At 32.0% G+C, this 72,089-nt stretch overlaps 2 protein-coding genes across 3 annotated transcripts; both read right to left on the reverse strand.

Annotated features, from left to right (window-relative positions):
- Positions 1 to 41,968: 41,968 nt before the first annotated feature.
- EMB1793 (LYR family of Fe/S cluster biogenesis protein) lies at positions 41,969 to 47,478 on the reverse strand. Its single transcript, XM_012222352.4, has 2 exons — positions 46,983 to 47,478; positions 41,969 to 42,592 (listed from the first exon to the last, which is right to left on the reverse strand). Exon 2 carries the CDS (start codon positions 42,569 to 42,571, stop codon positions 42,092 to 42,094), a length of 480 nt encoding a protein of 159 aa, XP_012077742.1. The 5' UTR covers positions 42,572 to 42,592; positions 46,983 to 47,478; the 3' UTR covers positions 41,969 to 42,091.
- Positions 47,479 to 55,347: 7,869 nt separating this feature from the next.
- Positions 55,348 to 58,170, reverse strand: LOC105638528 (LYR family of Fe/S cluster biogenesis protein). Of its 2 annotated transcripts, none has more exons than XM_012222350.4 (3): positions 58,011 to 58,170; positions 57,163 to 57,278; positions 55,348 to 55,656 (listed from the first exon to the last, which is right to left on the reverse strand). In XM_012222350.4, the coding sequence occupies exons 2-3, from the start codon at positions 57,266 to 57,268 to the stop codon at positions 55,514 to 55,516; spliced, it is 249 nt and encodes an 82-aa protein (XP_012077740.1). In that variant the 5' UTR covers positions 57,269 to 57,278; positions 58,011 to 58,170; the 3' UTR covers positions 55,348 to 55,513. The 2 variants fall into 2 exon arrangements, with proteins under 2 accessions (XP_012077740.1, XP_012077741.1); XM_012222351.4 differs by having other exon boundaries at positions 57,163 to 57,270; positions 58,011 to 58,158.
- Positions 58,171 to 72,089: the final 13,919 nt, after the last annotated feature.

The raw sequence follows: 72,089 nt of genomic DNA on the forward strand, positions 1-72,089 counted from the left end.
TATACTCTGCAATTAGGTTTAATATCTTTTCTTTATATTACTCCTTTAATATATTTTTTTTCCTTTCTCTATTTTATATTTATATTCTCACTATTTTTATTTGTTTTACTTATTTTGTAGAAGGATATAGTACTTTTAGTATAGCACCCATTGGCTAGTCCCTGAGGAATAAGCGGTGGATGCCACATTCGATGATGGAGGCACCTTTTTAAGATATAGATTCAAATCTTATAAGCTAAAGACATGTCTAAATTTTTTTTAATAAATAGTTTGTTTCGAGTCTCATAAGTCTAGTAAGTCAACGATTTTACTTAGAAAATGATTTAGGAGATCCTACAGAAAATTACAAGAGTTTTTCCTAAAAATTAGACTTAATTAAAAATATGTGAAACAAGAAAACACTTACAATTCCGATCTCAAGAATCCACCAACTCGCATATTCAACTTCAATCAAGATACTCAAATATAAATCAATCTCAAACTCAAACTATAACATATACATAATCCTTAAATCATCACCATCATCATCACCATCATATATTATCATAAATACTCTTAAATATAAATTCCATAATTCGTTTATGCATAAATAACTTAAATTTCAATTTTACAACTTAAAGATACCTAGCTTAATAATTAATAAATCTCGTACAAGGTTCTAATGTAAATTCTTATACATAAATCTTAAATAATTCCACACTTTAAATAATCTTAATTTATACATTCCACAATTATCAAATGCATAAATGATATAATCTAAACTACCAAAATGAATATCCTTCTGCTCTAATGCTCATACTTTGGTCTTCTACTAGCACCCTCGGTCAACAACCTGAGCGTGATTGAAATCGACGCGGTGAGTATAAAACTCAGTGGTGTTCATAAATCACATACATCCAAATGTTGACATACATTTAAATCATAATTTAAACATTCAAACTCATAAATCAATAATCATGTGAATAGTAAACATGCAAAAGCATCTATGGGACATGTAATCATTTTAAGTATATAAAACAATAGTGCTCATAATTAAATCATTATAATATCATATAAACCATACTTAAGCATTTATACTATATATAGACATATTAGACATGTAAATCTAGGTTTCTCATAATCATGTCATGTAACTTCACTTAATAGCATAATTACATATGCATAAGCTAGAGATACATAATATCATTCTATGAAGCATATGATATATAAATCAAGAATTTCAAGTATGTGTATTATAGTTATAAATCATAAACTTATAAATACCTATATCATGGAATCATCTTATTAAGTCAAATTCTTGTAAATATTAACTTAAGGGGCTCATATACACTTAGTAGAAAACAAAATAGATCAGATTTCAAAAACAGAGTCAGAGGGGCTTCAAAAGCCTAACAGAAGCAGATAGAGGGGTTCGCTCATACAGAGGGCACCTATGTGCCAAGCATATGATCATAGTTATATCCAATTCACGGAATGACACCAAAGCGAGGATGCTTATATAACATAATAAATCCAAATCACATAATGATTTTACACAAGTATATTAGAGCCCAAAACTTTGCTTTTTTTTTTTTTAGATCATACCCGTCCATTAATTCCAACAAAATTTATATAGTTGTCACATTTTTTACCTTTTGCATGTTTGCTACATGTAAAATCAAAATAAATTGTTTGCATATTCCCTAATTCTTTTTCTATAAAATCAACTTCGAAAAATTTAAAACAGTCACAAATATATACTACTCTCTCTCATCTACTTTTCTTTAATCTATACATGCACATAATTAATTTCTTGCTCTATTAATCTATAGGTTGGAATAATACTAATATCATTCCAAGTTTAAAATATGTGGCTGACATGAAATTCAGCTTCTATTTTTGGGGCTATGAGGTAATTAACTTGCATTCTTCTCATTTTTCTTCAACTGGTGAACACTTAAATCTTAATAATTTTTCTATGTTTATTTTTTATCCAAAATTTTCTCTTGCCAATGTTCCTAATGTCATTCATATTGATTGATATGTGTTTAATTTTATCATCATTGACTTTATCGTTGCAAAAGTTAGTTTGTAATAGTCTTGAATATATTTTTATAATGATTTATATATATATATATATATATATATATATATATATATATATATATATATATATATATATAATCGCATATAATTCAATATTAGCTTTAACTATAGGCGTAGATATTCTCTCCCTCCTTTCCCAGTTCGATTGTAAAGGATTCAAGTTGAAAGTCTTAAAACTCTTGTAAGTTTAAATTTCAATATTATAAATTTTATTATTGTATTTTGTAATTTATTTTTAGTAAATATAAATTGCTACTTCTTAAAGCTCTGTTAAAGGCTTCATTCTCTTCTCCCTCCACACTCTGACTTAGTTCTGGGGATCCCAGGCTAAGGTTGCAGGAACCCTAAACCTTAATTAAAATAAAATCAATTAAAATTGGTTGAGTTAATTGATAAATATTAAATTTATTTGTGACTTGTATGTTGTATATAAGTATGCTCTGTGGATGCAGCTTAGTCTGATCCTCCACATCAGAAATTAGTATTGCTTGTGTATCTTACTTAATGCATTATATAAGTATTCATATAAATCCATTAAATCACAGTATTTTAATTCACAATTATGATTTATCTTTAAATGTTTGTATTTGTATTTATTTAAATCCCATTAATAATCTTAGCTCTCTACATATATATGACTTTGTTTAAAATTAAGTTTTAATTCTCTTTTGTATTTTATCTGAGTAATTAAACGGTCCTTTTCTCTTTTGTTGGTATCAGAGCCAAATGATTTAGATCTACTATCTGTATACATATAAAGACTTCGTTTTAGTATATATCCTAAGCGGTTTTGACTTTGCCTACTGAACCTATTCCTACTGAACCCGTGAGTAAGACCCATGTGAGTGGCATCGAAAGGGTATAACCAGGAGGGTATAACCAGGTAGTCATTAAAGATTTTGGTATATAATAAAATGGATCCTTTCTTATGTAGATCGGCTAGTAGTAATAAATCTGAAGACTCAGATAACTCAGAAATTAAAAGGGTAATAAATAGAAATGAATTAATTTTACAAGATTTTAGTAAAGCTATTGATGAATGGGAAATTCCTAAAGTTGATAAAGAACAAATTTATAAAATCTCTAAATTTAATTTATTTAAAACTGATTATGTTATTAAAACTGAAGAAAGAGATTTCCAATTAAGTAAACCTTTTGAACGAATAAATCTTTTGTCTTCTAAAACTTTGCAACATCATAAAAGTAAAAAATATAAATATATTCATATAGGATTAATTCAAGTTGGAATAAAACCTTTAACCAGAGAAGGATTAAATACTAGTATTCTTGCAGTGGTAAGGGATGCTAGATTTTTAACTTTTCAAAATTCTTTATTAGGATCAGTTGAGACTAGCTTAAGTGAAGGACCGATCTCTTTTGAGGTCTATCCAGATATGACTGTCTCATTAAATGATTTAAATATTCTAGAAAGTATAGTTTTGGAAATTAAAACTCATAATTATAAAATGAAGCAAGGATCGATTCCTATAGCTTTAATATATAAAATTCATTATAAAGCAATGAATTCAGCTTTTGGAACTAAATATAAGTTACAACCTAAAATTGGTGAAACAAGATTTTTGCAAACAGATTTAACTAAAACCAATACGGTAATTCCTAAAACAATTCAGTGGAAGGATATCACACTTCCAGATGAATGGATTTTGGAAGGGGTAGTACCTCCTCCTATTCCTGAACCAGTAAAACCAAACGTCAATTTGCAAAAAATTGAACAATTTGAGGATGGTAAAGTAACTTTAAAATTTAATCGCAGTCAAAGTATGAGGAATACAGGGTCATCTTCCTCTGTTACAACAGATGAAAATGATAAACCTAGTTCTTCCATACCTTCTGTGATTTATGCTAAATACAAAGATAATGAATCTAAACCAATTATTCAAACCATAGTAAAACCAAGATATTCAACTTCAGATATTCCAAGTAAAATGAAAGGTGTTGATTATAGTAATTCTATACCACAGGCAGTTTATAATCCTGTAGATAATTATGTAAATCAACAGTCAACCTTAGTTAATTCACCTGAATCACCAACAGCTTCAGCTATCACTGAAAATGTTAGTGATATAAACAGAGAATTAAATGTTCTTAGTAAAATAGATATTGAGAAAAGTTTAATAAAAGAAATATCTAAAACAAAAAATTTACTTAAAATGAAAAAGACATTAAAACTTTACACTTTTGAAGAATTAAAATATGAATATTTAGAATATAAAGTAAATAATCAAACTAAAATTAATTTCTTTGATTGGTATAAATTAATTAAAGAAAATAAATCTGAAAAAGAATTAAACCCTATAACACTTAGAGATAAAAGACCTGAATGGATAGTAAATGAACAAACCATAAAAAGTGACTTTCCTCCTAAAACAATTAGTAGATTAAAACATCAAGATCATGAAATCATATGTGCACCATATAAAGTTGCTCGAGATAATGATACAAATAGTAAGATAATTGAACAAAATAACTTTAGTAATGCAAGTTTAATTTGTTTAAACTCACAATTAAAACGAATAGAACATATGTTAGAAGATAAACATTTAGTGTCAGAAACCATAAAAGGCAAAGAAACTGTAAAAACTCACATGTTTAAACCTTATCAAATTTCTCAATCAAGTAAACAAAAATTTGTAAATAAATTTAAAGATCAATTGAGTAAACTTGCGGTACATTCAGCAACTAGTCAACATGTAGCTCCTGACACTACTGAAGCCTCTAACGATATAAACCTCATAGAAGAAAACACCAACTCTGATGACAGTGAACCTGACTCAGAAGATGCTAAACAATTTGAATTAAATCCTATAAATCATCATCGAGAAATAGTAAATAGCATTGTCCAATATAGTAAATGCATTGTCCAATTATAGGCAATCCTAAGCCCAAAAGCTTAGTTAGTAAACCTCTCTCCTCTCCTTCCAACGTTCATTGTAAGGATTCAAGGTTAGAGATTCTTTAAACTTTGTAAGTCTAATCTTTTAAATTTTGTATATGTCTTTCAATTTTGTAAATCAAATTTAATCTTTGTAATTAAATAAAGTTTTATATTTTGTTTGTAAACTGCTACTTATTAAATGCCCTGTTGAAGGCATCTTTCTCTTCTCCCTCCACACTCTGACTTAGTTCTGGGGATCCCAGGCTAAGGTTGCAGGAACCCTAAACCATATAAAATTGTTTGTGGTATAAGTATGCTCTGTGGTTGCAACTTAGTTGATCTTCCACATCAGAAATAAACTGTTTATACTGTGTGTTCAACTTAGTAATTCTATACCACAGGCAGTTTATAATCCTGTAGATAATTATGTAAATCAACAGTCAATCTTAGTTAATTCACCTGAATCACCAACAGCTTCAGCTATCATTGAAAATGTTAGTGATATAAACAGAGAATTAAATGTTCTTAGTAAAATAGATATTGAGAAAAGTTTAATAAAAGAAATATCTAAAACTAAAAATTTACTTAAAATGAAAAAGATATTAAAACTTTACACTTTTGAAGAATTAAAATATGAATATTTAGAATATAAAATAAATAATCAAACTAAAATTAATTTCTTTGATTGGTATAAATTAATTAAAGAAAATAAATCTGAAAAAGATTTAAACCCTATAACAATTAGAGATAAAAGACCTGAATGGATAGTAAATGAACAAACCATAAAAAGTGATTTTCCTCCTAAAACAATTAGTAAATTAAAACATCAAGATCATGAAATTATCTGTGCACCATATAAAGTTGCTCGAGATAATGATACAAATAGTAAGATAATTGAACAGAATAACTTTAGTAATGCAAGTTTAATTTGTTTAAACTCACAATTAAAACGCATAGAACATATGCTCGAAGATAAACCTTTAGTTACGGAAAATATAAAAGGTAAAGAAATAGTAAAATCTCACATGTTTAAACCTTACCAAATTTCTCAGTCAAGTAAAAAAGAATTTGTAAACAAATTAAAAGATCAATTAAGTAAACTTGAGGTTCGTTCTGAGACTATTCAACAAGTAGTTCCTGATACTCCTCAAGCATCTGTAAATATTTTAGAAGAAAATACTAATTCTGAGCTTAGTGAACCTGATTCAGAAAATGGTAAACAATTTGAAATCAATCCTATAAATCATCATAGAGAAATAGTAAATAGGGCTCCAGACTTAGGTATAATTGATAAACCTAATACTATATCTCAATTTAAATATAATGCTTCAACAATCTATGAATGGAACATAGATGGTTTAAGTGAATATAATATCTTAAGTGTTTTGCAACAAATGACAATGGCTGCAAATGCTTATAAAACACAGTCAATCATTTCTGATAAAGCTATAGCAGAAATCTTAATTGCTGGATTTACCGGCCAACTTAAAGGATGGTGGGATTATCATCTCATTGACCAACAACATTTAGAAATCTTAAATTCAATTCAAATAGATGATGAAGGTGAACCTATATATGATGAAAATGGTGAAGTAATTCAAGATGCAGTGTCATCTTTAATTCTCACTATTTCACTTCATTTTATAGGAGATCCATCTCACTTAAAAGATAAAAATGCAGAGTTACTTAGTAATTTAAAATGTAGAAACTTAGGTGATTTTCAAAATTATAAAACGACTTTTCTCACTCGATTAATGTTAAGGGAAGACTCTAATCAAAGCTTTTGGAAAGAAAAGTTTTTAGCTGGGTTACCTTATTTCTTGGGAGAAAAGGTTAGAAATCATATTAAACAACAACATGGTCAACCTATACCTTATAGTAAGTTAACCTATGGACAATTAATTAGTATAATTCAAAAGGAAGGATTACAAATATGTCATGATCTAAAACTTCAAAGAACAATAAAATATGAAATGCAGAAAACTAAAAAAGAATTAGGATCTTTTTGTAAACAATTTGACTATAGTATAACTTCTCCACAGAAATGTGATGGCCAATGTTCTAAAACAAATAAACCTAAAAAATATTATAGAAATAAATACTCTAAAAACCAATATAGGTCTACACCTAGTCAAGATAAATTTTATAGTAAAAAGAGAACAAAATCTTCTTATAAACACAAAAATAAACAACCTTCTAAATCTACAACTAAAATTTCTTATAAAAATTTGACTTGTTACAATTGTGGTAAAAAAGGGCATACATCTAAATTTTGTAAATTTAATAAAAGATTACATGAATTAAATTTAGAAGATAATGTTTTAAATAAAATTTATGAATTATATATTGATTCGGATTCTTCGGAATCTGAGATTAATGAAAGTGAAAATCAAATTGATGAATTAGAAACTATTACAAGTTCTTCCAGTTCATCAAAATATTCTTTAAACATGTTATCTAAAGATCAAAGTAATTTATTAACAGTAGTTAATGGTATTGAAGATCAAGAAACTAAAGCTAAACTTCTTAAAAAACTAATAAAAAGTTTTGAAGAAGAAAATGAAGTAAAAAATATTACTCCTAAAATTCAGTCTAATACTTATGATTTAACTACCATTTTAAATAAAAATAAACCTAAAAAGGTAGATGCGGATGAATCTACTAAGGAATTATATAAAGAAATTAAGACGCTAAAACATGAAGTAAAAGAATTAAAAATCCAACTTCAACAAAATTCTAAAAAAATAAAATACTAGAATCCCAACTTATTTCCAGTTCTTCCTCAGAAGAAGACGAACCATATAATAATTTAAAAATAAATGAATTAGATGAAGATGTAGATTGTAATTTTCTCAATTTATTACAAGAAATTACTTCACGAAAATATTTAGTAAAAATAAACATTCAAATAAATGATATTGTGATAGATGCAATTGCACTTTTTGACACAGGTGCAGATTTAAACTGTATAAAATCTGATCTAGTTCCTAAAAGATATTGGTTAAAAACTAGTGAAAAATTAAGTACAGCCAACAAATCTAAACTTGAAATTATAGGAAAAACAGATGCAATAATCATAAATCAAGAATTAGAAATAAACACAGTATTTTTACTATCACCTCAGATAAATTATATGGTAATATTAGGCACTCCATTTATAAATCTCATAACACCATATTCAGTTAAAGAGGATTGTATTAAATTTAAAATAAAAAATTGTAAAGCTCAATTGGAATTTACAGAAAAGCCTAAAAAGAAACAATTAAATTTGTTAAAAGCTCATTCTATTAAAATGTTAGAAATAAATTCTTTGATTAAATCTAAAGAAGAAAACTTAAAAGATTTGAAAAATAATGCATGTTTAAATAGAATTAAAAACCAATTAAATACTGAAGACATCCAAAATAAAATTTCAACTCTAAAAGATTTTATGGAAAACAGATTATGTGCTGATCATCCAAATGCTTTCTGGGATCGTAAAAAACACATAGTGGACTTACCATATGAAAAAGATTTTGATGAAAAAACCATTAAAACTAAAGCTAGACCAATTCAGATGAGTCCTGAATTGATTGACCATTGTAAAAATGAAATTCAAGATTTACTTAATAAAAAATTAATTTCTAAATCTAGAAGCCCATGGTCTTGTGCAGCTTTTTATGTGAATAAAAACGCTGAAATAGAACGTGGTGCTCCCAGATTAGTAATAAATTATAAACCATTAAATACAGCTTTAAAATGGATTAGGTATCCTATTCCAAATAAAAAAGATCTTTTAAAGCAACTCTATAATGCAAATATTTTTAGTAAATTTGTTATGAAATCGGGCTATTGGCAGATCCAAATTGACCCTAAAGACAGATATAAAACAGCATTTACAGTTCCATTTGGTCAATACGAATGGAATGTAATGCCTTTTGGATTAAAAAATGCTCCTTCTGAATTTCAGAGGATCATGAATGATATTTTTAACCCTCATTTTAAATTTTGTATTATTTATATTGATGATGTGCTTATATTTAGTACAACTCTAGAAGAACATTTTAAACATTTAAAAACATTTTGTATGGTCATCGAGAAAAATGGTTTAGCATTAAGTAGAGCTAAAATGGATTTGTTTAAAACTAAAATAAGATTTTTAGGTCATTATATTGAACAAGGTAAGATTCAACCTATAGAAAGAGCACTTGTTTTTGGTGAAAAATTTCCTGATGAAATTTCTAATAAACCCCAATTACAACGTTTTCTTGGTTGTTTAAATTATGTAATTGATTTTTATCCAAATTTAAATTGCATGATAAAACCTTTACATAATAGACTTTGTAAAAATGCTGCTCCTTGGACAACTCAGCATACTCAACTCGTAAAAAAGATAAAATCATTAGTAAAAGAAATTCCTTATTTATATATTCCTGATCCTAATGCTTTTAAAATTGTTGAAACTGATGCTTCTAATATAGGTTATGGAGGCATTTTAAAACAAAAAATTAATGGTAAAGAAAGAATAATCCAATATACTTCAGGTCATTGGACTTCAACTCAATTAAATTATTCTACCATTAAAAAAGAAATTTTAAGTATTGTTATTTGTATAAATAAATTTCAATCTGATCTTTTAAATAAAAAATTTTTACTTCGTATTGATTCTAAATCTGCAAAAGACGTTTTGCAGAAAGATGTCCAAAACCTTGCCTCTAAACAAATTTTTGCTAGATGGCAAGCACTTTTAAGTATTTTTGAATTTAACATCGAATATATTAAAGGTAATGATAATAATATTCCGGACTTTCTAACTAGAGAATTCTTACAGAACAATGGGAAGAAAGAAGGATAAAGGGAAAGAAATTAAACAAGATTCCGGCTCCCCAACTAAAGCTCTTTCTGAGCACTCTGAAGATCTTAGTAAAACCTTAAACACTAAAACCACTTCTCCTAAAGACCTTAAAAAATGGATTGAGGAACTTTCTCAATCTCCTGAAGTAATCAAAGCACTGCAGGGTATGGCATCTTCTTCCACAGAGGACCCAGGTATGTCTTCTAAATCTAAAGCGATCGTATCCGCTCATGATACGGCTACTTTGTCTCAAACGGTAGACAGTAAAGAGTTATCAAATCCGTTGATGGCTGTGGATTTGCCAAAAATCCAATATAAATCTACTAATAATATACATAAATGGTTTGATAAAAATTTATTTGATTTTGAAATCGAAGTTGAGGATGGGTATAATCATACCAATCCTTGGCAAATTATAAAAAATTATTATCCTGAGAATTGGTTTTTTATGCCAATAGACTTGTCAAAACCTCAGGCATATTATAATAATATATTATTAGATACTGATTCAGTAAACATCAAACATACTTTTGATAAAAATGGAATAATTTCCTATTCTTCTATAAAAATAAAACGCGTCATCCATCCTAAGGATTGGCCCGTATCTTCTTTAGCAACGCCAGTAAGATTTAAAGGATTACATAAATATAATATGAGTTATAATTATTTTGATTATAAAGAAGCGTGGGATAAGATATTTTGTCTTCAAAATCCCACCACTACTCATTCATGGTTAATATATTTTGATCAAAATATACGCACTGATTTAAAATTCCCAAATTGGTTTAAACGATGGTGGCAATTTAAAGGAATTTCCGAGGAAATCATTCCTCCTGATATCCATTATTTGTACCAGTTCTTTAAAACCCATTATAAACCTAAACCTGAAGAAGTTCATATTCCTTCTTTGATGTATTATTGTATGACCTTCTTCACTCCATGGGTATATCAATGGTATTTTGATTATCAGTATGTTCCGGGAAGCCAAATTCCCATGATAATAAAAAGACATAAAATAAAATGGTGGGGATCATTCAAGGCTTCCACCACTGAACATAAAATTAGTCAATGGATCCGCAATAAATTATCCAGCCCATCTAAACCAGCTTTAACCTATGCCCATACATTAGCTATTCAGGATAACCCCCAGTTTGGTATCCAAAAAGCCCAATGTCAGGCCCGGTTAGCTGCAGCCAAAACACCAGAAGAATATAAATTGATCTGTCAAGAGATGTTTGAACAACTCTCAACCAGTTCAAAACAGCCCATAAATCCATCCACCAGTAAAGCCCAAAGTGCATCCTCCAGTAAATCTTCAAACACTACACACCATAAACACAAGGGTAAAATTGTTTTACCATCATCCTCATCATCTAGTTCATCTAGTGACGAAAGTGATGACAGCGATATCATAAAAATCCAAAGTAAAGCAGGTAAAAAAGAAAGAGAAAGAAAAAAGAAGTTAAAACAGAAAGAAAAAATAAAAAGAAAAGAAAAGCTAAAAAAGAAAAAGAAGGACACATCATCGTCCTCATCTTGTTCTGAATCATTATAAACAAGCAGAAGGAACCTTATTCCTTCAATCTTTGTAAAAACGCCAGAATTCAAGTACAGTAAAAGTCCACTCAGCAACACCGTGCCTCGCTCCGGGAGCCTTTTTGGGAGTTCCGGACCTCCGAAAAATATTCCGGGACCTGTTCCGCGATCCTCGCGACATTCTGGACGTTTTAAGTACCATATTGACATATTTTCGGTGAACTTTCGAAATAGCCTCCGGTCCGGCTGGACTGTTTGCAGTCCGGGAAAACAGGCTTTCTGAGCCTCAAAATTTGGGTATTCACAATATCTATATCATGGAATCATCTTATTAAGTCAAATTCTTGTAAATGTTAACTTAAGGGGCTTACATACACTTAGTAGAGAACAAAATAGATCAGATTTCAAAAACAGAGTTAGAGGGGCTTCAAAAGCCTAACAGAAGCAGATAGAGGGGTTCGCTCATACAGAGGGCACCCATGTGCCAAGCATATGATCATAGTCATATCCAATTCACGGAATGACACCAAAGCGAGCATGCTCATATAAAATAATAAATCCAAATCACATAACGATTTTACACAAGTATATTAGAGCCCAAAACTTTGCTTTTTTTTTTCAGATCATAAAAGTACTCATAAAACTTTAGATGTTCAAATAGTACATAACTTATATATGATTTATCTTAATTCAAGTCATTGAAACCATTTTGTTGGCTCAAGGTCATTAATCCTAAGATTTTGATAATTAAACAAACCAAATAAATTAAATATTTTTACTTGTGCTAAACTGATTTTTTCAAAATTTTTTATGATGAATTTTTTTCTCAACAAATATCTTACAAGAAAAAGCCTCAATCATTGCTTTCACGTTCATCCAAATGAAAAAGGTTTTTGGAAAAAATATTTTTGGTGGCTATTAAATGAGTTTCTGTAAAAGTTGTTCTGTTTCTAATACAATTGTCAGTTTCTATTGTAAAGAAACATAGCTTTCTAAAATAAACTCTTCACCTCCAAGCCTTGCTTATTTGTGCATTAAAAGTGGTTTGACAGCTCTTTTAAATACAACACGTCATTGTCTCTTTAATTTAAATGTTAGAAACACTCTTTACTCATTAAAACTAAAATCCCAATGTTATTTATAACGGCATTAACAGTCCTTCTGTATAAAAAAAATTTCCTCTTTCCAAAATATTGTTGGCAAGAGTAAGAGATTTATTCTTAGATTTTCAAATCATCCAAGCTCTTATCTACAATCCCATCTATTTCTTTTCTTCTGTTTTTTTTTTCAAGAAAAATTTTTAAGAGAAAAGAAATTTGTATAACTCTTTTGAAGAACAATTTTGATCTTACTTTCTATTTTCAAATCTATTTTTTGTTCTTCTTGTGTTTACAGTTGCATTTCTCTATATCTATATAGATTCATGTAATCTGTTGTCGGCTAATGATTTTTAAAGAAAAACATTTGTGTATAGCTTAGGTTAAAAAGTTATGTAGTAAAAGGTTATCAAGCAACCTTCTCCTTAATGAGATTCTAAAGTCTGGATCTGAGTTTTCTGTTCTCTGTAAAATAGAAGGGTAGAAGTTAACTAGAACCTTTGGAATCTAGTGGGTTAAAGGTTAGATCTAGGTTTTTGATCTATTTTCTTGTAACGTTGGTTTGTCTCTTACCCTTTAAAAGAGATAACATAGTTGAGGATCTCAAACTGATTCTTAGAGAGTGGATGTAGGCGAGTTAATGTCGAACCACTATAAATTCATGTGTTATTCTTCTTTTAATTACTGAAGTCTTGCTTGATCATATTCTAATTACCCATCTATTAATGATTTTAGAAATGTAAAGTTGTTAATGATTTTCTAATTCTAAAAGTGAAAAAGGCTTACCTTTGTGGATCATTAGAATTCTGGATTTTAATACAATGATTTCTCCAAGTTCTAATTTATGCCTATTCATTAAGAAGCAATCAAAATTTGAATTATAATCACTTTCTTAATCTTTAATAAGCTCTTTTGAGAAAGTTCTAATCATGATAACTGTCTCTTACAAAGTTTTTCTAATTCCCCTGCTTTAAAATTTTAAATTGTGTTTTAAAAGTTAAATTTTTAGAAATTCCAATTCATCCCCCTCTTGAGTTGTGCCATATGAAACGGGATCCACAATCTAGTATTAGAGCTTTGATTGTTGGCTTACCAAAGCTTAACTGCTTAAGAGAAAATATCCCATGGTTGCCCCAATGCCTCTTAAATCTTTAGAAGGTCAATCAATTTCTAGACCACCTCTGTTCAATGGATCTAATTAATCTTACTGGAAAACTAGAATGGGCAACTCCATTAAATAAGTTGATATTAACTGTTGGAGAATCATTATTAATGGTCCTCCTATTCCTATGAAAATTGTTGAAAATAGAAGAGAACCAAAAATAGAAGAAGAGTATAATGATATAGATTAGAACGATATCTCTATTAATGCAAAAGCCATGAATATTGTTCACTGTGCATTAGACCAAGTAGAGTATAACAAAGTTTCTAGATATAAGACAGCAACAGAAGTTTGGGAAAAACTTAGATTTACCTATGAGGGAATTGACAGAGTTAAAGAATCCAAAATAAATATCTTTTGGAGTGAATATGAAATGTTTAGCGTGAGACAAGGAGAGTCTATTACTAAATTAAATTCTAGATTCACAGACATAGTCAATCCTTTGAGAACTCTCGGAAAAGAAATTTCTGAAGATGAGCTTGTTAAGAAAATCCTTAAAATTCTACCCAAAAAGTGCGATTCTATTGGAATTGTCATGAATTATAAAGAGACTCCAATAACTTATTGTTATTTGATGGGAGCTCTTATTTTCAGAAGAGATGAAATCTACTTTTGTTGTAGAAGATAAGAAAAAGAAAGGATTAGCTTTGAAAGTCATTTCTAGTGAAGATAACTCCTCTGATCTAGACAATGACGACTTAGCTCTTGTTGCTAGAAAGTTCAAAAAGTTCTATAAGAAAGGTGGAAAGCCTCATAAAAAGTTCAACAAAAAGAACTTTTCACCTAAAAATAGAAACTTACCTAAGAAAGAGCCTTTTGAAGTGCTTTATTATGAGCGCAACAAAAATGGTCATATCAAGCCTAACTATCCTAAGTTGAAAAAGAAGTCAAAGAAAGAAAAATTGAAGCAAGCATTTGTAGCTACTTGGAGCGATTCAGATGATTCTAGTTTTGAAAGCCAGAATGGTCAGAAGGAAGTTGCAAACATCTGTTTGATGGCCATTATAAATTCTGACTCCAAGAAAATCAACACTCTAACATCAACACATAAAGCTGAAAGTAGAAAAATAGAAAAGCAGGTTATAAGCAAGATGAAAGTGATGTAACTATCTCTGATCTTGAATCTGAAAGTGATCTTCTAGATACTTATAATAGTCTTTGAATAGAGTTTGAAAGACTTGCTAAAAAGCTTAAAGTTTCTAAAGAAAGATTATAAGAAAATGAAACTTGAATGTAATCATCTAAAAGTTGTTTTTTTTATCAAGAAGTCACATGCAAAGATCTTATTATAGAAATCAAAGATCTTAAAGATTGCAATGAAAAATTTTTTATAAATTTGAAACACTTTGAGGAAAATGCAAAAATTTGAATTCTTAAAATAAGTCTTTAAAATCCGAGATTATAATTCTAAAATCAATTTCAGAATCTTTTACAAAAGAAAAAGACATGCTCTAGCTATGATGATCTTTCAAGTCAAAATCAGATTACTATTAAGAAAAATGTCATTTCTAATGTTGTGACTTTAGAACATCAGAAGCAATTTGAAAAATCTAGCAATCTTAATAAAAATTAGAAAAATGGAGAATGCCAAGGTTATTTAGCATACCAATGAGTCCATCTCAAAATTGGAAAAAGATAAAATTGGAATATAGAGTTGGATATTAAGTTGTTTAGAGTATGATTGGTTCTTTACTATATCTAACTGTAAGCATACTTCACATTCACTTTAGTATTTGTTTATGTGCTAGGTTTCAATCTTGCCCCAAAGAATCTCATTTAATTACTGTAAAAAGAATTCTGAGATATCTTTATGGAACTTCTAATCTAGGTCTGTGGTATTGTAAAGATGATACATTTTATCTTGTTGGGTATAGTGATTATGATTTTGCAAGAAGCATAGTAGATAGAAAGAGTACGTCTGGAACTTGCTAGTTCCTAGGAAGCGCCCTAGTATCTTGGTTTAGCAAGAAGCAAACTTATGTTGCTCTTTCTACTATAAAAGCAAAATATATTGCTGCTGGAAGCTGTGTATCCAAGTTCTATGGATCAAGCAATGATTAGCAGACTATGGTCTGAAATTAGAAATGATTCCAATGAAATGTGACAATACTAGCGTTATCAATCTTACTGAGAATCCAGTTCAGCATTCTAGAACCAAGCATATAGAACTCAAACACCATTTCATTCATGATCATGCTCAAAAAGGCGACATAATAATTGAATTTATTCCTACTGAAAAGCAATTGGTAGGTATATTCATCAACCCTTTAGATGAAAGCCAATTCTACTTAATTAGAAGAGAACTGGGTATGCTGATTTTAAACACTTAACTTTATAACTTTGTTTATCATGTTCTAAGTGCTTTCCCGTGCTTAAAATATATAAAAACAACCGTTCTAATTTTTATGTTTTGTAATTCTAATTCTAAGTGTGCATTTAGATTTTTGTGTCTAAAAGAGCTTATCTCATTCTGATGTAGAATTCTAAAGTCTTAGCCCACATCAGACTATATTTTTTTATTAGACATGTTAAGTCTGTCATTTTTATTCTTTTTTTAATTTTCTTTGATTTTTTTAATTGTTTTTTATTTTTTTATCAAAGTAGCAGGTAATTAATGTTGTCTTGGTTATGTGTTTATTTCTTTTTACTTTTGTTTATCAAGAGCTTGTAAAAGTCAAATCAGTTGCTTTTTAGCTTCCCCAAAACACCTTTTCACCTTTTTCAACTTTCAAAAACTGCTCAATCATTATTTCTTTCTCTCTCCTATGCTGTGTGACATAACTTCTTCAAATTAAAACTGCTCATTAAAGCTTATTCTCTCTCATCGAAAGCTAAAACTGCCATTTACCTTTATCTATCTCTCTCTCTCTCTCTCTCTCTCTCTCTCTCTCTCTCTCTTTCTCTCTCTCTCGTCTCTTTCTTTATTCTATCTTAAGCGAAACCCTAAAACTTCCAGAACCTCAAATTTAGAAATCAACCATGTGTAAATCTAGATCACTCTCTCCAAAAACAATGACCATAGAAGAACAAACCCTTCTCACTAAACTGACAAAGAAATACAAGAAACTTGAACCTAAGCTTAAGAAAGTAGTAAACCAATCCAGTCCAAAGAAAGATAAATCGAAGGCAAAAGTGCAGAAACCCAAAGGAAAAGGAAAAGTAACAGAGAAAGAAACTACATCGAAAGGTAAAGGGAAATTGATTCTTTCTTAAAATCCTTTAATCTGATCTTATTGTATTGATTGGGATTTCTTTGGAAAAGAGGGTTTCACTTTAAGAGAGTGGTTTGAGTTTTAGGTTTGGACGGGATTTTTGTCTTTAAATAAGCCATGTTATGAAGACTCAATTAGGGAATTTTATGGCTCTATTAGTGGTACTATGACTGAGATGTTATCTGCGAAAATGGAAGTGAAAGTTAGGTTGCTCTCTTACAGATTTGAACAATATTTATAAAATTCCAAATAAAGGGATAGAGAAATGAAAATTAGGGAAACCACCAAGATTGATGGATATAATAGGGATGGATTTGTTAGAAAAATCTCATTTATTATTACTCACAATGATAGCAAAAAAACAAGATTTAATTTGGATTTTAATTAGTAACAGCGGTAGACAAACTCGGTCGATCTACACAAGACATATATATAAAGGAAAACAGTATTAGACAAATGAATTTTCCTTACATAAGAAATTAAAGAATTAATTTAATATATTTACTTAAATATCTAACTGTTATAATAGATCTGATTTCTATTAAAATTTTTGCGGTATTTTCCTTAAAATAGAACATTCCACTTGTTTCAATATTAGCAATCTAGTACACTTATCAATTACTGCTCACAAAATCGATCCATCAAGTAATTAATCAATTCAAACATCCAATTGCTATAAATAGCAATTTATATATTCAATCCTTAGCTCATTAATTATAATAGATCTTCGATTTGACCTTGATATATACTCATATATCATTCTAATGACCTAATTTATCATCACCTCAATTCATATAACATAATCTTAATCTCAATTCTAATGACCTTGATATATACTTCTATATCATTCTAATGACCTAATTTATTATCACCTCAATTCATATAACATAATTTTAATCTCAAAATAATTGCTACCTTTCCATCAATAGGTTTCCATTTACTTAATTTATTTTCGGTCTCCAAATAACTGGCCAATTATTAAATTAATTTTCTTATTTAGGTCTTAATCCTCAAGAGTCGTTAAATGATATATCTCTATTTTTATGATCCAATCTTAGTTTTTGATTTAAACCAAATTACACTATCAAATCCTCCTTAACTTAAATCCATACTATATTCCCATCAACAATTATTATCAAAATTCCTCAATTAAATTTATTTAGTACTAATTAAAATTGGCTTTAATTAATTAAGGTCCTCTAATCAAATCAAGACTATACTACATTGGTCAATACTCAAAATTAAATTAAATTGACTAGCCATAAAATGCTAGGATTAATTAAATTTCTGGAAAATAACCAGAAGTAATAAACTATTGCTGTCAAAATCTGTTGGCCGGATACAGTGACTATGCGCGCCGGAGAGACAACCGGAGGTGGCTAACGCAACTGACAGCAGCGGAGAAGGAACCAGATCGTCTAGCCTTCAACCAGTCTCGCCAGAATGAAGAGAAAGAGAAGACAGTTGCTGAAGTCAACCGAAATAGGAGACGCTGCTCGCCTGAGCGGCTGTGCTCACCGGAGTCGCGAGCAGGAGGCGCGACGTCAAGCGGCGGCTGGTGGCTGAGGTTGCAAGGAGCGAGGATCGAGACAAAGACGCAGGTGCTGCTGAGTTCGCTGAGAACGAACGCAAGAGAGAGAGACCTAGTGGTAGTGGTGACGGGGCGATGAAGGCTCGTCGAGCCGGTCTCTGGTGGCCGGAGACTAGTAGAGAGAGAGAGAGAGAAAGAGAGAGAGCTGAAGCGCCGCTGGGGAAAAGAAAGATAGAAGAAGAAGAGAAGAAGGGAAAAGAAAAAGAAGTCTAGGGTTTCTAGCCTATTCCGGTTCGATTCGAATCGGTTTGATTTAACTTAATGGTTTAGTTCGATTTTTACTTGATTTATGGGTTTTTACCTATTTTTGAATAATTCAAACTAATTTACAGGTATGGTTTTACAATAATAAAATATTTTGTTATATAATCTAATTGTTGGATTTAAAATTTAGTTTTTAAATGAAACCTATGAAATTGAACATTTCATCATACCATCAAAATTTTCAATTAAACCAAACCTTTGGCAGTGGTTTGGCTTGGTTTTGTTCAGTTTGGCGATTTGGGCCATTTGAAATAAGATAAATTAAACTTCCTCATTCATATAGTTAAAAATTAATTAGTTTAAAAACTTCCTCATTCGTTTTTAACATTACACTAAGAGCCTGTTTGGAACAAATGAATTCTACAAAATTTTGTGGAATTTATTTGAAAGTCCAAAATGTTGTGTTTAGAATGAAAAAATACAGATTTGAATTCTACAAATTGAATTATATGAAATTAATTATGTCTAACTCAAATTCTACTAAAATTGATGAAACTAAAATTGATGGAATTTGTAAATGAATTCTATAAAATTAGCTATTGAAATGTTTATTGACAAAATTACCCTCCACTATAAGCTCAACTATTTTTTTTTCCTTTTTGTTTATTTTCTTTGAAAAGTTCCAAACTATAACAACGTTATTTTTTTTAATCCAATAATGACGTTTATATTTTTATTATTTTTTTCCTTTTTACTTTTTTTAGAAAATTTCAAATCAATAATGACGTTTTTTTTTTCTTTTTGAAGTCTAGTATATAAAAACTGAATATCAATGATTGTTTTCAAATGCAATTAAAAACAATAATAACATTCTTAATATTTTTTTAGTTTTCAAATTAATTACTTAAATCAACAAAATTTTTCACATCAATTAAAAACAATTATTATGATAAATGTTACTACTTATATAATTAATTAATTAGCATGAAATATTAGTGTAAAATTTTTCACATCAATTAAAAACAATTATTATGATAAATGTTACTACTTATATAATTAATTAATTAGCATGAAATATTAGTGTACTTATTTATATGAAATTTATTATTTATATTTTAATAAAAAATGACAATTTATTATATTGTACATAGTAAATATAATTGGTGTTTGTAATTTATTTCTATTAAATTATTATATCAAGGGTGTTATAAGAAATAAAGACAAATGAATTTTCATTTAAGAATTTATTGCAAACATAATTTTGTGAAATTCAATTGAATTCCTTATTTTAAATTTAAGCATACCAAACATGACAAATTTATTTACAAATGAATTCTATGACCATGATTCATTTATTCCAAACAAGCTATAAATATAAAAAATGAATTAATAAAAACTATGTCATAAAATACATGTGATTAGCTATTAAAAGTTTTTCAATTAATTTTTTCCTTAGTATAGTATAAAAAATGCTATATATTCAGTAAGATAATAATTAAGTGATTTATAAATATAGAATGTAATTTATGATTGAATTACATCTATTACTAAAAATTATAAAGAATTATAGTTTTACTCACATATAGTTTGTATATATATATTAATCAAATTTTACATGAATCTTTAATATTTGAATATAAAATAAGCATATAATTTATCCAATTAATAAGAAATTATTGTTCCATTATTATCCAATATAAACTTGAAACGATCCGAAAATTCAATTTCGTAGGATTTTCATTTAAAAACTAAAATTTTATGCTAACCAATGAAATTCAGCGGAAAATATTTTATTATTGCTAAAACAAATCTGTAAACCAGTTTGAATTTTCCGAAAACCAAGTGAAAAACCTGTAAACCAAACAAAAATCCAGTCAAATCACTTAATTGGATCAAACCGATTCGAATCGAACCGAAATAGTCTAGAAACTAGCTTTTTCTTTTTTTTTCCTTTCTCTTCTTCTTCTTCCTGGGCCTACAGCAGCGCCATTCCTCCCTTCTCCCTCCCCTACACATTTTCCAGCCACCGCTCGATGAAAGCAAGTGGCAGTCGGGTTCCTCCGTGCCGCCGATCACATTTTCGGCCTTCCTTCATGCCGAACGAGCCTGCTAGGGCACGAAATCAAGTTGCCTCCTTCGACAATTTCTTCTTCTTCTTCAATTTCTTCTTCTTCGAATAATGGTCATGGCGGACGGGTTTAGTTGTTGTGAATTGCCCGATGGATGGGTCGTGAGAACTTGATTAATAAATGTTATATATTTGATATTGTCTAAACAAATAGAAAGTCCTATATTTAGGGGAGGTTTTGCCTAAATTTCGGCAGAATCTTGAATGATCATACTTAATAAATAGGTTGTTAGGTTTATTTAGAATGATTTCTTATTCTTATTAGGAGACCTTCATTTAATTCTTCTCTCCTTTCAATTCTACTTCATAGAGATTATTCAATATCATTTTTTACTTTGCAAAAAAGAAGTACAATTAGAGTATTCCCTTTCTTATTACCGCGAGTTATAATAAATACTATATTCTCATTTGCATCGTGCATACATATATTATTATATAATGTTACAATTTCTTAATTATTTAATTATTACTTATTTATTTATTTATTTAGTTTATAGTGTAAATATTCATTATTTTATACTTGATAGATATGTGCACATTTGAACATTTGCATAACAATGTTTGTTTGTTTAATGTGCTTGCATCTGAATGCGATGTTTGATTATTTGTGTTGTGATATTGCTATGGCTTGTTTGTGTGGAATTAGGATGAAGTGGATCACCGTGGGTTTGTGAGGATGGTACTGGAAATGATGAAAATATGGAATTCGACCGTTGGCCATATGTTGGAAGATCGACGCCCTCGTGTGCACATGATGATATGGATTATATGGAAACCACAGGGTGGCCTCCTGATGGTATGCAAAAGAAAAGAGAGCGTAAAAAAATGAATGAATGAATGAATGAAATGAAATGAGAGGGCTGGTCAAGTGAGGATTAGACCAGTCGACCAGGTATGGGGGATTGACTCCCTAGTGCACACGTCATGAGAGGATGGGCCATTTGTAGGGACGGGTCATCGGGGGTTCCAGTGATGCCACTGACTAATCTCCATGTGTTTGATTATTTAAAGGTGTGATTATTTGTGGGTGTTGATGATGTGTCATTTGTTTGATTAGATGAGTGCTCATTTTAGTACTTCAGGAAGCATTTGGTGTGAACGCTTGTGTTATGTATTAATTATTATTCATTGTTAAGCTCACATTTCTTTTGTTTAAATTCTTTCAGGAAGTAGATTCTTTTGCCTGGTTAGAGCTCTGTCTCCTTCCCCGCAAAGCTAGAAAATTAACTTTTAGAATTAGCAGTTATTTAATTATGTAGCTACATGTACTAAAACTTATTTATACTTATCTGTTAGTGAACTCCGCAGTTATAGGATTATAACCAATAAACTGATGAGGAGGTTTAGTTATTTATTTTTTTGTGAATGCATGAATTTGTTAGCCTACATTAAGGATGTTTTGTATTTAAATTGGGTCCAATCTATAACATGTTTAAGACGTTACATTTTGGGCCAAAGTATAATACAATTATGAGATTTATTGTGCATGGCAATATAAACAGAATGTTTGAAATTCATATTTATATGGTTAAATTTTAGTGGTTCAGGCTTATTACGAGCCTCGAGGGGCTTAAGCTTAGCTGAGCCCTGGTGCTGGTCTAGCCTATGGAAACGAGTCGTGACAAAACTAACCTCACAATTTACTATCTAATATAAATTAATTAATACAAAGGAAATTTTCATTCAAAAAAATTTTAAATTGTTATATGTGTATATAACGGTTTGGTTCGGTTTGAAAAATTTTAATTCTAAACTGTAAATTGAACCAAAAGCTCAGTTTTAAAATTTGATAAAATCAAATCAAACCATCAATCTTTTAAAACCTTGATTTTGGATCAGTTTGGGTGGTTTAAGCGGTTTGATGAACATCCCTATATAAAAGTACGAGCGAGGGAACATTGAGTTCCTAAAATACCTCTTTTAAGTTTCATAGTGTCGAGAGTATTTATATCATTGTTTTGAAAATTGGAGCGAATCGGCCGGTTCAACCTGTTTAACTGAGAACCGATCTATTGTCCTGTCCGATTGCATAAGAAATCGATGGCCCTAAAAAATGGATGAAAACATGCTTAAAACCAGTGAACCGGACTGGGTAAAAACAGGTTTGATTCAAAGTATGAGTTTTCTCAAAAAAATGTGGCCATTTTTAAAATTTGAGCCTCTTAAAAATTGGGCCACTAATTTTTTTGTTTTTGCTCCTAAAAAATGGATGAAAACATGCTTAAAACTGGTGAATTGGACCGGCTAAAACTGGTTTGATTTAAAGCATGAGTTTTCTCAAAACAATGTGGGCATTTTTAAAATTTGAGACTCTTAAAAATTGGGCCACTAAGTTTTTGGTTTTTACACCTCTTTATTTCTAAAACCCCAAGTCCTAATATGTTAATTAAAATAATTAAATTGCCTAACTTTAAAGCCAAATGTGAAAAATAATATTATATTTTATGGTTATTAATTAATTTTTAGTATTAAATTTAGTTGTATTTTATTCTTTGGCCTCCCATCAACGTCACCCCGAACTTTTCGAGTAGTTTTAATTCACTCTAAATTGACTTTCGTATACTGGGCATCCTGAACTTATTAATTTAGTTTTAATTACACTCTAATTTGCTTTTAGGGTGCAATTGCACCTAAGAAGTGAATTACAGTACACTGAACTTATCGATTTCTTACAATTGTACTCTAAAAGTAAACTAAGGTTGGAATTTTGATGAAAATAATGTAAAAAAAAAGACTACATACCCAAGTATGTAAACAATAAATAATAAAATCAACCCCAAGTATTCATTTGATTTTAAAATTGAACCAATTTTAAGATGCAAAAATAATGAGTTGAATATTAATTCAAATTAGGGTGTAATTGCAACTAAGTTGATAAGTTCAAGGTGCTTATAGTACAAAGATCGATTTAGAATGAATTTATAACTACTCGAAAAGTTCGAGGTAAAATTGAAGGTTAAGTCTTATTTTTTTATTTAAAATTATATTAATTTTGTTATTCTTTTCATAAAAGCCAAATTTAAAACTGTTTTATTTGATCTCAAAGTTTTTTTAACCTATATTTTCAATTTTATTTAATAAATACATTTAAAAATATTATATATAAAAATTTGATTGAACCATAATGAATTTGGTTGAACCCTCTGGTTCAATGAACTCGTATCCTGTCCGGTTCATTGATCGGTCTGGTTGTCAAAATACTAATTTATATGACTAGATGGAGGCCCGCTTTGTCCATATTGCTTTAATAGTTTATAATTTATCTATAATAATCTATAATCTATATAAAAGTATAAATAGGGAACATTTTGATTCTTAAAATGTCTCTGTTAAGTTTATGGATTGACAAAATATCATTGAGAATTTTAATTTTATTGGTTTAAAAATGAAAAGTCATTTAATTTAAAATTAAATTTAATTAAATATTAATTGTGACATCCTGATCTAGCAAAGGGATACTAAGAGGGTAGGTAGAGTAAAGCTCCTGGCTAGCTTCTAGAATGGCAGATTAACTATGGGTAGTGGAATGTGGGACACAAGAATGAATCAGATCATATATCGAAAAGGGAGAAACTTATTATCAGAGGTGCCTTTTGGTGGAATGGCTTTGAGAGTTGAAAAAACTCCATGGTTAAGCGTACACGTTGAACGGAAATCCTAGTATGATGACCTCCTTGAAAGTTTCCTATTTCACCTGTAGGACAAAAACATGCGGATCTTGTCAATCCAATGTGGGATAAATTTGGCTTGAGCAAAAGCGGACACTTCATCTGGTGGTTGGAGACGAGCGTGATATTAATATTTTAAAAGAGGGCAAATAATTATAACTCAATTCGGATTCTAATATTTTTGTAAAATTGAACCAAAAATCTTTTGGTAATTAATATTTTAATAAATCTTAGTATTTTAGCAAAATAAAAATACTAATAACAAATGAAATTAGTAAATAAAAGAAGAATAATGAATCAAAATAGAAAAAAAAAATTTAACTTAATTGATTGAAAATTATATAAAATTTTTAATATAGTTTAAGTTTATAGTATATAAAAGTACAAATTGAGGTACATTAGACTCCTAAAACGCTCCCATTAAGTTTATAGATTGATAAAAATATCATTGAGGATTTTAATTTTATTAGTTGAAAATAATAAAATGATTAAATAATAAATAATAAATTGATATCTATAACCAACCTAGCTTTGTTAGCTAAATCTTATAACATACAATTCTAAAAACAAAATAAATATAATTTAATTAAAAGAATTTTAAAAAATCGATATTTATTACTTAAATTTATTAATGTATTTTCAGTAGTAGAATATAAGATATATGAGGAATATCTTAATTATGAATTATAGTATAACTCAATTAGAAATCTTATTAAACCAATTTCTTATAGATTACCGATATAAAGGTTTAATTCTTATAGAAAAAAATCACTATAAAAATTTTATTTTTCTTTGGCTATAGGGTTTCTTATTATTTTATGTCAAAGATTTTTCTTTATCATTTTAGGTATTGTTTTGCTTGAGTTATTATTGTTTCTATTTTGCTTATTGTTTCAATCATAAAGTTTTATTTTTTCATTCCATTTTTATTTTTTATTTTTACAATATTCATTCATTTTGTTTACATACATAATATAATATTTACAGCAAAATATTAAATAAAAAGCATTTAATTAACATATTTATTTTTTTACTTAATAACTTATTATTATTTTTATTATATTATAAAGACCAATCAACCATATTTAGAAAAATAAAATAAAAGACGAGTAAGTATAACGAGCCTTAACGCGCACCTTGTTATTAATACTAGTAGAACTAAATATGATAATAATACAAACTATGTTTAAAAAAACTATATACACAATTAGAATACTAATGCAGTTATATGATTAATTGATTATAATTTTATAAGTGGTTAATTAGTAGCACGTGTGTATAGTTAAATTTCAGTTTTCTTCCAAAATATCATTAATGAAGAGTAATATAATTACAGTTAGTCTCACATATTTATTAGATAAATAGTAATATAATTTTAACTTAAATGACAAAATAAAATAATTTTTCTAAAATTTTAAATTAAATAATATATCTAAAATTAAAAATACATATTTATTAATTGATTTTTTGGTTCAATTCTAGTTCAGTACGAGTTTAATTTTAATTTGGTTCTCAGTAAAAACTAAAATAAGAACTCACATATAAATCTTTTCAGCTCCAATTCTACTTCTAATTGATTTCTATTTGATTCAATTTTACAGTTCAATTCGATTTCCCATAAACCACGGCCATACTTGCAAAGAGAGAGAGAGAGAATCAATTGCCAAGAGAGAGACAGCAAATTGCTAGCATATCAAATTTTCGGTAATAAATGAACTAGAGAGAGACAATCAATTAATGAAAAAGTAGATTAGAAATTTAGAATTAGAACCCGTGTAATGAGATACAGGTCACCATTTAACGGCTTTCGGAATCGAAACCGCCGATTTGAAACCGGTGAGAATCGAAATTAGGGCCCACGGTCTGGTTTTGATTCTAACTTTTGAGGAACCATGAATCGGCGCTTTCAAGAACTGGCCGGAACTGGCAATTTCGACGGTTCGAACAGGTGATTTCACCTAATTCTAGTAACTTTTCTTTTAAAATATTTTTATAAAATCTCCAAATTAACCCTTCTAATAACCATATAACGACTAGTTTTAAAGATATTTTTGGAAAGTTGATTTTTTTTCGATTTACTACAAATATCCCTTTTCATTTAAAAAAAAAATTAAGTTCAAGCCTTTTTTTTAAAACAAATAAATTAAGTTCAATTCGTTTTTATTTTTTTAAAAAAGTTTTTTCTAAAAGTTATTTCATAAATATTTAAATTTTAAATTTTCAACACAAAAAATATTTCCTTATTTTTATTTTATAATTATATGATTTGCCGAAAAACCAGTCGAAGAACCGGCCGGAACTGTCGATTTTGAAACCGTTAAAGAATTGGAATCGAAACTATAACTGTTTGGTTCCAAACTGTAACCGGAACCATCGGTTTCTGGTTTGGTTCTAGTTTCAGATTTTTAGAATCGGAACCGGCAGTTCTGGAACAATGGCCACCCCTATAATGAGAGGTTATGAAGTAGGAATTCATTCGACATGTCTTTTTTTTTTTTTCCTTTCTTCTTTCTTCGATCGAATAACTTGTTTCAATCAAATAGGTTTTGTTCTTTACAACTTTTCTTGTTTACAAAGAGAAAGAAAGAATTGAATTGGGATACGTTGAATAGCGATTCAAACAACCATGCAAATAATAGCTCATTTAGCCACCACCTTCAATTTCTCTTTTTTTTTTCCTTTTCAATATCAATCAAATATTATAAAACACATAATTCTTATTTATTCTCCAGTTTATGACATAGCATTGATAAGGATTATCGGAGGAGTTATTCAAATTCAATTTCCTATTCTATTGTGGTTTCCTAATGTGTTGTAACTTATGGCTAGGGTTAGCTCTTGCTATGTATATATACACTTATATTACTCAATCAATATATTCAAGTCTTCCAGTTGTTTTACTGTTAATAAGAAAATATGACAGTATAAAGTGAAGGCAAGAAAGAGAATTGTATTGCATGTGATGCTTATTCAACAAAGCATAAAGAGTATAGAGTTGTACATCAACTGAATTAGCTAAAAAATAGGCTAACAAAATGCCATGTTTATAGAACCACCAAATATTTGCAAATTCTCCTAAAGACTAGGAAACAAACTGACTCCACTAAACTACTATTATTGTTGACTCGATCAAACAATAACTTGTACAAAATAAGCATCTAACAATCCCTCCCTTAAACTGAATGCTTTCAGTTTGATTGAGTTAATTAAAAAACACAAACTCCAAGCAACTTCTTAAGCTTCTAGAACACAGATAATTTTAAAGGCTTTGTCATTATATCAGCAATTTGATCTTCACTTCTATAGTAGAGAACTTCAATGACTTCATCCTCTGTGAGATCTATTAGAAAATGAAACCTAACATCTATGTGTTTGCTCCTTCCATGAAACACAGGATTTTTAGAGAGTTTGATTGTTGAAGTATTGGCACAATAAATTGCAATTGGTCCTTCTTGCTTGAACTAAAGTTCTTCAGGTATCCTTCTAAGCCAAATTGCTTAACAGGCACAAGCTATAGCAGCTATAAGTTCTGCCTCAGTCGTTGATAACGTAACAATTTTTTGCTTTTTAGAAGACCAAGCAATAGCTCCTGAACCCAACATGAACACATAGCCTAAAGTACTTTTTCTATCATCTTTGTCCCCGGCATAATCACTATCTGTAAAACCTCAAAAATCTAATTTGTCTCTGCTTTTGTAAAACACCCCATAATCAATTGTTCCCTGCACGTAACGAAGAATTCTTTTGGCAGCTGAAAGATGAATCTCCTTTGGGCACTCCATGTATCTACTAACAAGACTGACAGCATGCATTATGTCAAGTCTAGTAGTAGTCAAATACATCAGACTTCCTACAATTTGCTTGTACAATCTACTATCTATTTTCTTTCCTTCTTCTGGATTTTTCACTAGTTGCAGACCCACTTCAGTTGGTGTTTCAGCAAGATTACATTTCTTCATTCCAAACCTGTCAAGAATGTCTCGAGCATACTTTCTTTGAGTAATAAAAATATCAGCAGTAGATTGCACCACCTCAATGCCAAGAAAATAGTGCATCATTCCAAGATCAGACATATCAAATTCAAGCATCATGGACTGCTTAAATTTTTCGAACATAGTAGCATCATTTCCAGTATAAATAAAGTCATCTACATATAAACACACAACAAGCATCTTTCCTCCTTCAACTTTAACAAAGAGAGTATGCTCATATGGACATTTTGAAAAACCTTCCTTTAAAAAATAAGCTTCAATACGACTATACCAAGCTCGTGGAGCTTGTTTAAGTCCATATAAAGCCTTTTTCAGTTTATATACTTTGAATTCTTCTCCAACTTTAACATAACCAGGAGGTTGTTTGACAAATACATGTTCTTTCAAGTCTCCATGCAAGAAAGCCAACTTGACATCTAACTAAAAAATGGGCCACGAATTTTGTGCTGCCAATGCAATCACTAATCTGATTGTATCATGTCTTGGTACTGGAGCGAACACTTCTTCATAATCTACACTGAATTCTTGCTTGTAACCTTTTGCGACCAAGCAAGCTTTATATTTGTCCACCTCACCATTTTCTTTCAATTTGGTCTCGAAAACCCACTTCACATCAATTGTTTTCTGTCCTTTCGGAAGTTCAATCAACTCCCAGGTATTGTTTCTTTCTATTGCTGCAAGCTCTTCATCCATGGCTTTCCTCCATTTTGATTGTTTTACTGCTTCTTCAAAGGTTACAGGATCATAATCTGCAAAAAGAGCAAAATGGACAAGTGGATCCTCAGATTTATCAATTCCTGTTACCTCATAATCACTCATCCCTACTGGCCTTTTTCTACTTCTTGTTTGTCTTGCAACTGCAAGTGAGTCTTGAGCCACCACTTGTTCATCTTGGGTAGTGATTGGTTGCTGCAACATATCTGAACTATTTTGATTTTCTGCTTCATCTTGCCCATTAAAGTCTGCTGGAATTTGTTGTTGAGAACCAGCTTTACTCCATGTCCAGAAATTTTCTTCATCAAATATTACATCTCAACTTATGACAATTTTCTTGGTGATAGGATTATATAGTTTATAAGCTTTGGAGCAATCACTAACACCGAGAAAAATGCATTTCTCTTCTTTGTTATCAAGCTTTGTTCTTTTCTGGTTTGGAATATGGGCATAACAAATACACCCAAAAATTCTGAAATGATCAACATTCGATTTTCGACTACTCCATGCTTCCTCTAGTGTCATATTTTTTGCAGCAAGTGTAGGACTTCTATTCAAAATATGAATACTCCAATTAACTGCTTCAGGCTAGAAGGTTTTTAGAACACTACTTCTTATCAAAAGACTCCGCACCTTATTCAAAATAGTGCGACTTTTGCGCTCACAAACATCGTTTTGCTGGGGGCGTATAGGCTGCTGTTAGTTGCCTTTTGATGCATTGCTTTCACAAAAATTTGCAAATTCTTGTGAGTTGTATTCCACGCCACGATCTATGCGAAGTACTTTGATTTGGCTATCTGTTTCTTTCTCAAATAGAATTTTAAATCTTTTGAAAGCTTCAAAAGCTTCAAATTTTGCCTAAAAAAAATACATGTAACAGCCCAGCCCTAGTGTGATATTGTCCGCTTTGGGTGCCTAACCTGGCCTGAACCCTCACGGTTTTGTTTCTGGGCCAGGGAAACCTCCGCTCTGCCAGCCCAAAACGCGTTACACTAGTTCAAGGTTGCCACCCTTTATGTATAGGACTTCCACCTTGTGCGTAGCCGATGTGGGATTCGCCTAAGGTGTTGTGCCCCAAACCTGGGATGTCACAATACACCCATGTTTTCCGGCTAGAATCATCAATGAAGGTAATTATGTATCTTTTACCTCCATTTGAAGATGGATTTATAGGGCCGCAAAGATCAGAATGTACCAACTCCAATACATTTTTTGCTCTCCATGAAATTCCCTGAGGAAATTGATTGCGTTGTTGTTTGCTAACAGCACATTCTTCACAAACTTGAGAAGGAGTTGCAATTTGAGGGAGACCAGTGACCATATTCTTTTGTTGTAAAGTATTTAATCCACCAAAACTCAAGTGGCCATAACGAAAATGCCATAACCATGTTGTATCTTTCATACTGATTGAGAAGCAGGCAGGATGGAATTGTGGAAACATGCGATTTGCAGTCATGCTAACTTGAGCAATCAAACCCATCCTTGAGTCTTCAATTCGACATAATCCATTTTTAATGGATATCTCATAACCCTTTTCTTGCAGCTGACCAATACTAAGTAAATTGGTCTTTAAATGTGGAACAAAAAACACATTAGAAATTGTGTGAAAAGAGTCATCTTTGGTTTGCAAAGTGATCTTTCCTTTTCCCATGACAGATACAGTGGAGTTATCACCAAACTTGACAGTGTTGTGGAAGTTTTCATCCAATTCAGAAAATGCCTTCTGTCTCCACACATTTGGTTGCTACAGCTAGAGTCCAAATACCACAAGTTTTGTTGAGTTTCTTCATTTGCATAACACACCATCAAAAGCGAAACTTCTTCTTCCTTTTCTACAAAATTAGATAATTTTGCACTTTGTTTATTAAAATTTGTTTGGCATTCTGATTGGTAATGACCATACCTATGGCAGCGGTAACACTCAACTTGTGATTTGTCTGCTGAATTTGGTCTCTGAGTTGTTGAGTCATGTCCTCCACGTCCTCTTCCTCTTCCTTGAGATTGATTTTCATGATGTTGATGGTATTGTTGATTACCTCGACCATAACTTCCTCTACCTCTATTCCGACCTCGGCCCCTTCCTCGACCTCCACTTATTTTAGAATTATTTTCTGTCGTTGCTTTCAATGTTCGCTCCTCTTTATCCTACTGGATAATTTTCTGCTCATGAACTAGCAAAGAGCTATGCAACTCATCAATAGAGAGTTCATCAATATCCTTAGATTTTTCTATAGAGCACACAACAAAATTGAATTTTAGTGTCATTGATCGAAGAATCTTCTCAACAATGGTGACATCCTCCATTTTCTCTCCATGGATCCTCATCTTATTTTCAATTGCCATAGTTTTTGAAAAGAAATCTGCTATTGACTCACTTGACTTCATATGCAAAGTCTCAAATTCAATTCGCAAACCTTGAAGTTGTACCCTTTTTGCCTTCACATTCCCTTGATACTTCTTCTTCATGGAGTCCCAAATTTGCTTGGAGGTTTCTTTGCAAAGAATAGTCTCCAAAATCGAACGATCAATTGCTTGAAAAAGGTAATTCTTAGCCTTAAGATCTTTCAACTTCCAGGCTTCAAAATCTATTTTCTGTGTTTCTGTAGTTCTTGCTACTGGTTCTGCTACTCCAGATTCAACAACATTACAATACTCCTTGGACCTCAAGAAGTTCTCCATGAGCATGCTCCAATGATCGTAGTGACCATCAAAGCACGGAATTGTTGGTTGTACATAGTTGTCTGAGGAAGCCATTGTTCGTTAGCTACTGCTTTTATGTGTAACCAGGCTCTGATACCAAAATATAACAGTAGAAAGTGAAGGCAAGAAAAAGAATTGTATTGCATGAGATGCTTATTCAATAAAGCATAAAGAGCTCTTTTATAGAGCTGTACATCAACTGAATTAGCTAAAAATAGGCTAACAAAATGCCATGTTAATAGAACCACCAAAAATCTGCAAATTTTCCTAAACTTTCAACTTCAAGGCTTCAAAATCTGTTTTCTGTGTTTCTGTAGTTCTTGCTACTAGTTCTGCTACTCCAGATTCAACAACATTATAATACTCCTTGGACCTCAAGAAGTTCTCCATGAGCATGCTCCAATGATCGTAGTGACCATCAAAGCGTGGAATTGTTGGTTGTACATAGTTGTCTGAGGAAGCCATTGTTCGTTAGCTACTGCTTTTATGTGTAACCAGGCTCTAATACCAAAATATAACAGTAGAAAGTGAAGGCAAGAAAAAGAATTGTATTGCATGAGATGCTTATTCAATAAAGCATAAAGAGCTCTTTTATAGAGCTGTACATCAACTGAATTAGCTAAAAATAGGCTAACAAAATGCCATGTTAATAGAACCACCAAAAACCTGCAAATTTTCCTAAAGACTAGGAAACAAACTGACTCCACTAAACCACTATTATTGTTGACTCGATCAAACAATAACTTGTACAAATAAGCATCTAACATTTACATAGTATTATAGCTGTAAGAGATTTAACCACCTAGATCTCTTGAAACCTTAATTTCTTTTTCACCCAGCCAACTATCATGGTGAATCCACCACTACCAACAATCATGTCGAATCTCATGCATCAATTACTTATCAAATTGACTGCTTCTAATTTTTTGCTTTGGAAGACTCAATTGATGCCTATGTTGAAAGGTTGTGGTCTTGCTCATCATCTGGATTCCTCTATTGCTCCGCCATCATTAGTTCTTGAGGGGAGTCGACCAAATCCTGCTTATGTTAAGTGGGAACAACAAAATCAATGTGTGTTGAGTTGGATTGTCTCGTCAGTTAGTGAGAGTGTTCTTCGACAGATTATTGGTGCTGATACAGTGGTAGCGGCTTGGACAAAACTTGTGCACACATAAGGAGTTGAAATCTCGCCTCCATAAATTGCAACAAGGCACTGATAACATTATTGGTTATTTACAAAAGGCTAAACATATTTTCGATCAGTTAATTGCTCTTCAACATCCTATCCCTGAAGAGGACTTAATTGATTACATTCTGGATGGTCTTAACTCCTCTTATAGACCGCTTACACATAATCTTGAAGCACGACATGAAGATGTTAATTTTGATGATCTATTTGGTATGTTATTAATAAAAGAACGTCAACTTGCAAATGAAATTAATGTTGAGTCTAGTTTTTCAGTTGCTCCTACGACAAACTATGCATCGCGTCAGTCTTATTCTGGTCGTGGTCGTGGCAGGGGATACTGCCAAAGAGAGCAAGGTCATTCTCTGGTACTTCCTTTCAACCTAATCATGGTCCATTCTCACCAATTCTCACCAGTTTTGGTCCAAATAATTCCTTTGGTGTTTCCACCAATACAAGTGATGACTCTATTGTGACTTGTTTTAATTACAATGGTATCAGTCACTATGCCAATGTTCATCCTTTTCCTCACAAGCAACGCAACTCCCAACCACAACCTACCTCCAACTTTACCCGTACAAATTCCCGTTGCCAAAATTGGGTAATGGATTCTAACACTACGCATCATGTAACTGCAGAATTAGAAAACCTTACTCTCCATTCTGAATATCAAGAACCTGAAGAAGTGGTTGTTGGTAATGGTTCCTCTCTTTCTATTTTAAATACTGGATCATCTTCCTTTTCAGTTGGTGATAATAATTTTTTGTTTCAAGATATTTTACATGTCCCTAGTGCTACTAATGGTTTGCTATCTATTAGCTCTTTTACCAAGTCTAATAATGTTTCTGTTGAATTTTTTCCTTATTATTATTTGACTAAGGATTTGGTGACCCAGAAAATATTATTCAAAGGCCAGAATAAAGGGGGTCTTTATATTCTACCTTCGACCTTGCGATCTTTCTCCTCATCATTTGGTATTTCTTGCTACCTTATCCACCTGGCATCATCGACTTGCTCATGCTTCCATTCCTATTGTTCAGAAAGCCTTGCAATCTAGTTCTATTTTATGTTCCAATTCTAGTTCTAGTTCTATATCTAAGACTTTATGTCATGATTGCTCTGTGAGCAAAAGTCATAGGTTACTTTTTGTTTTGTCTGATTTTCAAGCTTATCAACCCATTGAATTAATTTGTTTTGATTTATAGGGTTTTGCTGGTGATGTTTCTATTGACAGATTTCACTATTATGTATTATTTTATGATCATTATAGCAAATATTCCTGGATATATTTTATTAAATATAAATTAGATGTTTTTAATCTTTTCGTTCAGTTTCGATCTTTGGTAGAAGAACACTTTGGATTGCCAATTAAGAGTTTTCAATCTGATTGGGGTGGTGAATTTCAGGCTCTTGAGTCCTATCTTCTTGCTAACGGGATCTCACAACGGTCTTCGTGTCCCTACACTCTAGAACAAAATGGGTGTGCGGAAAGCAAGCATCGTCATATTATTGAAACCGGTTTAGCTTTGATATCTAATTGTTCTCTTCCAAAGAAATTTTGGACATTTGCTTTTGATAATGCTGTTCATATTATTAATCGATTGCCGATGGTTAAGCTTTATCACAAAACTCCTTTTGAACTACTCTTTAAGCATAAGCCTGATTATCACCAACTTAAAGTCTTTAGTTGTGCATGCTATCCTTGACTACGCTCCTATTCTAAATCCAAACTTGACTTTCGTTCCAACCGATGTATTTTCTTAGGGCTATAGCAAAATTCACAAAGGCTATAAATGTTTTGATTCTGTTGATAATAAATGTATATCTCACGGCATGTGGTCTTTAATGAAAAAATGTTTCCTTTTGCTAGTGATGTTCTATTGCCTTCATCCATTACCCCAGAAGCTACCCAGACTACTAATTTTATGACTGCATCAGTAGTTGTGCCTGAAACTGTTCTAGCTTTTCATGATCCGTCATATGCTGATACACCACCTCCAGTCACATCGTCTCCAACTACATCACTTCCTATAGTCTTATTGCCTATTGTTGAGCCTCCTTCTACCTTACAACCAGTTGGTTCTTCTAGTCACAATGATGATCATGACAGGATCAGATTGCTTGTGTAAATGTTTGTTATATTATTCAAGGAAGCAAGATACATATTTATAGAGTTTACAGATTACATTTGAAATATAGAAAATCTCCAAATCATATCTAAACTATTTACAGTTAAACAAAATCAAATATCAGAAACTAACTAGTTTGACTTGGTACAAGAGAGTTATCCTCAATACACCCCCGCAAGATTGAGCTTCCATCAGAGATGCCAATCTTGGGTCGAAAAACACGTAATCGAACTTTGGACTGGGGCTTAGTAAGCAAATCAGCAAGCTGATCCTGACTAGAGATATGTTGAACAATAAGTTGACCAGAAGTTACCTTCTCACGGACAAAATGATAATCAAGAGATAAATGCTTCATGCGAGAATGGAAAACAGGATTGGCAAAGAAGTATGTAGCCCCAATATTATCACACAAGATTAATGGCTTATAAATAACTGTAGGCTGGAGTTCTTAAAGCAAACTTTGAAGCCATGAAATCTCAAACATTGTGGCTGCTACTGAGCGATACTCGGCTTCTGTGGAAGACCGAGCAACAGTCCGCTGTTGTTTTGAATGCCAAGACACTGGTGCAGTACCTAGAAAAATAACACATGCACTTGTAGAAAGCAAAGTGTCTTTATCACCCCCCCCCCCCAATCAGCATCTGAGAAAGCTGTAATTGAAAACTTATTACAAGGACGAAGATGTAAATCATGATAAGCAGTACCTTTGAGGTACCGGAGAACTCGTTTCAGTGCTTGCCAATGTAGTTCAGTGGGCTGATGCATGAACTGAGATAGCCTATTGACAACAAAACAAATATCGGTCGGGTGAAGGAAAGATATTGCAAAGATCCAATTACACTGCGATATTGTTTCAGATCAACTGCAGTACTGCCATCATTGAGACGAAGAGCAGTCACTGAACTTATAGGAGAGCCAATAGATTTTGCATCTTCCATTCGACATCGCTTGAGCAAATCAAAGATATATTGATGCTGAGATAACAAAAGCCCACCATTAAACTGATTAATAGAGATGCCAAGGAAATAATGCAATCGTTGTGGATCTTTAATAGAAAATTTATTGGCCAAACTCAACAAGAAATCCGAAATAAGCTGATTATTATTGCCAGTAATAATAAGGTCATCCACATAAATAAGAAAATATATCACAGAACCTGCATCCGAATAAATGAAAAGCGAAGCATCTGCTTTGGAATTTTTAAACCCAAAGGATAATAAAAACTGCGAAAGAGCTGTATACCATACCCTTGGTGCTTGCTTCAACCCATATATCGACTTGTGTAGTTTACAAACAAAGGAGGAATGAGTCTGATCAACAAAACCAGGAGGTTGAACCATGTATACCTCTTCAGTAAGCAGTCCATGAAGGAACGCATTATTGACATCTAACTATTGCAAGTTCCATCCATTGGTCAAAGCAATAGTCAAGACAACACGAATAGTAACCGGTTTAACAACAGGACTGAATGTGTTAGTAAAATCTTGGCCTGGACGTTATTGAAATCCTTTCGTGACTAATCTCACTTTATGTCGAGCAACACTGCCATCGGGATTCCGTTTGATACGGAAGACCCACTTGCATCCAACAGCATTCTTACCTGGAGGTAAAGGAACAAGACTCCATGTGCAATTCTGTAACAAAGCATTAAATTCAGCAGATAAAGCAGTTCTCCAATTTTTATTTGTTAGAGCTTGAGTGACACAAGTTGGCTCAACAAACGAAGGTGGTGGATGTTTAACAGAAGAGTGAAGTTGCTTCGGTCGAAAAATGTTGTTCATAGACTGTGTCGTCATAAAATGTACACAAGTTGGTAAAACTGGCTCAGGTGAGGGAGAGGCAGAATTTGTTGGATTTTGGTGTGGAGAGGTTACTTTTGGTGGTGACATTAATGGAGATGGAGTAGGACTGGCTGGGGGTAAAGTTTGGAATGGGGATAACGGGTGTGGTGAAGGTGGAGATGGAGTAGAAGAGCTAGGTGGAAGGTGGGATTGCCCATCAGCCAAAGAAGAAGGAGATGATAGTTGTACCTGAGTAGTCGACGGCGAATCCACCAATTCACCAACCTGTTGTAAATATGTAGTGCCGTGGTTAACTGGAACATGATAAAAGGAAGGAGTTTGGGTAATGGAATTTAGCCAAGAAGGCTTAGCAGAGTTAGCAACACGTGGGAGACTTAAATTATGAGAGATATAAGGAAAGATGGACTCTTCAAAATTCACATGTCTAGAAACGTATGTTCTTCCAGTTTTAAAATCATAGCAAAGATAGGCACTTTGAGTAGAAGAATAACCTAAAAAGATACACGGAAACGACTTTTGTTGTAATTTATGACGCGTATATGGCCGTAGCCAAGGAAAGCAAAGACAACCAAAGACCCGTATTTTTAAATAATTTGGGGAAGTTTGAAAGAGTTTCTCATAAGGAGAAGACATAGAGGGTACTGGTGTAGGTAGACGATTAATTAAGTAACAAGATGTTTGAAAAACATAGGACCAAAAGTGAACAAGAAGCGAAGCTGTTTGTAGTAAAGTGAGACCAGTCTCAACTAAGTGCCTATGTTTCCTTTCAGAAATGCCATTATGTTGTGGCGTATGAGGAGGAGTAAGTAAATGTTGTATACCATGGGCGGCAAGAAAAGATTTGAGAGCTAGAAACTCACCACCTCCATCTATGTAGAGACGAACAATAGATTTTTGAAATTGTTTTTCAACTTGAGCTTTAAATGTTTGAAAGATAGACGAAACATCAGATTTGTGTTTAATTGGAAATAACCATGTATAACGAGTATAATGGTCTACAAAAATAACATAGAAATGAAAACCATCAATTGAATTAATAGGGGCAGGAACCCAGACATCAGAATACACAAGATCTAAAGGTGATTTGGACGATAACGACGATTCCCCAAAAGGTAATCGATGACTTTTATTACAAGAGTAAGACTTACAAAATGAATTACTAGAAGAGATAATAAAGGAATTATTTTTTGACAAATGAGACAGAACTTTGGTAGACGGGTGACCAAGATGATGATGCCAGTTGACCACAACACTAGCAGCAGCTACAGGTGTGGTGAACAGTGAACGAGCCGCCATAGGCCACTCATACACGCCATCTTTATTCTTCCCTTGAATGAGAGGCACCCCCGTGTTGAGATCCTTCACCTTAAAAAGAAAAGGAAAAAATTCAATGGAAACATTGTTGGAAAAACAAATTTGGGCAACAGAGATTAGATTTTTTTTTCATGGTAGGAACACATAAAACATCAGATAATGTGAAGGAGAGAGAAGAATGATTAAGATTTGTTTGTCCTGTGTGTGTTATATTCAAACCTGAGCCATCACCAATAAGTATTTCGTCAAGGCCTGTGTATTCGGAATGAACAGACAAGTTACCAAGATCACTTGTGACATGATGGGAAGCTGTAGAATCAAGAAGCTAGGGGGAGGAGCTGGGATTCGAGGTCATTGTGGCATTATTAGTTGGATTTGGAGTTGATCGTTTTTTATCTTGAAGCAATCTTTGGCCGAATGACCAAACCGATCATAGTACTGACAATGAATTTGCAATTCTCCATTGTTGCGTGGTTGAGAAGAACGAGAGGATTGTCCTCTAGATTGATTGAAACTGTTGCCATTGTTTTGAAAAGAATTTCGGGGCTGGTAATTGCGTCTTGTAGCATGGGCTTGAATGGAAATTTCAGGGGAATTTTCTTTTTTAAGAACATTTTCAAAGTCCAAGAGTTTTTCATGTAGTTCTTCAAAAACAATGGGTGTTTCCCGTGCTCGAATGGCAGTGGTTAGTTCTCGAAATTCGGATCCAACACCATTTAGAATGTGAATAGTGAGATCATCATCAAATAAAGGCTTATCAATGAGAGCAAGCTCATCAGCAGTGGATTTAAGAGATTGAAGGTAATCAAAAACAGATTTGGTGCCACGAGGCTGTGAGAGTCTTTCTTTGAGATGCATGACTCGAGAACGGGACTTATTCGCAAAGCATAAGGCTAGCTTATTCCAAGCCTCAGCTGATGTTTTTGACGAAGAAATAAGAATAACCAGTGATTCAGAAACAGAAGCTAAAATAGCATGAAGAAGAAGATTATCTTGACGAAACCAAAGAGCATAAGCAGGATTGACGGAAACAGTTTCGCCATTGGTGAGGGTGGAGGGTGGACATGGCAACGCGCCATCAATGTAGCCAGTGAGGTCAAGACCAATTAAAAGGGCGTAAAACTGAGCCCGCCATGAGGGATAGTTAAGGGTGGTTAATTTAAGCGGAAGCTGAGTGGCAGCATTGATGGCAATCAGAGTATTTTGGGAATTAACGGGAATTGTTGTAGAAGCAACTTGAGGAGTTGTAGCTATTGTAGGATCTAAAGAAAAAAAGTCGTTTGAGTATTTTGGGCTCTGATACCATGAAAGGATCAGATTGCTTGTGTAAATGTTTGTTATATTATTCAAGGAAGCAAGATACATATTTATAGAGTTTACAGATTACATTTGAAATATAGAAAATCTCCAAAACAATATCTAAACTATTTACAGTTAAACAAAATCAAATATCAAAAACTAACTAGTTTGACTTGGTCCAAGAGAGTTATCCTCAATAGATCACTCTGTAAATGTTGCACCAACTCGACAATATCCAATGATAACCCGCTCTTAAAATAAAAATTTCAAACAAGCAGCCCCTTTCTCTGGTTGCTTCTCTTTCCTTACCAAATGATCCTACCAGTTACACTCAAGCTTCTAAACATGCTCATTGGGGTCAAGCCATAACTGAGGAATATAATGCCTTACTTGCAAATAATACTTGGAATTTGGTACCATCCTCTTCTACTCATAATGTCATTGGTTTTAAATGGGTTTTCAAGACTAAAACAAAATCTGATGGTTCCCTCGACAGACATAAAGCACGCCTTGTGGTGAAAGGCTTTCATCAACGACCAGGCGTAGACTTCACCAAAACTTTAAATCCAATTGTTAAGCTATCAACAATTCGGCTCTATTATTGTTCAACAAGATTGGGTCGTCAAACAATTGGATGTCTCTAATGCATTTTTTTATGGCTCTCTTAATACTCTTATGTTTATGCAACAACCATCTGGTTACGTTAACAATCGTCTTCCTGATCATGTCTGTTGCCTGAAAAAATCAATTTATAGCCTTAAACAAGCTCCCAGGATGTGGCACAAATGTTTAACTGATGTTCTTTACAGCCTTGGTTTTAAAGATTCTAAAACTGATACCTCTATATACTATTTTCCTCTAGGTTCGTTTACTATCTAATGTCTTATCTATGTTGACGATATCATTGTCATGGGCAATCACCAAGCTGCAAAATTTCTAATCTGATATCTCAATTACAACAACGATTCCCAATAAAAGATCTTGGCCGGCTGCATGATTTTCTTAGATTTAAGGTTATTTGGCATAAAAATGGTTTGCGACTCTGTCAAACCAAATATATTGGAGAACTTCGTCGAGCTAACATGGACAACTGTAAACCAGTTTCGAATCCTATTTCTCCCACTGAAAAGTTGAGTCTCGGTGATAGTGCTTCCTTTTCCGATCCCACTCTTTTTCAAAGCATCATTGCTGGTCTTCAATACTTGACCTTCACGAGATTAGACATTTCCTTTGCCGTGAACAAATTATCTCAGTTTATGCATTGCCCTACTAAGCAACATTGGCAGGCTACCAAGTGTCTTCTCCGTTATGGTACTATTGATAATGTTCTTTTTATCTCCAAAGTCTAACATATTCTTATTGAATGGTTATTCTAATGCTGACTGGGGTAGTCTTGAGGACCGCAAGTCAACGACTGGTTATGCTATATTTGTTGGCAGCAATTTGATTCCTTGGAGTTCCAAAAAGCAAGTGGCTGTCTCTCAGTCTTCTACTGAAGGGAGTATCATGCCATTGCTTCTGCCGCATATAAGTTAGTATGGCTACAATCTTTGCTTCGTGAGATTGGCACGTCTTTGTCTAAACCTCCGACACTATGGTGTGACAATCTTAGTGCTACTTATCTTACAGTAAATCCAGTCTTTCATTCTCAGACAAAGCACTTGGAAATTGATTTTTGCTGTTCGTGATCGGGTCCAACGACGACAATTGCTTGTCCGTTACATTAGTTCCAAAGATCAAATAGTTGATATTCTTACAAAATTATTGCTCAAGGAGCCTTTTCTTTTTCATCGATCCAAGTTGACTGTGTTTCGTCCCCTAGTTCAACTTGCGGGTGGGTGATAAGGATTATCGAATGAACTATTCAAATTCAGTTTCCAGCCTGGATTTAGTTTTGGCTAAAGAGATCCCTTTTTTAGTTTGTGATTTAAAGAACTTTGTCCGTGTTATATGTTTTCTATACGTAAAATGGGTTCATTGTAAAAGATTTTTTTGTTCTTAGCTCGAGAATAGGCTTCTGTCTTGTAACTTCTTTTCTTTGTTTAGATGTAACATGGACTAGATTTTGCGTTAGCTCTTGCTATGTATATATATACTTGTATTACTCTATTGTTATACCCAAGTCCCAATTGTTTTACATATCTCTCTTTTCCATTAGGTAACCCTAAAAAATAAGTAGAATTGAGCCGCCTTGAAAAATCTTTGGCTACTGATGTTGGGGTGAGTATTGAAGTCTATTTTTAACTTGTTCCATTCCATTTCCTTCACCTCTTCATCTCATTTGAGTTGTTTTTCTTGTCTGGCAACTACTACCTTTTCTAATACGAAGAATGGACATCCTCGGATCTCGCTAGTATTTGGCGGGTAAATATTGACAATTTTGCAATTTTAATTCAGTAAATAATGAAAATAAAAAATCTTTCCAGTAAATCCTAATTCAATATCATATACCTTTTCTTATTCCAAGCAGCAATTTACATGTAAATACATAGCATAACATTCATTTCACACACAAATATGAAACAAAGGGAAAATATGTTCATCAACGGTGATTTCCACCGCTCTTCTGTTCCTTCTCAATCTGCTGCCTCTGCTTCTCAGCAAGTTTCTCAAGAGCTGACTGCACAGCATCTCGGCCACCAATGATCAATCGGGTCACAATTTCTGGGTCCTTCTCAAACCGTGCCTCCTCAAACTCCTTCCTAGCATTCTCCCTCAACACATCTCTCCATAACACGCCCCGTGAATCAGGCCACATGAAGAACCGTGTTGCCCGCTGGATGTCTCGATACAGATGCAGCGCCTCTCTCCGATTACTGGTGAGTCGCTGCCGATTCAGCAATTCTTCCTCATCATCATCATCTACTGATTGCTTTTTCTTCACCACATGCCGATCTAGTAATTCTTCAATGCTGTCTGGACCATTATGTAGGAAACACTTGCTAGAAATGACGACATTCTGTGTCATAAGACCTTTAGAAATCAATAAATTTCGACATTTCTGCATTTGTCCGCTGATCATTCTCCTTTCTCCACCCTGTCTCTGCGTATACATTAGAAAATAAATGAAAGTGTTTTAACTATTACTGGTGAAAAATGATCCATTAATGTTCAACAATGTTTAACCAAGAAGTTAATGACATAGTTATGTTATGTAACTATCACATTTTGGAAATTTACCAACAATTTTAAGTTTTTTGTTTCTTTTTTTTCTGCTGTTCCATATTCAATTCTTCTAAGCTGTCAATTTAAACTTCTAAGTCAATAACTGTGTCAAGCTTAGATCGAACAGCTCTTGGAACCATCCTAAAGTAAGAAGACAAACGGCATAAAGCACGTCCACAAATAAATTAGACAAACATATAACTTTTATGTCTTACTCTCGCTAGAATATGCCAGTTAATAATACTTTTAAGGCATTCTTAAGTTCAGTACAACAATTTAGAGTTCCTTAACAGATAAGCACTTCATTAAACTTTTCTACAACAATTCCTACAGTCTCATCCAGATGAAACTGCATAACAGAGCAGTCTGAAAAAAGAAATATATAGAAATGGATAATTATATCACAAAAGAAAAGTAAGAAGATAAGGCATATCCTTTTAATTGGTCATGCCGGTGTTAAAATAACTGGAAGAAAGAAAAGAAAAAAAAATAAACATGATATTTGACTATATCCATAGCAGTACATTCTTTCACAGACCATCATTTTTAATATTGCCATTTTTCCAACAAAATGCTAAAAGAAGATAAAATAAAAATTAAAGTTAGGAGAACACACCCTCAAGTATATAATTCAATATACTGAAGTGCTAAATTAGGCGATAAAAAAAATCAACAGAACAACCTTGAGAATAAGCCCACCAGAAAAAAAATAAAGAAATAAACAAACACTTAATTTGACATAGCTAATTCACAGAATTCAAGGACAAACAAAAAAAAAATTAAAAATTACAAAATAAAGATAAGAATAAAATTTTCTGAACCAGAGAATATAAGTACCTTATGCAGCTGTTAGCTGACATATGCAGAGATTGGAAGTGAGTTCTGCAAGTATTATGAAGGGGTATGCAATTTGAGACAGACTCCAATGTTTTGAGCTATCCAGAGCACTCAAAACCCAACCAATGTATAGTTAAGCAAACAATCAATCTTTATACCTAAACACTAACTCAAATTTAAGGATTAACAACTCAAATGCTTGTAAGAACCTCAACTCGAGAAATAATTTTCTCAACCCTAATTTCCTTTCTTTTCTTCTTATAAACATCCATGACGTGCTCCACTCTTCTCTGTTTCTAATTTATAAACAGAAATTCACATATATTGATATCTAGGTAATTGACTATGAACATTTCAGGCACTTCTAAACATATATAATAAAGAATTCAAACAATTCTTTATGAGAGATGAACGCTTACTAAGAACATAATTCATGGAGGAACTTTTGGCAATTGATGTGTTTCCCACTAACTAAGATCTCAAGAACTTATTTCAATCCATTCTAAATTATGATGTATAGTTATGAAATAGAAATATAATATAATAAGAAAACTATGATAATCATTAGGGTTGTAAACTAGCCGAGCTTTGGTGAGCTCGAACTCAAGTCGATGAGGATATACTCAAGCTCGAGCTCGGAAATCTATTAACCAAAACGACGTCATTTTAATATAGGTTTTAATTGATTTTGTCTTATTGAGCTAGCTCGTGAGCTTGACTCGGCTCGATAAGGCTAGCTCGTGAGCTCGGCTCGATAAGCTTATTGAACGAACTCGAGCGAGCTTTTACCGAGCCAAGCCTCGAGTAGCTCACGGGCAACTTGTCTCATTTACAGCCCTAATAATCATTATGTCAAAAGTGATTGACAATTAATTTCTTTCACATATTAAAAAATAAATATAAATAAATACTTAAATATTCAAAAAACTAATCTAGTGCCTGATTTTTTAAATATAATACAGCTCTATTCACTTGTTATCCTGAAGGCATGAGAGTCTAAACTAAATACATGTACCAGAAAATATGGTGCAATTTTTTATTCAAGGAACGAAAATATCATTTTGAATCATACTGCAAGCATATGAACTACTGTGGAGATCATTTGACTCGATTGTAATTAGTAAGCATTGTCATCTGTATAACAAAAACCCGCAAACCCTAAGAAATTTTCAATCTCTTGTAAAAACATGATCTTATATATGAAATTTACAATTCAAGCTTATCATGATTTTGAAAAAAAAAAAGGAAAGCAGGAAGAAAAATCACAAACGTGGATTTAAAATATACAAGGTGTACAAAAATAGTAATCAAAAACAAAAACCAAACTCTATCATGCATCTGATTTTGGTATGAAACAAAATGAATTAAGACTGGAATTGAAAATTTATTTTTACCACAAAATTCTGGAACAAGAAAAGTTTAAAAAATAAAGATCAAATTATTATTTCAGGCCTAAACCCTAAAATACAATTTGGCTGTTGGAAATAGGAAAATCAAAATCCTTAACAGAAAAATTAATGAAAACATAAGAGATGGCTAGCATAAATTCAGCATTAAAAGAGAAAGGCAGAAGCAAGATTATGCAATAGTGACTTCAACCGTGATAAATCTAAGAGAGTAAGAAGGCAACGAGGAGAATGAGAAATGCAGAGCAGAGCTAAGTTCAACCTTAAGGCTGCTGTTATGCAGTTTCAACAGGATGAGACCTATTGTCGATAAGCTTAATGAAGTGCCTATCTATTAAGAAACTGCAAAGTAAACCCATGATTACTGAGATACAATCTCAATGGCTTAATTCAAACCAAGATAAGAATCAACAGTTTTTCCTGCAATAAAAATTCTGCCTAAAACACTCGTCTCGTCACAGTATGTCATTGTTCAGCTAAATTTCCCCTAAAACTGAACTAGTCTACTTGTTCAAGAACATAAAATTAATATACAGACACACAGCCCAATCCACCGGCATTAATAAATTAATTAATCCCATCCGCCAATATAATATTCTCAACTTGAAAATTCATCATCAACCTCTGTTCGATCTCGATTCAGTATTCACAATATAATGACAATTCCATATATATTTAGTCTCTGGTACTTTATATAAATTCAATTGCGCATATATTTCATAATCTATTTAATAGCATTTGTTAATCATGAATTACATTCAGTATATCCATATTCATTTAAAGAGGGATTCACATCTAACATTTCTGTATTTCTTGAACTACAATTAATAAATAATATCTGCCACTATAAACTACTATGGCCATGTATTGAGACAAAACCGACTGTTTAGGAATGGTTTCTGAACTCGTTTAGTTATGATTTTTAAATCTCACCTTATAAAATTACCGTTTTTACTAACAAGCATAACCACGACTTAGTCTCACTTCCAATTACTTAAGCTATCACCATTATATATAATACACATATATAGTTTTAGTTTGTCAAAACATCTAGCGATAAACAAGTAATGTTAAATGACAAAACTCAGCCACTACCAAATATACTAATATTGATTTTTAGGTTTAGGAATGCTATAACTCTACTCAAGATAACAAAAGGTAGCGCGTACAATTCTAATAGTTGATAGCCGATAAATTCACAACTGACTCTGAAAATTATATAAAATCAATTAACAATTTCACAATCTGATGTCAATTTATGATTCCATTATAGTATATTAGTTTAACTTCACCGTGGCTTCACATCGCCACACCCTAGTTGCTCACAGCAGCAGCTCCAGCCCCAACTTCACCAAATCTTAGAAATTATATTCTAAATTAATGAAAATATTACAAGGACTATGAATTTGGTTTTTAATTTCACATTTAGAAAACAATTTGTCCGAATCACACCTTGACAGAAACTTTAGGAACACTAGCTACGGCTTTGCTCCAATCGTCTCAAAAGGGAGGATTTGCAACTTGAACATCATCAAATCCTATCACTGATTCTACTGAGACATGTAAATCAACACAAAAATGAAAGAATAACAAAAAGTTTTTTCCAGTTCATGGTTGAACTGCTATCTTATATACTGCCAGTTTGTAGGAATTCTCAAATCCTCACAAAAACTCATGTTCCACATATTAATCAATTGATTCCTCATTATAGATATTTTGTCCATTACCATTTTCTTCATATTATAATGTAACTCGTACAAATAGCCAGGTTAGATGCTGTCCTATCGAGAAATCCTTGATTTCCTCACTAAAATTTGCAATAACTAAATAAACCCTTTATTCCTTATATGTAATTTCAGTTCATGTTTTCAATTAGAGGATAATATCGAATTCTCCCACAATAATTCGCATAAACAGTAGTTTTAAAATCTAACCTCTTCACAGAAAACATAATACAGGCTCAAATCCTTCAATTTAGTCGAAATAATTCATAAAACACGAAGAATGGAGCAGGAAATTACTTACTCAGTTGCGAAAATGTCGGAAAACTGAATATTTTGGGTAAAAGTGACCGGAAACAGCTTCAATGATCGAGGTCTGGTTCTGCCGTCGCTAATTTGGCCGGAGGAAAGAACGGTGACGTGCAGTAAAGAGATGACAGGAAGGGAGGAGATGGTTCCCCCGGCTGGTGGCGGTCTTGCCGGAAAATCGAAAAGGGGAGCAGATAACGCGACTGCGTACCTACTGCGAGCTGCGATCGCAGCTTCTTGGTTCGCTGCGCCAGCCGGAACGGGAAGCAATGAATGAGGGAGAGACCGGAGCTTCTTCGTCGGCGAGAGAGGGGCCAACGTCGCCGGAAAGTCGAGGAGAAGGAGGCTCGACGCGATTTTCCGATCGAAGGATGTCGCGGCTCTCCTGCGCCTTCTGCGTACGCCAGGGACGAAAGAGAGGAGAGAAGGGAGGAGCAGGAGGCGACGGCGAGGCGCGGCGCTGGTCTCTGGTGATCGGAAAAACGAGAGGAGGAGAGGAGGAGGGTGAGGTCGGGGCTGAAAATGGGATGGGGGGAGGGTTTGTAGAATTGTTTAGGTTTATGATTTTTGGTTTGGTTTGATTCGGGTTGGGTTCGGTCCAAATCATGGTTTTTGTGTGATTTTCATTTCTTTCATGGGTTTTAGATGGTTTGTCGATTTTTCATTTGGTTCTCTACTAGTTTTCATTTAGTTGCAGGTTTGGTTAACTATGAAAATATATTTGCATTTAATTTTGCTAAATAAATTTGTAGGATATTAGATTTATTTAATTTTAAATAATATAGTATCCTACAATGTTATTGGTTTAGAATTACTAATTAAAATTTTAAATGAAAAATTTTTAAAAATAAAATTCCGGGTTGTTTTATCCAATTATAAGAAAAGTAGAACCGCTTCAGACGAACGGTTTCTAAAACGGTTTTAGAACCATTACTTTTAACTTTTTTTTCGATTTTGAACCGAAATTAAATAATATATTTTAAACTTTTAAAAATATTTTTTTAAAGATTTGTAATTTGAATAAATAATAATAATAAATATTACTTTCAAAAAAAAATCAATTTAATAAAAATTTTTAAAAATTACTTTAAAAAACTATAATAAATAAAAAAAAAGTTGAAAGTCCTTTTAAGAACATGTTTTCACAGTTTCAGTTTTAAACTAAAATCATCAATTTTGGTTTAAAAATGAAGAACAAAAACCGAACTTTAAGTTCATGGTTTCGATTATGATTTTAGAACTAGAACTATTGACCACAATTTTGACCGATTCAATTTCGATTTAAAATCAAACTGTAGTCATCCCTAGATTTTAATTTGTTTTTTTTTTATCTGGTTTGGGCTGGTTGACATGATTCCCTTCGGTTTGGTTCAAACGATTTGTTTTAGGTTTACTTTTTTTTTTTTTTTAAAGGTATGTTTTGGGATTACTTGGTTTCATGATTTTTGACTCAGTTTGGATTAAAGTGACCTAACTTGATTCTGGGTTATTCTAATGCAACTGAAAATATTTATTTGTAAAAATAACTAATATAAGAAATGTTACTATAAACAATAAGCTTATTAGTTTTTCATCAAAAATAATTTTGATGTTAACTTGGAAATTTTTGAAATAATCTATCTGTTTATATATCTGCATACCTGAAACCTGGAACAAAAAGAATATTTAAAGGTTCTCCTTATTTAGTATTTTTTTTAGAATTTTGAGATTTTTTTATTTTTCTGAATTTTAAGAATATTTAAGGCGTTCTCCTTCACTTTATTCAGTATTATATTTTTCTTTTTTTATAATTTTTTATTTTTCTAGATTTTAATTAGCCACGTATTATTATTTAATTAATGTTATATTTAATATTTTAACGATTATTTTAAAATCAAATCATATCGATATCTATTTGTATTATTTATATGAACACTGAACTAAAGAGAATGTTTAATAAGTTCTCTTCACTTAGTATTGTATTTTTCTTTTTTTTTTCAAGAATTTTGAAATTTTTTATTTTTCTGAATTTTGGTTAGCCACATATTAATATTTAATTAGTTTAATATTTATATCTTAAAGATTATTTTAAAATCAAATCATACCAATATGTGTTTGTGTCTAATCATTATCTATATATTTATATGAAAACTGAAATAAAAGAATGTTTAAAGCGTTTTCTTCATTTAGTATTGTATTTTTCTTTTTTAAATAGAATTTTAAATTTTTTATTTTTCTAAATTTTGATTGGCCACATATTAATATTTAATTAATTTAATATTTAATATTTTAAAGATTATTTTAAAATCAAATCATATAGTAATTATATGCATATTCTTCTCCCTTGGTAAATCAAATTGATTGCCTTTTAGTTATGGTTATAATAAAAATTACAGGGAATGAAAAAAATTATTAAGTTACTTTTTCTTTTGTAAAGTTAACTACAATTTATTCTTTTTTAGATTATATATGCTGAATTAATTAAACTAAAAAGTCTGAATTAGTAAATTAACTTTTAACTTTGTCAGTGTCATTATTTTTTTTTTTTATAAAAATCAAACTAAAATTTCATTAATTGAAAACTGCATATAGATATGAGATATAGATCAATATGTTTCTATATTTTTATATAGGAAGCCTAATAATAAACCATTTATACAAAGAATAAAAAAACACAATCTTAAGTTAAAGTATCTGATCGAGTTGATAGTGCATAATATTTGTGCCGCAGGCGATCATTTACTCCACTTGATAGCTATTCATGGCTGCTGTTTGACTCCATGGTCTTTCTACAAGTTCGATCTCATTACCTTCAAATTTCTTCCTTCTATTGAAGAGAAGATCTGCATTTCTTTTTGCATTTCCTCAATTTCATTATTTATTGGTTAATTCTTTTAGATAATTCTATTATATCATAAATTAGATATCGTTAAAATTTATTGAGAAAATTTATACAGTAACCAAATATGATAATCTCCAATGAGAAATTTACTCTTAAAGCTTCCTAATTTCATGTTGCCAATAATATGATTTTTTTTTTTTTTTTGATATTTTGAGATGTGAATACATTTAGTAAACTTTGAAAAAGATTTAGTTATATTGATGAAAAAAACATATTGAAGCTTTACATTTTTATTTCAATAACAATATCAATGAATTTTTCTAATTCAAAAAATATGGAACTATGAATTAATCAATAGCATAGATACGCAAATTTTGACATTATACTTAATTTTTATAATTTTATATTTGAGACTCAAATTTAAATATATAATATATCCAAATAAAATAAAATAAGAGATATTTAATTCACTATCATTCTGAATGTGAAATTTGAATATGAAAAACTTTATCAAATAAAACAACTAAAGGATTATCAATAATTTGTATTTTTTGTTTCATTTATAAAGTGCAAATTAAAAAATTTTCAAAATAATAATATATTTAATATTAATAATTATTTTAAAAACATATGAATACTCGCAAGTAAAGCGCGAAATTATGACTAGTTTAAAAGATTTTCGAATCGACGAGACAGATGACACCATTAAAGAAAATCTATATTACCTTTCCTTTGGGTTCCAAATGAATGAAAACATTTGTTTTTTCCCTTTTCTTTTACCATTCAAAAAATAACTATCAAAAATAGTGGATAAAAGAAAAAGAAATAATATCACTCGTTTTCTTACATCTCCATCCTAAGTTCCTAATGCCAATTGAACAAAATATATGTCCAAAAATGCAGGTTCAATCATTTCACCAGGCAAATATATAATAATAAACCACCAATAAAGTACCTATAGCCATTTCTAAATCAATTAGGCATTTCTAAATCCGTAGGCATCAATATTGATCAACGTAGAAACGTAGCACCTCAAGTTCCTCTGCATTTAGTGAAGCTGTACCCATGGATGAAAGCGGTGCATGTATTTTAGGACCCATTCCACTCTGCTTCGCTTAAAAATGATATAGGTTATTATAAATAGATTTGAGACGAATACAAACGATAAAATTATTATTTGTAACGGATATGAGTAGGATACGGATATAAGTTTTTAGATACATGTTTGCCTTTTGGTAGTGGATACTCATGAGTATTCTATCTATTATTAGTGAAAATTGTATTTTAAATAAGTTCAGATATTGATAGTTTAAGACTCATGGATACTCTATCCCAATAAGGGTACTTTAAACCAGTTTTGGACGAGTATATGGAATAAAAATTTAAACGGATTTAAATATGAATATAAATATTTAAACGGGTTTGAAATGAGTACAAATAATAAAATTTTAAATGGATATACATACAGATAATTTAAAATTTGTTGGTATCTGCCTCATTTCCATCCCCAGTTGTGCCTCATTTTTCTCTGCATTTAGTGAACTTGTCTCAAGAGGTTCAGGATCAACTTCAATGCCAATAACTTGTCCGTTGCAAAAGTGGTATAAATAATAAGAAAAAAAAAAAAAAAAAGAAAACATAGAGTATGATGTTTCAATGAAACACAACCTAAATGAAACTCAAAAATAACTCTAATTAGATTGACGATTTAATTTCACAGGTGATCCTTCAACTTTGAACTTTTACACTTAATCGTAATTTAAAATTACTCAAACTTCAATTTTATAACACTAAAATATCTTTACCGGTTTCAATTGATTTCCTGGCACACACTAAAATGCATTTAGCCGTTTCAATTGATTTCCTGGCGCCGGATTTCCAGGTGGATAACAGGTGGTGGCATGTTAAAAAATTAAAATATTATCCAGGTGGCATATTACATGTTTTTCATTTTTAAAAATATTTTTAAGTAATAAAAATTTGAAAAGTAATAAAAAAAGACACCTCAGATATCATCTCTTTTGAACTCTCTACAAAATCTTATCATCTAAACAACCCAATCCTGTACAAACCAGAGCAAGAATCAAACTGTGTGTAATCCATTAACGGCGAATTAATTTCTAGCTCCGAATTTAATGTCTTCTGTGAAATCCGATGGCGATAAGGCATTGTTGCGTTTATGGTGAACTTTCCGGTGGAGAGAAATAACTGGCAGTGGAGCAATATCGCTTTTTTTTTTTCGTCTTACTCATCATTTTGAAAAAAAAAATCCAACAGCAGTGGAGCGATACCTTGCTGTTGTAATAGGAAAATATAAATACTAAAAATATAATTAATAATAGTTATCTTTTTCTCTTGAAAAAAATAGCTATCATTTTGAAACAAAAACAATAACAAGAAAAGGTACCATATATTTTAATAATTAATCTAACACTACGTGTTTAGATATATAAATTACTTTGTTTTAGAATATATATAAAAATTACTTAAATTCCTTATTTGTTTAGAGAAGAATTTATTCAAATTCCATAACTTGGAAACCAAAATTTAAAGATTTCAAACAACACAAAAGACATGGTAATATAATAAAACATAGTACACAATCAAAAATAATATATGTATGGTTTGAATTATTAAAAAAAATTAAGTTTGAAAATCAATGTGAGGTAAAAGATGTGATATAGAAAGGAAAAAGAAAGAGGAGAACAAAGAATGAGAGAAATAGAAAAGTTTCATACACTGAAGCATGATATAATCAATAGACATAAAAACATGAGATAAAAGAAAATTATAAACAGAGAAATATAAATTAGAATATTTATAAAGGTCAATTTATAAACAGATCATAAGAAGAAGAAGGGGTTCTAATTTTAATTAGATGAAGACATATTTTTTTATTTTTGAATTTTAATTTTAGTGTGTATATATATATATATATATATATATATATATATATATATATATATATATATATATATATATATATCTTAAAAGGCATTTTATTTTAATTTTTAATAGGCTTAAACTACAAAAATATCTTGAACTTTGTGACTTGTTGCAAAATCACTCTACTTTAACCTTATACTCTGGGCACTCCAGTCTTGAAATTTAGATATATTGACACCCAAAATTCAAAATTGACATAAAATTTTAAATAAAATATTATATTAGTGAGGCTCGTTGATTACCCAGCAGTTAAGCCAAGAAACTAATTAAAAACGCAACAGTTTCTCTTACTTCATTTCTCTCTCTCTTTTTTTTTTTTTTTTTTTTTTGAATTTTATGAATTGTTAATCTCATTACTTTCTTTTTATGATTGTTATTTTTGAAATTCGGTATCTTTCTAAATTTTACTTATTTTATTTTATTTTATTTTTTGTAGTTTAATCTTGAAAATAGCTTGTAATCAAAAACAACTATTTGTCTTTTTTTTCTTATTACCAATTTGTTGTTCCTCTTCCTCTCTAAGTCATTGCGGCTTTCTTTCCATAGCTTCTGCAACTATGTCATCCACTCAAGTAATGAAATTTAATTTCTCAATTAGTTGTTTAGAGATTGATGGTTTTAGGAGGGACAAAACGTTTTAGTTGTTTACGTTTTGATTGTTTACAAAATGCTGCGTTTTAGTTCATTGGGTTTACGTTAACCTAAGGATAACTAATGAGTCACACTGATATAATATTTTTTTAAAAACTCTGTCACTTTTGAATTTGGGGCACCAATATATCTAATTTTTAAGATTGAGATGTCCCAAGTACAAAAGTCAAAATAGAGTGATTTTGCAATAAGTCGCAAAGTTCAAGTTATTTTTGTAGTTTAAGTAATTTTTAATATAGGAAACAACAATATAAAGCCACCTCAAAGCATATTTTATGCTTAAAACTCATGAAAGCCAAATTCATAAAAGCCATAAATTAAAGAATTAATGTTTGACGAGGGAAGCTATAAAATTGTGCGCTTTATTTTTTTGGCCTTTCAATTTTAAAGCTCCTAAAAATTTTTAGATTTTAATTGAATTTCAATACCCATATAAATATGTTTATATTTTATCTGTTATAAATTTGAAATAGAATAAACAAAATTTTCTTAATTGATGCGTAATTGATTTTATTAGATGAGTTTTAAAAAAGAGTAAAAATTTAATTGTTCGTAAGAAAATGAAAGATAAAAAATGGAAAGGAATAATTCGCAATATTTGATGCATAAATCATTATTAATTAACCTTCTCTTTCGGACCGGGGAACGATTATGTTTAAAAACTCTTCCCAGGATGCTGACTTCATGACTCAGTCATGCAATCACTAGGATAGGATCTAGTGCACTTCAACTACTAGATCAAGCTATCTTACTCAATCCTGCAATCACCATGGTAAGATCTAGTGTACTTCAACTACTGAATCAAACTATCTTGAGTATTAGACAACATTATTTATATTTTATAATGTTGAAGACAATAAAGATAATCTTAAATAGGGGAGTCCTATTTTCTAATTTATGACTCAAAAAATTCAATTTTTCTTTCTCCTTTGATGTTCTCTTTTTCTAAAAAGAGGCTTTTATAAGATTTTTCTTCTCCTTTAACTCAATTGAATTCTGAAAATTTAGAGATTTAGGAATTGTTCTTTTAGATTTTGTTCTTTGAGTCGCCGCCGACAGTTTTCTTTGGTTGGCGATTGCTCATTTCTATTTTTCTTTATTTTATTCAATTTTATTTTCAAAAATTTTCCATTTGTGATCATTTGGAATAACTTTTGAATTTAATTTCTATGGTACATCATAGTTGATAGATTTTAAATGTTTGTGACATCCTCTTAGTGGTATTTTTGACTTATCTCCTTTCACGGAGTTATTCTTCATTGTTGATGAGCATTTATGCATGTTTTTAATTTTTTTTATTGTTTTTGATTTCTTGTGATTGCAAACTATGAATCTTTAAATTTAGGTAAGTTTCTTGTATCAATAACAAATGGTAGTGCGAGCTATTTTTCTATTTATTTGGTATCTGCAGCTTAATTGGTATTTGCTATCTCTGTTTTTACTAGATGATTAATTTTACAAAACATTTTAATGTTTTGATTTATATTTTATTTTATTTCATTTGCTTTCTCAGTTTTTACTAGATGATTAATCTTACAAAAGATTTTACTGTTCCGATTTATATTTTATTTTATTTCTGTAGAAATATTATGATGTACCCATATTATATCATTCAGTAATGAATTGCTAATTTTCTTTAAAAAAATTATATAGAAACAGAAAATTTCAATGCTTTATATTTCTAATTTGATATACTCATATTATATAGTAATCACTTATCAATTTTTTTTTTCTTTTTTTAATGATCCAACTTTTTCAACCTGCCACCAAATAGTCTAAGAATAAAGACAGTGTTTTGACATAATGCATGCTGATGTACCTTCACACGTGCTTTTATATTCTTCTATCACAAAATACATTGTGTGCAATAAAATCATCAAAGCAATTGGATGAAACTTGTTTTTTTAATTGTATCTTCCATCTCTTCTATATAGTTATCCGGTATTTGAAATTCATTTGGTCTTACATTAAATAGAGAAAACATTGAAGACAGGTACAAAAGCAATGAAGAATTTTTTTTTTCTCAATTACAATACACTAATAGTACATTACATTGAGGAAAAATGAAGTATGTTATTATTGCACATCCCATTTGCAATTTCTATCTCTTAAGCATTGCCCTGCATATCAAGCATCTCATCCAAACCTTTTAATCTCTCTAATCCTTCACTGATCAGAAAACGAACCCTCTGCTTGTCCTTGCAATTCCTGTTATTCTCCATTTCTTGTCTAATTATCTGTTTCAGATCAACTGTAAAATTCATTGAATTTTAGATGCTGCCATAAATTTTTGCCCAACAAAATATTACAAAGCCTACAACATTTTTTATAACATTCACAAAGGAAGACTTGTTTTATTTTTTCTTTTTCAAGATAATTATGATTCACATGATACTACAATAGACAAAATGTTATGATTGCTCAAAATAACTCTAGATGTTTGTCTGTACACAGTTGACAACTTCAACACAACAACGGCAAGGCAGTGGGATTAATAGTTCGAATCCAATGAGAAAAGAAGTAAGTCCCAGACCAAATTGTAAACATTAGGACCAGAAATATCACCTAACTTATAGTGCAGCAAGTAAAATCAAGTTATTATCACCAGAAACGGAGAACATATATGCGTGCAAGTTCAAAAAAATGGAGTAATGCCTAAACTTCAGGACAGATAACTAAAACAGTCTTGCTCGGAGAACAATTGAAATGAGCCACATCACTGCAGCTTCTGGTGTATATAGCTTTGCGTTCTTAATAGAAATGACATCCATGGTAATTAGCTCAGTGATGAGAAACTTTGCAAAGACAGATGGAGGAGTCAATGAACAACATTTCTAGAAAGAAACATATATGTAGGGTGAATTTAAACTTAAAAGAGCCAGCAAATGTTGATCATTGACTCCTCCATCTATCTTGAGTCCCCCAGTCAGAAAAGGCATGCGTGGTTCTTGAGTCCCCGAGTCAGCAAATGACAGAAGTCATTCATTCATTTGCAATTTCAAGGTATTAGCCCAATAGCTGTACCTCCTTGGAGGAGTGTTGTTAGAGGTGCATTCATAGGCAAAAAGTATGTGAGACGTGGGACACAGCAGAAAGAAGTATACAGCCTTAATAACAGCTGTTTCTTTAGATTAGAAGTTTTATTTAGAAGTTTTGTTTCAGTAGTCTTCTTATTTTAATAAAAGCCTTCCTATTTTAAAGGTTGATACTAAACAATGTAATCTCTATTTAAGGAGCAGATTTTAATAAAATAAACAGGTAGGATTATTTTCAATTAAATCGAGATGTAGACTATCTCTAATGAGTCTAAGGTTAGAGAGCTCCCAAGCTTGCAACTTTTAGCAACAATAGGTTGAGGAAAGAATAAAGCTAAAAAACAAAATCTTTAGCTTTTGAATCAGATTTTATTATTAACCGGCCTGTATGAGATCCTGGTTGCTTGAACATAATAAGTGTCTCATGTCCCACCTCCCTGTCCCTGTCACTCTCTCCCCTCTAACACACTATCATACTAGCAACTAACTTTCATGGCAACTCTGATAAATTTCTTGGTAATTGTGAACAAAAGAAAAATTAAACTTAAACGAAAACTATCAAAAAAGAGAGAGAGTTCTAAAGCCAATATTATCAGAAAAGAATAAACTAGATTAATCAAAGGTTCATCAAACTTGAAACCCTCTTAGTTGCTCAGTAAAATGTCCATTGATGGCAATGATTCCTTTAGCAGATTATAAATAAAATAGAATAAGAATTTCACCTCTAGCATGATCAGGGGCTCTTCGCGCAGTCCTGAGGGCTTGTCTATATAACTTCAAAACTCGAGCACGAAGAATAAAGTCCTGCAAATCAAATGAGAGAACCATGGCTGATTCTCTTCCCCAAATAATATGCTTTTTATATCAAAAAGGTGCCAAAACTTTCAGTATTTTAAGGATGGCAAAAGGCACTAAGAGATTCACCATTCAATCAATATAATCAACAAAAAAGAAGAGAAAAAATCACAAACCTGGAATTAAAATATACTGGAATGTGAAAAATCAAAATCAAAAACAAAAACCAAACTCTATCATGCATGTGATTTTAGTATAACAAAATGAATTGAAACTGGAACTGAATTTATTTTACAACGAAATTCTAGAACTAACAGATAACCAGAAATCAAATTATAATTTTTGGAAATCCTAAACCCTTAAATTTGTGATTGGCTGTTCGAAAAATGAAAATCCAAATCATGAAAGAAAAATTAATGAAAACATAAAAGATGCCCCCACATAAATACAGCACAAGCTCTTATGCAATATTGAGTTCAACCGTGATAAACCTAAAAGAGCAAGAACGCAAGCAGGAGGAGAAATATAAAAAAGCAGCCAAGTAAATTCAGCCGTCTGACATTGAATTATCTTTTAAGGAAAAAAAAATTCTCTGTGTTACAATATCATATGGAATCCCTAAAATGCAGTAAAAGATTCATCATTCAATCAATAATAATTAAAATGAAATCCCTAAAACAAATTATTCAACGAAATCGATTGTGCAATGTTGAAATGGAAGCTAGGGTTTTCAATTTCGTAATCAAAAAATTAAAATGACAGAATATTCACATACCTTTAAAGCAGAGAGACAAACCAAAAGGTAAACTTAGGGTTTAATCAGAGAATGGTTACCAGCTGACTGTTCTGTTCTAGTATCAAGCAATGGCAAATGGCTTTAACGACCAACGGCCTTACATTTGATTTACAAGAAAGCATAAAACTTGTCCTTTGCTGTCACAAACGACATACCGTTCGTCAATACAGTATTCCTAAGTCTTAATTAGCATGCTCTATTGTGATCCTTGACCTCATAAGACACTTTGGTGGAGTTTAACTTCTTATAGAAAATAATTCTACAGAAGTATTATAGAAAAAATAAAAGTATTATCGTGAAATATTTTTTATAATAATTTAGTTTTTTCACTATTTAAATTTAACTTTTCCAAAATTTCCAATTCAGTTTTTTTAAAATATTGCGACTATTAAATATCCTTTCATTAGAAATATTGATTGGGAAAATTGATAAAAGATTCTTGAATTTTGATTTAATTTCGTTGCACCAATTTTTTTTTCCGTGTTTTATTTATATAGATAAATTTTTCTAAAATAGCAATTTTGGGACTAATGCCAAAGTAAATAATATGGCCTTGTTTTGGTTTATAGATTAACATTGATTTTGGGAGTATTTCAAAAAAGTGATAGACATTATTATAGTTGAGCATTTAATGTTCCAAAACTGACTAAACCGTACATTAAGAAAATGTGAACTTCAAGCATATTATGCATATAAATTAAATTTGACTAGAAAGCTTATGTTTAACAATTAAGTGCACGTATAGTGAGATTTATACTCAACTCTAATAAATCGCAAATGGAGGAAAATTTTTCTCCAAACGACAGTGCTTAAATCAAAATAGTTGTGCCCATTTATATATACTCTGATGAATCCATTAAATGGCTAAAGAGAGAGATACACAACCTAAACCTTAATTTCATTGCACACCCTCATTCTCCTCTTCATTCGCAACCCTGAAAAAGCCGCCCTTGTGTTTGCTCCGGTCTAAAATAACAAATGCCTCCTAAGACGAGGAACCAAACTTTCTTTAAAATTTGGACAAGCAAAATAAAGAATTTGAGGTTAAAAATTTTAGCTCCAAACTTTCTTTTAAATTTCACACCAATTTATTTCAATCCAAATTTGAGATTGAAATTTTATTTAACAGTTGAAATAAAATAGCCCGCATTTTTATTTGTTATTGGAAGTCTAAACAAATAAAACACCTTACTTAAGCAACATATCCTCTCTCTCATCATTTATCTATTTTTATTGAAATTTAGAAACCACTTCAATATCTTTTTAAGGGTAAATTAAAAAGAAATCTAGAAAAAGACCACCTCCTTAATTCCAGAGAAAATTTGACTTTCTCTGTATAAATATAACGGAGGGATAGCTAAATTTAAATGTCTTTGTATAGAAAAATGGTAAAGTATCATTTAATTCATTCATTACCTCAGGAATGAATTAAATGGGAAGGAATAAGTTCAATAAGAATTTGTTCATTTAGAAATAACATATATTTGGTACATCCGGAACTGATACTTTTTCTGTGCTACAACCTCAACTCCTCCTGAAGAGATCATTCATAAACACTAACTGTGTGATTATAGCTCTTTCAGTTCCCCTTCCAAACTCATTCTAACAAGTAAGAGGGAGAAATGTTGTTGCAAGTAAAAGAAGAAGAAGAAGAAGAAGAAAGGAGTCGCAGATGCACATATTTTTAGAAAAGGAAACCAAATTACATACTGTTCTGATTATTTCCCTGTGCCTTGCAGAACCTCTTGGACCTGCAAACACATGTCGAATAGCCAACATAAAATGGCAAATGAAGCAGAAAATAGAAATTTAGTAGTTAAAACAACTTTTCCCTATAATTTGCGATAAGCTATACAAGCTCAAATTTGTGAATCCACATGGATGTGATTTCAAGCGACCTGCCAAAGTAGTACCTTGGGAAGGAAATCAGATAGCATCTGGATATGGTTCAAGGGCATATTTATGTATTTAACATAAAGGTTTAAGCAGAAACAACCCATGAAATCTAAAAATAATGAGAACTAACTAAAAGAGGGGAGACTCTTGTTATATGAACCATCTTCAATTCAACAACTACGAACTAAATGGAAAAAAGTGTCTCTTCAAAAGCATATATTATTTCGTTCTCTCCTCCCTGCAAGAAAGAAGAAAAACATATTCTGCTAGAAGACCAACATGAAAACTGGACACCCATACGATTACCAGTTGAATTGACAACCTATTAGCTTCAAATTTACCAGTGTAATGGACACACTGCAATGTCCATGGAACAACAGAACTTCAAAAGTGTATTCTTCTCTCTTGGACCTACTTTATCATCTAATTTATAAAATTCTCAACCAAAGTGCCTTCAGGATCTATTTTGATTAACTGAATTTGTCCCCCCAACTTGCGACCAAATTGAGCAAAAAGGTTGAGTTTGCGTTCTTTTTTTCTTAATTACAAATTTAGAGGGAAAATTAAACTTCATTCTTTTGAACTTTGACTTAATAATATTAATCTCCAAGAATATAAGGCAATCTCCTTAACCTCATCTCAACACATATTCAAAATCAATTTTACAAACTAAGAAATAAAAAGTGTTACACCAAATGGTGTGTAGAACCTTTGGTACCAAAAGGAATAAAGTTTACACTAATATCATCAGAAAGAGACCAGCATCCAGTCAAAGGGTTGTAAACAAATCCGGCCATTTCTTTAACCTGAGCAAGGAAAACCCAGAACCAAAACGTGAATATTAGTCTGTACAGCAGTGACCAAAGGAAATCAACAAAGGAAAACATTTGTCTTACATCGATAGAAGCACGTTGTAGGATCAATACTAGCTCTTCAGGAGTAAGGAAGCTCGACCATTGATGGGTGCCTTTTGGGAAGCTACATGACATCTACTATAATCAGCATAAACATTTAACCATACATTTTGAAATCGTACATTGTGTGGTCCTAAGGTTAACCACTACCAGATCTCAGAACTGAATAGTTACAGAAAATTTTATGACAGCCTAATGTGAAATACAAATAAGTTCTAAGCAGTCGGAAAAGGCAACACTTGGAAAAAGTGGGAATCTTCAAAATTAGAAGATTGAATTTAATGTAAACCAGAGACCACTCAATGATCCGGGTTTATCTTCTTCTGGCTGGAAGCCTAGAATGTTGAAAGATTTCCTACTAAATTCTCCGTGTTATAACAATGGATTTGAACGCAAAAAATAAGCGGAAGAGATAGTAAGTTATTTAGGAATTTATTCAGCACTTAGGGAATATGCATAATGAAGCAAGACCAAGTACAAACTGTATTAAGGCAAATGGTTTACAGGCACACACAAGGAAATAAAGAAACATGCAAAATTAGCTAAAACAATCATACTCAATGGAGAAGGTACTTTGCTGCAACAATGGCAGTTGCATATGACCTCATAGAACAGTTAATTGTTGAAATCACAGTAGCTCCGCGAGGACAACTTAGTGCTGCCAGAGACTTGCAGAATTCAGCAGGATCTGCTACATGCTCAATTACCTAAGTGCAGACTTATGAATTTACAAACAAATTGGACTCACATTAAAACAGTTTGAGATGAATCAAAGCAAAGTTAATTTTTGTCCATGTTAATATTGCTTGAAAAGACTATTTCCATTGACCATTATACAGAGCCCTTTGTAAGTCAAATCTTAACAGATTTCAGACACCATCTAAAGCTAAATTGCAACTATCTAATTGAAGCCTATTCACGTTATTATTCTCCTAATCTTAACAACTCGTCCTCTAAGTATTTTAAGATGGATATATCATAATTCCAATTTTTCACTTGCTTAAATCTCATCAACCTATTTTAAAAACAATGCTATTGCCCACTGAGCTTCATTTAGTTCAATGTTTAGCTCTTAACGTTTACTTCTATGAAGTACTTGTAAATTTTGAGTTCGCTAGAAATAAATGCGATAATAAGAAAGTATCACTTCTCATGAAAAAAAAAAAAAAGATCTTTGCTTTACACCCGTTCTTAGCATAGACGAAACCATCTGAGTCCATCAATGAATGTGCATGCAGGATGCCTTCCTGTGATGCACCTGATACAAGATAGTAAATAGAGCAAAACAAGATAGATGAAAGCAAAATTGAAATGAATGTTCTGTTTTATTTAACAGCATATGACTTGTTTAAATAGCCAAGTTACAACGGGAAAATAACAATAAAATAGGAGCTAACTGAATCACTAAAAATCTACTGAAGACCAGCAACTATCCCAAAGACTATAACTAACATAAAACTTGGTCAAATAAAAAACGTGAATAACAATTTATTTAACATTCCCTCCCTTAAACTTATGTCAGTTTAAACAAAGATGTGACCTCTCTCAAACTGGACAAACTCCAAGTAATCTTCTCAATTTCACAAAAGTTGGCAATTTGAGGGCTTTTGTAAATATATTAGCTAATTGGTCTTCACTCCTATAGTAGATGAGATCAATCACTTTTCTATTATTGAGATCACGCAAATAATGATACTTCACATCTATGTGTTTACTTCGACCATGTAAAATAGGATTTCGGGAGAGTTTTATAGCAGAACCGCTGTCACAGTAAATTGCAATCGCTTCTTCCTGTATGAAATGCTATTCGCCAAGAATTTTTTTTAACCAATTGCTTGACATGCACAAGAGGTTGCTGCAACAAATTCTGCCTTTGTTGTTGATAAAGCAACAATTGGTTGCTTCTTTGATGACCAAGATATTGCTGCCGAACCCAACATGAATACATGACCTGAAGTACTCTTCCTATCATCTTGGTCACCTGCAAAATCACTATCTGTGAAACCAATTAAATTAGACCTTGCACTCTTCTTATAGAACAACCCAAAATCTCTAGTTTCCTACAAATAACTGAGAATCTGCTTGGCAGTAAAAAGATGTTTCTTCATTGGATTCTCCATGTATTTACTGATCAGACTTATAGAGAACATAATATCAGGTCTTGTGGTAGTTAAATACATTAAACTACCAACAATCTGCTTGTAGAGTGTGTTGTTAACTTTCTTCCCTTCTTTATCCTTGTTTAACTTTACTCCAAATTCTGTTGGTGTAGCCACATAATTGCATCCTTCCATTGAGAACTTGTTCAAAATCTCTCATAGATACTTCTTTTGACAAATTGAAATTTCAATAGCAGATTGGACCACCTCAATACCAAGGAAATAATGCATCATGCCCAAATCAGTCATCTCAAAATCAATCATCATCGACTTCTTAAAATTATTAAACATGAGAGTATCATTTCCGGTGAATATGAGGTCATCAATATATAAACAACCAATAAGAATCTTCTCTGTTAAATTTCGGTAAAAAGTGTATACTCATATAGACACTTGTTTAAACCATCTTTCAAGAAATGATCCTCAATTTTACTATTCTAAGCACGTGGGGTCTGTTTTAATCCATACAAGGCCTTTTTTTAATTTATAAACTTTGTGCTCACTTCCTTTCTTAATATAAGCAGGTGGTTGATAAACAAATACCTGTTCCTTTAAGTCACCATATAAGAAAGTTGATTTCACATCCATTTGAAGGATAGGCCATGAATTTTGAGTTGTAATTACAATCAGCAACCGAATTGTGTCATGGCGTGCTACTGGTGCAAACACATCAGTATAATCCACTCCAAACTCTTGCTTATAGCTTTTTGCTACTAAGAGTGCCTTAAACTCGTCTACTTCACCATTCCCTTGAGTTTTGTCTTATACACCCACTTTACTCCAATTGTCTTGACACCATTTGGAAGCTCAGTTAGTTCCCAAGTCTGATTTCTTTCAATTGTAGCGATCTCTTCATCCATGGCCTTGCGCCATTTAGACTCCTTGACAGCACTTTCAAAGGTAATAGGACCACAATCTGAAAATAGAGCAAAGTGAGTGATAGGACATTTAGATTGATCAACACCGGTTACCTTATAATCTGACATCCATGCTGGTCTATGTCTAACACGATGAGAACGTGAACCTGCTGGTTCACCAGATTATCCATCAATTGCTGTCATTATTGGTAAACATTCAGAAGTAGGGAACTCCATGTTGAGAATCTTTAGGAGAATCATTTGAAAGCATTTGCTGGGATTGATTCTCATTAACTTCCTCCTCAAAATCTAATAAAGCTGAAACTTCTTTTGTAGTAGTTTTTTCACTCCAAGGCCAAGTTGCTTCTTCGTCAAATACAACGTCACGGCTATTTACAATTTTCTTGGTGTTAGGATTATATAACTTATAAGCTTTAGATTGATCACTAACACCAAGAAAAATGCATTTTTCTCCTTTATCATCTAGCTTCTTCCTTTTCTCATCGGGAATATGGGCATAGGCAACACACCCAAAAATTCTGAAATGGTCTACACAGGATTTTCTTCCACTCCATGCCTCCTCTGGTGTTATATTTTGAAGAGAAAATGTTGGGCTTCTATTCAAAATATGAATGTTGACGAGGGAGCAACCCTCGTTTGTGACACAATGGAAGATGGGGAGTGTTTAGCGGTGATGCGTATTTTGAATATTGAAAAGAGTGAGGAGGATTGGAGGAGGAAATCCCTATTTCACACCAGATGTTTGACAAAAAACAAATTATGTGAAGTTATTATTGATAGTGGTGCATGTGAGAATGTTGTATCCAATGAAATGGTTGCGAAGTTGGGACTGAAAACCGAGCCAATTGACACCCCTTACAGGTTGGCATGGCTGAATTCTGAGCATGAAATCAAGGTCACTAAGAAGTGTCTAGTTCCTTTTGCAATTGGGCAAAACATAGATGAGGTGAGCTGCCATGTTATCCCAATGATAGCTTGGCACTTGCTCCTTGGGAGGCCTTTCTTGTATGATGAGGATGTGCAACACCAAGGGAAAGCCAATACTTACACCTTTTTCCATGAGGGTAATACCATCTTGCTCACACTATTACTGCTCAGGAAGCGAAAGAAGAAGAGAGAAGTTGGGGTGGTTGGATTTTTATCCAATGATGAGAAGAGTGAGATCATGGAAGGGCTGCCTACCTATGTTCCAATTGATGTGGAGGGCAAGCCCAAACAGAATCATGTGATTCCAAATGAGGTACAATTTCTTATTAGTGAGTTTGAGAGAGTTTTCCCAAACACTTTACCTATTGGTTTGCCCCCTCTAAGAATAATACAATATGAGATCAGTTTTGTTCCGGAAGCTCAAATTCCTCTTAAACACTCCTATAGAATGAGTCTTAAAGAGAGTGATGAATTGCAAAAGCAAGTTGATGAATTGTTAAAGAGAGGCTTTATAAGGGAAAGTGTTTCTCCTTGTGTTGTGCCAGCCTTTATTGTTCTTAAAAAGAATGGCTAGTGGAGAATGGTGATAGATTCAAGGGCTATTAACAAGATAACGATCAAGTACACTATTCCAAGGCTTGATGGCATGCTTGACCGATTGCATGGAGCTTCAGTTTTCTCAAGGATTGATCTTGTAAATGGATTCTACCAAATTCGTGTTAGAGAAGGTGATGAGTGGAAAACAGCCTTCAAGACTAATGTGGGGCTGTATGAATGGTTGGTCATGCCAATAGGACTCTCTAATTCACCTTCCACCTTTATGCGGCTCATGAATGAGGTACTTAAACCTTTCCTTAACAAATTTCTGGTGGTATTACTTTGATGATATTCTGATCTTTAGTACTAGTTTACACGAGCATTATATGCATTTGAGACTTATTTTTGAGGTTTTGGACCATGAATCATTGTATGCTAATGTAGAGAAATGTCATTTTTGTGATAGCACCATTAGTTTTTTGGGGTATGTTGTATCTAAAGATCGGATAAGTATGGATTCTGAAAAGGTTAAGGCTATCGTTGATTGGCCTATTCCAAATAATCTGTTTCAAGTAAGGAGTTTATATGGGTTTTGTTATTTTTATCGGAGATTCATTAAAGGTTTTAGTACTATAACAAGTTCTATAATAGACTGCATGAAAAATGGGATGTTTAAATGGACATCTTAAGCCACCCTTGCTTTTAACACTTTAAAGAACGCAATGACAAAAGCTCCTATTTTAGCCTTGCCTAATTTCAATTTACCTTTTGAATTAGAGTGTGATGCTAGTGGGGTTGGGATAGGGGCTGTTTTGAGTCAAGAAGGCAAACCTATTGCATTTTTTAGTGAAAAGTTGAATTAGTGTAGGAGAAAATATTCTGCCTATGATCTTGAGTTTTGTGCCTTGATTCGTGCTCTAAGACATTGGAGTGCATATTTGTTGGCTAACTCTTTCATCTTATTTACTGACCATCAAGCCCTCAAATACATACAAAGTCAAGCTAAGTTAAGTAAGAGACATGCAGCTTGGGTTGAATACATGCAATCCTTTGATTTTATAGTGAAGTATAGGGATGGTCCAAGCAATAAGGTGGCTGATGCATTGTCTAGGAGATATGAGGTTCTTAGTACCATTCATGCTCATGTAATAGGATTTGAGGATATTAAGACCTTGTATAAGAGTGATGGGGATTTCAGTCAAATTTGGGAGAGAGTTAGGAAAGATGGTGCATTTAGGGGCTTCACTATTTATGATGGTTAACTTTTCAAGCTTGATGCTGTTTGTGTTCCTCAAAGCTCTTTAAAGGAAGTAATTCTAAAGGAAGTCCATAGTGGAGGCCTAGCCGGTCACTTTGGAAGAGACAAAACCTATGGATTGGCAAGTAAGAATTTCTATTGGCCAAAGATGTGGAAAGAGGTTTCAAGACTCGTTGAGGGCTGTAATACTTATAAACAATCCAAGATGACCACTTAAGCTCACAGACCTACATGCCTTTGCCGATTCCAAGCTCACCATGGGAAGATGTAAGTATTGATTTCCTTATTGGCTTGCCAAGAACAAGACGAAATCATGATTCCATTATGGTTGTAGTAGATAGGTTCTAAAAACTGGCTCATTTATTGCTTGCAACAAAACTACTGATGCATCTCATGTTTTGAATTTGTACTTTGAAAATGTTGTAAAACTCCATGGAATAACTAGGAGTATAGTGAGTGATAGAGATGTAAAGTTTTTGAGTCATTTTTGGAGACATTTGTGGGCAAGGTTAGGTACTATCTTGAAATTTAGTACGACCTTTCATCCTTAAACAGATGGACAAACTGAAGTGGTCAATCGAAGCTTGGGCAATTTTTTTGAGAAGTTTGCTGAAGGGGAAAGTGAAGAATTGGGATTCTTTGTTGGCTCATGCTGAATTTGCTTAGAACAGTTCAAAGAGTAAGACTACAATTTACTCCTTTTGAATTAGTTTATGGAGCTAATCCACTTGTTCCTCTTGATTTGAGCAAAGCACATTCTAATATTCCCTCTAACTTAAAGGCCGAGGACAGAGCTACTGAAATTGTCAAACTCCATGCTAAAGCAAAAGCACATATTGAGAAGAAGAATGAAGCCTACAAGATGCAAGCCAAGCTGAAACCTGTTGTGGAGTTCAAAGAAGGTGACCTAGTGTGGGTTCACTTGAGGAAGGAACGATTCCCTTCTAAAAGAAAGAATAAACTTATGCCCAAGGCCGAGGGTCCTTACAAGGTTATAAAGAAGGTAAATCAGGATGCTTATAAAGTTGAGCTACCCCCAACTTACAATATTTCCAACACCTTCAATGTAAGTAACTTAGCGAAATACAAGGAAGACACCATGTCAACTTCTACCCAAGTAGAAACTTTTCAAGAAGGGGAGAATAATGGAGGTCCATCTAGCTTAGCCTTACAAGCTGTCCTCGACATGGGCCTTGATCTTGACTCTATTAGTGAAGATGATGAAGACACCCCAAGCGAAGATGGGCTTAGTGGGGGTGGCACGTTCAATCTGAAACTACAACTCCTTTTGAGGCCATTTTGGTTTTTTCAAGCCATCATCTTTGAAGACAACAATCAAAGTCCACTTGGTTGCTCATAGACTATGAATTTCAACCCATTTGAGCCCATAATTTGTTGGAGCACCTTTTCAGATTGAGCAATAGCTGTTTCAAACCTTAATTGTGTCTTTAAATGTTACGTTATTGGGTTTAAATAGAGTTTATGTCTGTTTTGTAACTGACATAAGGTTTTATGGCCATTATGTCTCTTGTTTCCCTATTTAAAGGGTATCTTTGTGTACTTTGAAAAGAAGAATCATACTTTGAATAAGAAAAGAAGGTGTTAATCACATTTGGGTTTTATTAGTTTCCAAAAACTATTGAGTTTTGTTTGTTTCCAGAAAAAATCATCCATCTTTTTCAACTTAATCTTCAACACCAGCCACCTTAGCCCTTCACCACGCCATCACTTTTTCTTTATGGAGTCCCATATCTGCTTAGAAGTATCCTTAGATAGAATGGTATTGAACGATCAATTGCTTGGAAAAGGTAATTCTTCGCCTTGAGGTCCTTCAATTTTACTGCATGTATCTCTATTTTTTGTGCATCTGACATTGCTCTGCCTGGCGCTAGTTTTGAAATGCCCTTAGAAACCACTTGCCAAAACTTTTTTCATCTAAGAAAATTTTCCATCAGCATGCTCTAATGATCATAATGTCCATCAAAGTGAGGAATCGCTGGTTACACAAAATTTTCTACAGCCATGATACACACACACACACACACACACACACACACACACACATATATATATTTGCTACTGCAAACTCTCAAATTCACTCCCTCATGTGTTTTTCTCAGACCTCACGTGTTTAACTCAATTAACCAGGCTCTGATACCACTGATGCACTTGATACAAGATAGTAAATAGAGAAAAACAAGATAGATGAAAGCAAAATTGAAATGAATGTTCTGTTTTATTTAACAGCATATGACTTGTTTAAATAACCAAGTTACAACGAGAAAATAACAATAAAATAGGAGCTAACTGAATCACTAAAAATCTGCTAAAGACCAGCAACTATCCCAAAGACTAGAACTAACATAAAACTTGTTCAAATACAAAATGGGAATAAAAATTTATATAACATCCTGCTCCATTTTCTAAAATCCATATGATTCCTCCATAATTTAATATAGTAAAGCATAATAAAAAAAATTATAGATTGATATAACGTCACACAATTCACATAGCTTCCATTTTTAGATGTTTCATCATAATCTCTCCATTAAGCAAAAAGGTTCCCTCTTATCACCAAAATCATAAAGCAAGCATTTCGAAGCAGGATAATCTTTAAATTTTGAGACCAAGTACTTAGGATGTAGAAACATTGGCTTAGTAGTAAGTACAAGGCGACATAACAATTTGATTTTCTCATGAATTCAGATTGGCTTAGAGCTTATGAGTGGAAGAAGATTCCAGGCCTATATGTATATGGGTGCGTGTGTGTGTATATAGACTTTCTCCAACTTGAACGCTTACAGCTTGAACTGGGAGCGAAGAAGGAGAGAGGGATTATGGTTAATTTAACTAAAAACTAAACTTATGCCTTCACAAGGGGAGAGGCTCCCTTTATAAAGAAAAAACAAAGAATCTTCTTTCCTGTAGACTATTTATCTTTTACTGTTGATGCACATTACTCTATTTACCACAGAATTTTACTGTAGAGAAATAGTGCTTGGTCGGCCATTGGAGCTTGCCTTTTACTGTAGAGACACGTGAAGGAATAAGGTTCCTTCTGCCTTTTAATCAGATGAGGACGAAGTGTCCTTCTTTTTCTTTTCTTTTCTTTTCACTTTGCTTTTTTGTTTTAACTTTGCTTTTCCTTTTTCTTTTTTGTCAGTTTTACTTTTTACTATTATTGATTGAAGAATATCATCATTGCTATCTTTGCTTGAAACAAGGGAAGATGATGATGTTGACGAAGATGAGGACGCCATGTCTGCCCATTTGACTTTGCCTTTAAGACTGAGTTTAGATGACGATTTATCTGAAGAGACTGCTGGCGGTTTACTTGATGAGGGTTTTATTGGAGAATCTGAACCTGTGGAAAGCTGCTGGAACATTTCCTGGCAAATTCTTTTATACTCTTCAGGGGTTTTAGCCGCTGCTAACCTCGCTTGACACTGTGCTTTTTGGATGCCAAATGTAGGTTGATCCTTTAAAGCAAGAGTTGTAGCATAGGTTAATGCAGGTGTACCAGAAAGTTTAGTTCTAATCCATTGGTCGATTTTAAGTTCAGTGGTAGAGTTCTTAAATGATCCCCACCATTTAATCTTGTGTCGTTTTATCAACATAGGAATTTGAGTTCCTATGGCATACTGAGTGTCCAAATACCATTGATATACCCAAGGCGTAAAGAAGGCCATACAATAGTACATTAAGGATGGAATATGGGCTTCTTCAGGTCTAGGTTTATAATGGGCTTTAAAGTACTGATATGAAGAGATGATAGGAGGAGGGAGAATATCATTGGATAAACCCCTTGTTTGCCACCATTTTTTAAACTAGTTTGGAATCTTTAAATCAGTACGAAGAGTCTGATCAAAATAAATTAACCACGAATGAGTAGCAGTGGGATTTTGAATATAGAAAACTTTTTCCCATGCTTCTTTATAGTCAAAATAATTATAAGTAGTACTATGCACATGCTTATATAAAACTTTGAATTTTACTGGAGTATAAAGGGATGGAGTAGGCCAATCTTTAGGATGAATGACTCTTTGGATTTTTATGGAAGAGTACAAAATAATAGATTTATTTTTAGGATCAAAATTATGTTTAATTTTTACAGAGTCAGTATCAAGTAAGATATTATGATAATATTCCTGAGGTTTTGAAAGATCATTTGGAGTAAAGTACCAATCCTCAGGGTAATAATGCTTTAAAATTGACCAAGGATTAATATTATTATACCCATCCTCGATCTCAATTTCATAATCAAAAATATTTTTAACAAACCATTTATGTATACTTTGAGGAGTATACTGGATTTTTGGCAAATCCACAGCCATCAACGGATTTGATAAGTCTTTACTGTCTACCGTTTGAGACAGACTAGCCGTACCATGAATGGGTACGATCGTTTTAAGTTTAGAAGACATACCTGCATCCTCTGTGGAAGAAGATGCTATACCTTGCAACGCCTTTAAAACTTCAGGAGATTGACTAAGTTGTTCAATCCATTTTTGAAGATCTTTAGAGGTTTTAGTGTTTAAGGCTGGGGTTTTAGTGAGGTCTTCAGAATGCTCAGAAAGAGCTTTAGTGGGTGAGTCTGATTCTTCTTTAATGGCTTTTCCCTTATCCTTTTTCTTGCCCATTGTTCTGTAAGAATTCACGAGTAAGAAAGTCTGGAATATTGTTTTTATTACCAGGAATGAATTCAATATCAAAATAAAAAATACTTAATAATGCTTGCCATCGTGCAAAAATTTGTTTAGAGGCAAGATTTTGAACATCTTTTTGTAAAACATCTTTAGCAGATTTGCAGTCGATACGTAATAAAAATTTTTGATTTAAAAGATCAGATTGGAATTTGTTTATACAAATGACTATACTTAAAATTTCCTTTTTAATAGTAGAATAATTAACTTGAGCGGGAGTCCAATGTCCTGAAGTATATTGGATTATACGCTCTTTATTATCAAGTTGTTGCTTTAAAATACCACCATATCCTATATCCGAAGCATCAGTTTCAACAATTTTAAATGCTGTAGGATTAGGAATATATAAATAAGGTATTTCTTTTACTAAAGATTTTATCTTTTGAACTATTTGAGTATGCTTATCCGTCCAAGGACTAGCATTTTTTCGTAATCGATCATGCAATAATTTTAACATACAATTTAAATTAGGGTAAAAATCAATGACATAATTTAAACAACCAAGAAACCTTTGTAATTGGAGTTTATTAGTAATTTCATCTGGAAATTTTTCTCCAAATACCAAAGTTCTTTCTATGGGTTGAATTTTACCTTGCTCAATATAATGACCCAAAAATCTGATTTTAGTTTTAAACAAGTCCATTTTAGTTTTACTTAAGGCCAAACCATTTTGTCGAATTACCATACAAAATGTTTTTAAGTGTGTGAAATGTTCAAGAAGAGTTGTACTAAAAATAAGTACATCATCAATATATACAATACAAAATTTAGAATAAGGATTAAAAA

Source organism: Jatropha curcas, chromosome 7 (genome assembly GCF_041381405.1).
Source record: "Jatropha curcas cultivar XTBG-Jc1 chromosome 7, XTBG_Jcur_1.0, whole genome shotgun sequence".
Lineage (NCBI taxonomy): Eukaryota > Viridiplantae > Streptophyta > Magnoliopsida > Malpighiales > Euphorbiaceae > Jatropha > Jatropha curcas.

Bases quoted from the DNA above. Each gene is read 5' to 3' on its own strand.
- LOC105638528 (XM_012222350.4), bottom strand. From the start codon at position 57,268: ATGGTTCTCTCATTTGATTTGCAGGACTTTATTCTTCGTGCTCGAGTT. The intron at 55,657-57,162 runs GTGAAATTCTTA...TGAATTTTACAG, and splicing joins AGCCCCTGATCATGCTAGAG to TTGATCTGAAACAGATAATT.
- EMB1793 (XM_012222352.4), bottom strand. From the start codon at position 42,571: ATGATCAGCGGACAAATGCAGAAATGTCGAAATTTATTGATTTCTAAA.